The sequence below is a fragment of the Nicotiana tomentosiformis genome, chromosome 7 (assembly GCF_000390325.3).
Source record: "Nicotiana tomentosiformis chromosome 7, ASM39032v3, whole genome shotgun sequence".
Classification (NCBI taxonomy): domain Eukaryota; kingdom Viridiplantae; phylum Streptophyta; class Magnoliopsida; order Solanales; family Solanaceae; genus Nicotiana; species Nicotiana tomentosiformis.
The window spans coordinates 52767084-52838758 of NC_090818.1; the positions used below are offsets into that span (position 1 = coordinate 52767084).

A 71675-nucleotide genomic window follows, 5' to 3' on the forward strand; every position below is an offset into this window, starting at 1 on the left:
CCATTTCAACAAGTAGTGGAGATTGCAAGGAAGATTGAGAGTGTTTTAGGCGAGTAAGGGAGTCTAAGGAGGCCAAAAGGTCTCGAAGATCTGGAGGGTTCAGTGGGTTTTACTCTTCAGCTAGAACCCATTATAGCGGAGGCTCGAGCAGTCGGTCAACTCAGTCCGCACATCAGATTACTCGGAGTGCTCCAGTTTACAGTGCACCACCGACACGAGATTCTTACAGTGGTTATTCCAGTTATCCGACACAGACTCAGTACGAGCAGCCGCGACCTCAGATGGGGTTGTTGTGAGTGTGGGGATACTAGGCATATCATGAGAGATTGTCCCAAACTTGGGATGGGTGGATTTCATCTGAACACCCCAGCCACAAGCTTTATTCCAGTTGATACTCCACGTGCACAGTCAGCTAGAGGTGGAGGACAGGCGGATAGTGGGCACCTAAGAGGTGGAGGCCCGACCCGTTGATATAATCACTATGATTTGGCTGGGGCCAATACACCAGATGGTGTTATTACAGGTACGATCCTGATTTTATTATAAAAGGATATTTTTCTTAATTTGATTCGGTTCTGAATATTGAGGTGAGTCCTCCTATTATGCTCCACTTATGGTAAGCTTCGTAAATTTGTGACTCACTTATATGTTTATCCCTGTTGGGATATTTAAAGATGTGAGTCAGTGTCTGTTATTTTATTTCTATACACCATTGAGGGCTATAAGTCTAAAAGTAATTTTTATTATTCATTACAGTGGGTTTAATATGTGTCGGAATAATTGATTCCAATTTTTGTGAATTATATTCCCTATCGGTATGAGGGTTTGTTATGTGTTATGAAAAATATTTACGAAATTTATTGAAAAGAAGAAAGAAAGGAAATTGAAAATTTAAGTTGGCACAATGTGCAAAATACTTGTGATTCGGAGTTGAGGACGAGATCCTCGCATTTTATACATGATGTGAAATATTTAAACCGGGCTGCAAGCCGCGATGGAAGTTATGTAAGGACGAGGTCCTTGTGGTGAAATATTTATGAGTTTAAAAAAAATTCCCTTTGTGAAATTTAATTGTACAATAGTATTAATAGGGAGTCATGCCTGTTAGGCTTATTTGATAATTCTTGTATATTTTTCTGTGCATATTCAGCCATTTTGGTGTAGTAAACATTGAGTTTTAACCTATGAGATGAGTGCCCAGGTGGCGTTAAATGTGACTCATTAATCCAAGTAAGCAATCATGCGGTCTTCATGCCTCACATTCTATTGTAAGTCTTGTGAAAATTCGGAATGAGGAGCTTGTTAATATGAGATTAATTGATGATGGTGGAATTAATTATGAGCAACTTTTAAGACTAGAGATGTGGTGATGAGCATACATATGATGTGCTTCATGTCCTGATATCATTATGATAATGCAGTGTTTGTAATGCTGAGATTGTGTTATTGATATATACATTGTGGATGTGTTGTTAGGAGTTGTTTTGGTATTACTCTGGCAGGTGGCAGATTGTGTTATATATATATATATATATATATATATATATCATGACCCAAAATCCACCATAGGCGTCGTGATGACACCTAGTCTCTAAGACTAGATAAGCCGATTTATTTTATATTTTGAAGCCATTTTATTTTTTGAAATTAAAATTTAACAGCGGAAAAAATTACAATACACAACCTCCCAAGACTGGTAGTACTGAGTCACGAACTCTAACTGAATATATATATATATATATATATATATATATATATATATATATATATATATATATATATATATATATATATATATATATATATATATATATATGATATTTTTTCATTTATTATTTTTGTATAATAATTTTGACACTATACTCAATAATTAGAAGAAATAACTAATAAAATTAAGAATATAAAAGAGAGAAAGAGAAAGAAAAGTTATTGGCGAGATAATAATAATAATAATAATAATAATAATAATAATAATAATAATAATAATAATAATAATAATAATAATAATAATAATAATTCTACAAACACAACAATCCAAAAGCGAATGTCAAATTATTTTTTTATCCTTTTCAAATAGAATTTTTAGTGGATAGAATTATAATCATTAAGTATTTAAAAATTGAGATGAGATATTATTAAGAACTTGAATCAACAAAACATAAATTATTTTAATATTGAAAAAAGTTAAATCTTTGAGTTAACTAATTAACAAAAGAATTCAATTTAAAATTTACCAAATTCATCTTAAAAGTAATTTTTTTATGTGACAAAACTTTTGGGTATATATTTTTGTTTCTGTAAAAAGAGCATTGACGATGAAAAAAATAAGAAAAATCAACTATTGTATAGTATTAAGCGACAAAGTGGTAAAATGAAAACTTGAATCAATAAGGATTAAATAGAAGAAGATAAATATATTCTAAATAAAATGTCAGTAATTATTTTTCTTTCGCTATATATGCAATCATTTCAACAAAGGACATCTCTTTATATTTTTTAACTTAATGTTAGTCAGTTTTAGACCTTGATTCACATCTTTATTTTGATCTTCTTGATTTTTTTTTCTCACGCATGATCTACATAGTACTTATTAATAAATAAGTAGTATTAATTTACACGACAACACCAGAGTACCAGTTTTTTTTTAATTTGTGAGTTAATCTTAATTAAGTTAATGTGAGAGATATGGTCATATGGAGATATAGGGATTTGTTGTGTTATATGTGATATATCTCTATAAGGTATACTATAATATATTAAATTTTTGTCTGTTGAAGAATAATCTAAAGGTACTTATGAAAATATGAATTTCGAATTAGTGAAAATGATTTTTCCGGTAGCTTTTAATATTAGAAATTATTAGTTTTTATAAGATTAAGCGATAGAGCATCATAAGCACCTATTGTATTAAGTCGATGAATAAGGAAGAGGAAGTCTCGCCTATAAAAACTTGGTGAAAAAAAAAACTTGATAGAATGTCTAGCATAGTTGCTTGGTCCAGATTAGATCCCATAATATTTAGCATAACTGCTTTAACGTTACAATTAGGGACTGCTAAAATTAAATAATCATCAGTTTTGTCAAATACGTACACATACATACACGATAAATGATTTTTCTTTTAAATATACTCATCAAGATGGGGTGCATGCGCAATGCACGTAACATAATATTGATAATATATTAAAAGTATGAAATCCCTTAGCGAAATATCGTTTAATTTTTTTACTCTTTAAAAATAGATTTTACACTGCATAAAATTATAATTTAAGTTATTCTCATGTAATTTAGGATCTTAAAATCAACTAAAATTTTAGTTGTTAGTTCATTTCTTATTAAACTATGTAAGAAGTCCTAATATTTAAAGTTTTATAAATAATATAATATAAATAATTAATATACTTTTAATTTATTTTCGATTTGGCCAACTTACGAAAGGTTTTTTTCCCCTTCTTCTCTAACCCCATAGGAATTCTTCTTTGATTTTGCATGACTGGGAAAACCAACAAATACATAATTTACTTTAAAGTCTTAAATAATAATTTATTCAAAGTTTACACTACAGTTTTAACCAACACAAATTGTAGCTTAATTATAAATTTACACAAAAATAATAAATTTTAGTGACATGTATATTTATAACATTTTTATTAGACATAAAATAGAAAACAAAGCATAAAAGAAAATCTTTATGAAATAATGAAGGTGGCCGACATTTCTCAGGTAGATTAAAATTGTGGTTGATTATTCCCGAAACAAAGTAATTATAGGTCTTTTTCCTTTTTTTTGTTGAGCTAACTAAATAAGATAAACATTTCTCATTTTCAAAAATTTAAATTTTTTCTTCGATTTTTATTCTAAAACCCAAACACAAATACTTTAGTTATATAATTTTTTTTAAAAATATATTCATTGAATTAGGGTACACACGTAAAATGCTTATCCAGAAACTAGTTAAGACAATAAATAACATACACCATTGGACCTCAATATGAATATCGGACATGGAATAAAAAATAAAACTATTATTACTCTAAATTACACCACATTCTTTCAATTTAACCAAACCTCATTATCTTAATATTGTGGGAAAAAAGAAAAAAGTTAATAGAATAATGATTTGCATAAACATGCAGAGGCGATAGATCTATTAAATATGCATGCTCCTACTGTCTCGCGTACATGTGAATCTCTAATCAATTCTCTCATTCTGATCTTGAATATTTGCCGCAATTCCTTGATATGAGCACCGGCAGTTCGATGATTCCGAGCAATGTAGGGAAGACGATCCATGATATAAAGGAGATCGCTGGTGGAAAACACAGCGATGATGACATTTATACTATGCTCAAAGAATGCAATATGGATCCTAATGAGACCGCTCAGAAGCTTTTGTATCTTGGTATATCTCCACTTTAATTGATTGATCTTTTGTTCTGCTTCTGATGAGTTTATTTGTCATAAGAAGCAGTCATATAGTTTCCTTCAATTAATTAAGCTTGAAGGATCCTCTGTGGAGTTGGGTATCACACAATTCTCAATTCTCTTCGTGGTAGTAGTGGCGGAGTCACGAATTCTAACGGTTTATAAAAATATTCAATAATGTCACACCTCGGATTTGAACATGTATTTCTCTTATATTAAGGTGACTCCAAATTTTATACGTATTATGTTTTTATTCTTGTTTTTCCTTAAAAATAGATAATAATTAAATTTATATGTGGTTTTAAGGATATGTGGATTAATTCAATACAAGTGATTGATGGCATTAGATTAAGCAAATGAAAGATGTAATAAATGGACAAACCAATGATAAGAGTGATCCTGGGTTCGGTTAATGGCTCAATGAAGAACCTGCCTTCGATCCCGAGCTTACACTTATGAAGAACTGATGAACAAAGATAAGAACTTTGGATAACAGAGAGAATGGAGGTAAATTGCGTTGATATGCATGTTACAATATCCCTAATGAATAGTTAGTTTTTCCTTTATATAGTAGGGGAGTTTTATCTTAAGTACAATTCGAAAAAAGGGTAAAATCTCTCTTTTCGCCAATCACTGATCCATCCTTGATACGGGCTGAGATTTACGCCGTGACGTCCGGTCGGGCACGGATATCACGACCCTTTGTTAGTTATGTGTGGTGTTTGGCAATGCTCTCCAAAGTCTTGGGACTCGAATCGTACCCGGAGCACGTGGTCCTGATGCCTCCGAGGGCAGGTGTTTTGCTCGAACTCCGATACGAGGGGATCTGCCCTGATTCTGATTCCTTACGGTCATGTCCCAGCTCCGTTTGCCTCACCGAGAAACTGAGGTGTTCAACAGGCTCGGTTTTACCTGTATACAACTCTACTTAGGCAACGCGTTGATATCTCCTTCCTTGTATGTGGTTCGCCAATGTGTGGTATATTTAGACCAATGTCTTATTTGTGTTTCCAAATAGCAGGCAGTGGTGCAGCCACATTCAACCAAGTCAATTTGACACCCCTTTGCCGAAAAATTATACTATATTGCTAGAAAATTACACTTTAAAAATTATTGGGAAGCGTGTCAGGCTAATAGAAGGGAAACAATATTTAAGAGAGAAAAGCAATAAATTGCACAAGACAAAACAAGACAAGATTTACGTGGTTCAGTAATTTTTGCTTACTCCACGGCCACACAAAGAATAATTCTTTATTAATTGAAGAGAGAAAGAAGAAGTTGAAGGATGACCTACAAATGAAAATGTAGACCCCTATTTATAGGCATTTGAATGCCTTATCGAGTTAAGCGCTTACATCATAAGAATGCCGACGTAAGCGCTTACATCATATTTTCATCTCTTTTCGACTTTTCTTTCTTTTGTTTTTTCTACTGATCTTTCTTTCACATACAACAACAGGTTTGCTCCTATCAATCTCCCCCTCAAACCTATGTTACATCAAGAAAGAAATTTAAAAAAATATTTGTTATTCTCTGGTGGCGCCTTCACGCTATCAGTCTTGAAGGCTAACTGAGGCAGTGCACAGCCTCAATTTGTCAACACCGACAACTTTGGTCAATATGTTTGACGGGTTCTTTGATCTTAGAATCTTCTGTAGGGAAAGAGCTTCTTCACTTATCAATTCTCGGATATGATGATACCTCAACTGGATATGCTTCGATCTTGCATGGAACACTGTATTCCTGGCAAGATGAATTGCACTCTGGCTATCGCTGAAAAGCTCACAATTGTTCTGCTCTTTACCTAGCTCTTTAAGAAAATTCTTGAGCCAAATCATCTCTTTTCCAGCTTCTGAAATTACCATGTACTTTGCTTCAGTGGTAGATAGAGAAACACTTTTTTGAAGTCTGGACATCCAGCTAACAGCAGTACCACCCAAGGTGAACACGTAGCATGTTGTACTTTTTCGACTATCTAGATCGTCGCCTAAATTTGCATCAGCAAAACCTTGTAAGATAATATTTCTCTTTTTAAAACAAAGTGTCATACCTGAGGTGCCTTTGAGATATCGCAATATCCATTTTACACCTTCCCAATGCTCCTTTCCTGGATCTGACATGTATCTACTGATAACTCCAACTGCATGAGCTATGTCAGGTCTAGTGCAAACCATAGCATATATCAAGCTTCCTACTGCTGAAGCATATGGAACTTTGGACATATACTTCCTTTCTTCATATGTCTTAGGTGATTGGCCCTTTGATAAATTAAGATAGCTTCCGAGTGGAGTGCTTCTGGTCTTTGCATCATGAAGACTGAACCTGCTTAGTACCTTCTGTATATACTTTTCTTGAGACAACTTTAAGGTTCCTTCTGACCTGCATCTGCTAATCCTCATTCCAAGCATTTGCTTAGCTGGTCCTAAGTCTTTCATTTCAAACTCCTCCGCCAGTTGTTGCTTAACCAAGTTGATCTCATTTGTGCTAGATCTTGCAATTAGCATATCATCAATATACAATAGTAAAATGATATATGATTCATCAAGATTTTTGATATAACAGCAATGGTCCATCTCACATCGTGTGAAACCATTGTTATGCATGTCGGGGAGCTTGTTTCAAACCATACAAACTCTTCTTCAACTTACACACAAGGTTTTCTTTACCAAAAACTTGAAAACCTTCAGGTTGCTTCATGTAGATGTCTTCTTCAAGGTCACCATGCAAGAAAGCAGTTTTAACATCTAGTTGCTCCAAATGTAAATTTTCTGTAGCTATGATACTTAGCACCAACCTGATAGTAGTTAATTTAACTACAGGAGAGAAGATCTCGGTGTAGTCAATTCCTTCCTTCTGCTGAAAGCCTTTTACTACTAATCGTTCTTTGTATCTCTCTTTACCGTCATGCTCTTCCTTGACTCTGTACACCCATTTGTTCTGCAATGCTTTCTTTCCTTTTGGTAACTCTGTAAGTATCCATGTTTTATTCTTTTGAAGAGAATGCATTTCTTCTTTCATGGCTAGCTTCCACTTATCAGAGTCTATCACTTGCATTGCTTCAACAAAATGCTCTAGTTCTCCAGCACCAGTTAGAAATAAATAGTGAAGAAAGAGAGTTAACCTATCTGGAGCATTCGTGACTCTTTTTGATCTCCTCAATATAGGTTCAGGAGTAACTGAACCCGAATTTGATTCAAGTCCTGACTCCAGATTTGGTTCTGCATTTGATTCTATCTCTGGTTCCGATTCCTGTTCTGGTTCTGATCCAGATTCGGCTTCTAGTTCTTCATCTTCAATTTCAGAATCAATTGTAATCCCTCTAGCCATATCATTTTCTGAGATTTCTTCTAACTCAACTGTTTCAGATGTCTGTTTGCTGATGCTGGTTGGTTCTACTTCAAGCTTGTCCTTGTACATCATATTTTCATTAAATGTGACATTCCTGTGTCTTAGAGTCTTTCTATTCTGGTCATCCCAAAATCGATAACCAAAATTATCATTACCATAGCCAATAAAGAAACATTTCTTGACTTTAGGATCAAGTTTATCTCTATCATTAGAGTTTACATGCACATAAGCAACACAACCAAAAAAATTTAGATGGGAGAGAGTTACCTCCTTTCATGTCCATACCTTCTCAGGAATTTCAAAATTCAGCGGTACAGAGGGTCCCCTATTTATAAGGTTAGCTTCTGTGTTAACAGCCTCGGCCCAAAAATACTTCGGCAATCCAGAATGTATTCTCATACTTCTTGCTCGTTCATTTAGGGTTCTGTTCATCCTCTCAGCAATGCCATTTTGTTCCGGTGTTCCAGGAACTGTCTTGATCAGTCTGATCCCATTCTCCGAGCAAAATGCTTTGAACTCTTGGCTATCATACTCTCCCCCATTGTCAGACTTCAGACATTTTAACTTTAGACTTGTCTAATTTTCAACTTCAGCTTTCCATCTTTTAAAGGTAACAAACACATCAGATTTATTTTTCAGAAAATAAACCCATATCTTTCTTGTGGGATCATCAATGAAGGTGACATAATAGCGTGAGCCGCCTAGAGAAGTTATAGGAGCTGGTCCCCACACATCTGTATGCACTAGTTCCAGCTTCTCTTTCTTTGGCGTCCTTCCCACCTTTGAGAAACTAACTCTCTTTTGTTTCCCGTAAATGCAATCTTCACACAAACCTAATTTAACATGTTTTAGGTTTGGCAACTTTTCTTTGGATACCAATAACTTCATTCCCTTCTTACTCATATGCCCTAGCCTCCGGTGCTACAATGTTGTATCACGACCATGATCAACTGTTGCTATAGTATCTTTTTGTATTGCAGTTGCATATAGTGTTCCTCTTTTAAAGCCTCGTGCCACAACCAAATTTCCTTTGGTTATCTTCCACGATCCGTTACCGAATGTTGTTGTATATCCTTCACTGTCAATCTGACCCATAGATATTAGATTTTTCTTGAGGCCAGGAATATGTCGGATATTTTGTAATTTCCATAGCGTGCCTTGTGAAGACTTTATATGAACTTCACCTTTCCCGGCAATGTCCAAAGGTTCGCCGTCTGCTAGATAAACTTTCCTGAATTTTCCAGCAATATAATTATGCAATAATTCTTTGCATGATGTAGAGTGAAAAGATGCACCTGAGTCCAGAATCCAAGATTCGATTGGACTGTCTGCACAACAAATTAGTGCATTACTGACTTGTTCAGCAATTACATTTGCTGAATTTTCTTCCTTCTTCTTCTTTGGTTCTTTACATTGACTACTGTAGTGAACCTTTTTATCGCAATTCCAACAAGTAATGTCCTTGCGATTTTTGGATTGCCCTCTTCTCCTTGACTTTGATCTGCCACGACCATGACTTTGTCCTCTTTGGTTGCTTCTCCCCCTGCTTTCAATATTAAAAGTAGAACCTGGGGAATCACTTGATTCTTTTCGACGAATATCTTCGCTTAGAACCAAGTCTCTAATATCATTCAATTTGAGTTTGGTATTTCTCGATGAACTGGTAACTGCAGTTACCGTTGCAGACCAACTCTCCGGTAGAGATGATAGTAGAATCAACGCCCTGACTTCATCATCGAATGTTATATTAACAGAACTTAACTGAGTTAATATTATATTAAACTCATTGATATGTTCCTTGACTGATCCACCTTTTGTCATCTTTAAGTTGAATAATCGACGTATCAAATAGACCTTATTTGAAGCAGATGGCTTCTCGTACATATTTGATAATGCCTTCATCAGGCCTGCAGTGGTCTTCTCGTTAATGATGTTAAACGCCACATTTCGTGTTAGCGTCAAATGAATCACACCAAAAGCTTGGCGATCTAATAGATCCCGATCCGCTTTGGCCATAGTCTCTGGTTTTACTTCGGTTAGAGGTAAGTATAATTTTTTCTGGTACAAATAATTCTCTATTTGCATTTTTCAGAATCCAAAATCTTTGCCATTGAACTTGTCAATCTTAAACTTTCCTTCTTCCGATGCCATTTTTCACAAAAAGATTTATGTGAATAGTGCATGTGAATAGTAACGATGATCAATAGTGTCGTACTATTCTTGTGAATAGTACCTACACCAATACTGTACTTTTCTATCAAAATTATACTGTCTGTGCTCTAATACCAGTTGTTGGAAAGTGTATCAGGTTAATAGAAGGGAAACAATTTTTAAGAGAGAAAAGCAATAAATTACACAAGACAAAACAAGACAAGATTTACGTGGTTCGGCAATTTTTTCCTACTCCACGGCCACACAAAGAGTAGCTCTTTATTAATTGAAGAGAGAAAGAAGAAGTTGAGGGATGATCTACAAATGGAAATGTAGACCCCTATTTATAGGCATTTGAATGTCCTGTCGAATTAAGCGCTTACATCGTAAGAATGTCCATGTAAGCGCTTACATCATAAGAACGCCGGTGTAAGCGTTTACATCATAAGAATGCCGACGTAAGCGCTTACATCATATTTTCATCTCTTTTCGACTTTTCTTTCTTTTGTTTTTTCTACTGTTCTTTCTTTCACATACAACAATAGGTTTGCTCCATCCACCTAACTTCCTACTCAATATAAACAACTGCAGTTGTTTACTTATTGGAGCATTTTTGTGTCTAATTTTGTGAATATCTGGTCAGTTTTGCTAATTAGATTTAGTATACTCTTGGTGCTGCAGGGAAGAACAAGAAGCAAAACACTTCTAGTTGTTTTTGTTTCTTCCCTTTTTATGCTTTTAGGGCAGGGTTCATCTATGCCTAGAACTCTCATGTCAGTATCTGATTATATGGCAACTAGGAACATTCTTGTATTCCTTATTTGTTGTTGATTCCAGGTCTACAAATTAAACTACTATACCAATCTCTTGCTTTGCTTATTTTTATAATTTTTGTGGCAGATATTAAGTTTCATATTCTGTCGTGCATTCATGTAATTGTTTAACCTATTACATCATTGTTTTCTTCGCCAAAAAAATAAAACTACCTAATTCTGCAGATACTTTTCATGAGGTCAAAAGGAAACGAGACAGAAAGAAAGCAGTAAGCATTTCCATCAACTAAGATTACAAAATTTTCACTTAGCTTGATCATTCATAGTTTCACCATCTGCTTGTCACAGAAAGCCAGCAGCCAAACTTCTGAGAATTACAGGTGGATATCAGGCATGCAGCAGAGAGGGGCTAGGAGTGGTCGTGAGAAAATTTCTGCAAATTACATCACTAATGGTATATATGGGACTTCAACCTGGGATAAGAGTTAAATGTGCTCATGATCATGATCGATATCTCTCCTGCTTATTTTGAGCATCCAGGATGTTTTGTATTGAATTTTGTTATATCCTTTTGAGTCTTTGAGCATACAATTGAAGAATAGCTGAGAACTTTCATGACCAAAGAAAAGAGTTATCCTCTATAATACTTCGTCTGCTGGCTGTTCAAGTATACCATCCACTAGCTACTTTCTTCTTTAAACAGTCATAGCTGGGGTCTGCACGTCACTTATCATTTGAAGAAAAGGTGTCAAGTTTATTGAAAAGATACAAGTTAAATTTTCTCATATTCTTCACTGTCACAAGGTTAAGACACAAGACGATGATAGTGTTTGTTGAATGATCTTTCTTTCTTTGGAAATCATCTGCTTCTCCTCACACACAGAAAAGGACAAAATTCTCTCTTTTCAAGAATGTGCTTTATTTGTCAGAATAATTTGTACAAGCCTTAAGGATGATTTAGCGTGTATATAAATTTGGTGTACGATATTGCTATCTGCTTGTCAAATGAGAAGAACTAGAACCTCTTTCATGGTTCAAATTGCATCTATCGCCCTTAAATCATACTTGATAGGTTGATAGAGCATGTTCTTTACTTTTTTTTCCTGTTGTAGTGTTGGCCCTTCCTTCATGTACTTTGATATATATATATATATATATATATATATATGGTCCCTTATCAGTTATATAGCATGGCATCTGTTGGAATTTGGAAGAGGGTTTCATATTGATAGAGGAGATGTAATTTTCTCTATTTATGGCTTGCAGTGTTAACTTACCCCCTTTTCTTTATTGTCAGCAGATGCCAGTGGCAGAGGATACGTTAAGAAAGAAAGTAGAGTCAATAGGTCGAAGGATAGAAGTTCTAAGACCTCCATGCCGGTTGCACATAAAACAGAAGATACTAATACACATCCTAGCAAGAAATCTGCCATTAAGGTATCTGCAGATGATCCTAGTTACAGTAGAGTTACTTCCTTTGTTAATGTAAACAAGTTGGCAAAAGTTTCAACTCTACCTCCTAATTTAATAAACCATCATCCAAACTTGGATCCTGGCCCCACTCCTGCCCCCACCCCCACCTTTGCACCTGGAACCAGATTTCAAAATAAAACTGTCATATCAAGACCTAATGAGCTTGTGACAAGCACAACTTCAGCATTGGTATCTGATGTCTACACCTCTGCATCAGATCCTGTTCTAGTTCCAGCCTTGAATACCCAAAATCCAGGAACAGTTGGTACAATAAAACGTGAGATAGGTAGCCAGCGTACTGCTACCGAGTCCATTGTGTCTCCTGTGAATGAGGGAAGATTAGACGCTTGTCAAAGTGCTCCCCAGAATGCTCATGCCGTCATTGGAACTGTCAACTACATAAACACCACTGAACCAAAAGAACCCCAGGGAGTTTCAGTCACAGCTACACAATCAGTTGTTACAATTAATCGTGAAAGTCAGCATTCCAAACAAAATAAAGGTCATTCAGAAGGTACCACTTCAATTTATTTTGGCTCTCTTTTTTATCTTTTTTGAAAGTTTTTGAGTTTAAGGGGGCTACAACCTTCTTCAATTAAGTAATTTAGATGGAGCTCTTGTGTTTATTTAAGTTGCTTAATGTCAAATCTTAGTATTATTATAAATGTGGTTTCAAAGATACACATGAGAGAAATAGCTAGCTCTATCTTATAAGTCCATTTCACGCGGATAACTGCTACCTGGTATATCATTTGTTGAACCATTGAATTTGGTCGGCTTTCAAGAAAAATCAGCTAATAATAACATAACCATTGTGAGTTTACCCATGCGTTGCTTTTGAGGAGGAGGAAAGGAGGACTTTTGTGATTCAGATTTTCTTTTTTCCTTTTCCTTTCTTGGTAATCTCACTTTATCATAATCTTTATGCAGTATTGCCATCTCAGGCTGCAGCTGTTGCACAGGGAGCCCATTTATCTTCACTTTATAAGCTAAATTCTGCCATGGAAAAAGCAGTTCCACAGCTTGACATGAAATTGGAGAAGTTAAATATCTCTTCCCGTTGTCAGCCTGTTATTTTTCCGAATCATCTTCAAGTACCTGAATCTTTTAGGAGTGGATTGACTTTTGGTAGTTTGGATCCACAATTTGATCCAAGCATAAGCTGCGGCAAAGACTCGATGCCTGTGGAGACTGTTCCAGCTAATGATAGAACTTCCATGGAAACCGGGAGGTCGGTAACGAGTGACATGTCATGCTTTTGTATTCATTTGTGATTTTATATATCTAATGTGTCTACTGAAGCATTTTTACTGATTTGTTGTGGTCTGAGAGCTTGCCAATATTCTTTTGTAATCATGTATAACATTTTGATGAAGATTCTACAAAATTGCCTCTGGACTGTCAAGATTTTTTCAAGTGTAGCTTATAGTCACACAAGGATGACCATGTCATTATGCTTACACTGAGTACTCTTTTCTCTCATCACCATACAGAACTTATTGCAGCTACCAGGATGCATCTTCAGCAGCTCAGGGAGGTGATTATCCTGACAATCCGCTTTCACACAAGCATGGATTTGAAAATATATCACCTTTTGAGGTATCTGGTGCCTCTCCTGTGTATGATCAGTCAAGGCCGGAAGTACCTGCAGGCTCACTATTGCCACTTCTGCAGACGCCCAGTGATTATAGCTTGGGTTTTGTACCACCCATGCTAGGGCCCCAACTTGTACGTATTGAGGGACCAGAACAGCAAGTATGTCATTGTGGCCCTAAAACATCTCTACTCTCCATATTTCATTCTAAAGTATTCTTTTGCCCTTGCTTCTGTCTGTGCTGTCAAATTGAATACTTAGTCAATTGCCCGTTACATAAGACAATGGTAACTCTATAAATAATTTGAATGAGTAGATCTTGCTGTGTGGGCAATTGAAGGACTTGTATACGGTTAAAACCGATCCTCGGTCGTGAAGATCGATCGAGGACGGCGTTTTCAATTGAGGGGTACCTTCACGGAGACCCCGAGTGAATTCCGAGATCGAGCCCGGGCGTTCGAATCGACCGAGGTAACATCGGTCGATACAGGTCCCGAACATCGATGCCCAAAAGTGATCACCTAGCTCGAAATCAAGGCCGAGGTTCCGATCCTGTACCGAGCTCGAGTCGGTATCGAGCTCACAGACAAAAGTTGTTACAACCGCACCAAAGAAGAGAATCTCTGCGGGAATTAAGGAGGAGACATACCATCATGGGTCCTCCACTAGTAATTTTTTATTCCATCATATTGCTATAGATAAAGTAGCAATCCTTGGCTATAAAGGCCAAGAGAGTTTGTAATAGAAGTCACTTCTCAAAGGGGGATTAAGAATTCATTGTGTTTATCTTTCTAAAGCTCACCTAGTGTCTTTGTTCATCATCTTCTATTTTTGCACCATAAATACATACATTGTTATTTTCATATCAGAGGAATCTACTTGCCCTTAGAACCATACATAAATTCAACTTTATCCGATTTTTCGGGTAAACAGTTTGGCGCCCACCGTGGGGCTAAGGATAACAAGTGATTATTTGATACAAACATACAGCACATTCCAGCTTACAACTTCATGTCAGCAATGGCTCTGTCAATCGACCTCGAAGCCGGCCTTCAGGATGAAACCAATAACTTGGTGCTCGTGGCCGAATGGCTACCCAACAACGTCAACGAGGCTCGAATCGAGGAACCCGAAATTCGAGCCGAAGTACCAGTAGATATCAATTCACGAATAGCTCTAGAAGCAAATCAACGTTCCGAGCAGGAAAGAAGCATTCAGGGTGGCGCTCGACCCATAGCCCGAGACACCCACGGCACGGGGGAAATCGGGGTCAGCTTGCGCATGATTTTCGAAATGCTACAAGCCCAACAAGTAGCGATAGCCCAGTTACAGAGCCAAACTCATATGCGGAGTAATCCAAACTCCAATCCGCTTCTTCGAGAAGTAACCCCCAGAACGGAACCCGACACAGTGAAACCGAACGAGCGAAAATCAGGAACCGCTCCTGAAATTGCTCAACTGCTCGAGGAGCTCACAAAGCAAGTCGAAGCCAATGACAAAAAATTCGAAACATATGATGCTAGGATCGATCAGATCCCGGGGACTCCGCCCATGATGAAAGGGCTGGATTCGAAGAAATTCATACAAAAGCCTTTCCCATCAAGCGCGGCCCCGAAACCGATCCCAAAAAAGTTTCGTATGCCCGTAATTCCCAAATATAAAGGCACGACCGATCCTAACGAACATCTCACCTCCTATACATGTGCCATCAAAGGCAACGATTTGGAAGACGAGGAGATCGAGCCTATATTATTGAAAAAGTTCGGAGAGACCCTCGCTAAAAGAGCAATGATCTGGTATCACAACTTGCCACCGAATTCTATCGATTCTTTTGCCATGTTAGCAGATTCGTTCGTAAAAGCACATGCTGGTGCCGTGAAGGTCGCAACGAGGAAATCAGATCTATTCAAAGTAACACAAGGGGGTGACGAAATAGTGAGGGAATTCGTATCCCGGTTTCAAATGGAACGCATGGATTTGCCACCAGTAACAGACGACTGGTCCGTACAAGCTTTCACCCAAGGGTTGAACGAACTGAGTTCGACAGCATCACGTCGGCTGAAACAAAGCTTGATCGAATACCCTGCAATAACTTGGACGGATATACACAATCGGTACCAATCGAAAATCAGGGTCGAAGACGATCAATTGAGATTTTCGTATGAACCCACACGTCAGAACCACGCAACTACTAAAATTCTGAAGGAAACCAGCAGAGACGACAAAACAGAAAGTATCATAGTACGTCGTCCTTCCCTGAAATGGAACTTTCATGCTGGAGCAAGAACTAGCATGAAAGTCGATCTATTACGACCAGCGCGGTTGTTCCTATTTCATTTTCTTCTTCCAAGCCCTTCTTAGAAAGCACTCACTGAGTTACTTACGGAATCTCAAATCTCTCTCGACGCCGAGAATTATTTATGTGTCCAGGTCGATTAGAGGTTCGGCTTCCTTCTCCCCCACCTTTTAGCCTTCTGGACCCCTGAAAAAAAAAAAAAGAAAGCTGAAATCAAAACCAATATCTTGGGGAAAGGCCTCTACTCTACGAACCAAGTCTTTCTGACGAGGCACCAGCTTTCTTTTTTGATCCCTGAGTAGCATTTCCTTTCACTGAGGAATGGGCGGATGCTTTAACATAGGCGGATGTGGGACACAGAAAGAATAGATTCAGGTGCTCCTGAGTCAAGAGATTCTTCTCCCTAAGTAGCATTCTTGTAAGTACAGAAGGAATTCTCCTGTCTCTGAAAAGACAAAGGTCAAACAAAGACCGATATCAATCGTACGTCACAGATCGGGTGAACCACAGTTCGGCGCACGAGACAGTTGGGAATAACCGCAGATATGATCGGGGGCAAATTTCTCGGGGACTTATGAGCAAGAGATGTTTTGATAAACATGCTGATCCTGTAGAAGTTCCTCGATTATCGGAATATAATTTCAACATCAACGCATCCGCCGTCGTATCGGCCATCGGACGCATCAAAGATACCCGATGGCCTCGACCCATGCAGACCGATCTAGCCCAAAGGAATCCCAATCAAATATGCGAGTATCATGGCACCCATGGTCACAAAACGGAAGAATGCAGACAATTAAGAGAGGAAGTAGCCCGCTTGTTTAACAAAGGGCACCTTAGGGAATTTTTGAGTGATAGGGCGAAAAACCATTTTAAAAATAGGGACTTCGGCAAATGAAACGAAGAAGAAGAGCCACAGCACATCATTCACATGATCATCGGCGGCGTCGATACCCCTCAGGGACCTATACTCAAATGCGCTAAAACGTCAATTGTAAGGGAAAAGCGACCTCGGATTCAGGATTACACTCCCCCAAGGACTTTATCGTTCAATGATGAAGATGCAGAGGGAATCATCCAACCCCATAACAATGCACTGGTAATATCCGTACTCATGAATAAAATTAAGATTAAGCGTGTGTTAATTGATCCAGGTAGCTCGGCCAATATCATCAGATCGAAGGTCGTAAAACAGCTCGGCCTACAAGACCGGGCCGTATCCGCAACTTTGGTTTTAAACGGATTCAATATGGCATGCGAAACCACCAAAGGTGAGATAACCCTACCGATAAACGTCGCCGGAACAATTCAGAAAACAAAGTTTCACGTGATCGAAGACGATATGAGATATAGCGCCCTTTTCGGAAGGCCGTGGATCCACAACATGAGAGATGTACCTTCGACCCTACACCAGGTACTCAAATTCCCAACACCGACAGGCATCAAAATAGTGTATGGAGAACAACCAGCCGCGAAAGAAATGTTCTCCATCGAAGAAGCAAAACCAACATCTCCGTCTTCGCTAGTGAATGGATCGGGTTCAAATCGCGGACCAGAACGCCAAATAGCAACCAAAGACATCGGCCCCGACCCAGCCAGATAAGCGGAGCATCGATGAAGATAGTGATCAGTGGATCCCTCGATCCTTCGTAACCCCCGATGACTCCGATGCCACCGAATCAACTATTGAGGAATTGGAGCAGATCATTTTGAACGATCACTGGCCCGAACGAAAGGTATACTTGGGAAGGGGTTTGAGACCCGAACTCAGGAAGAAAATCATTCAATTTCTTACTAATAACATTGATTGCTTTGCTTGGTCCCATTTAGATATAACAGGAATCCCGCCGGACATAACGACACATCGACTAAGTGCGTCCCCTAGATTCAGTCCAGTGAAGCAAAAAAGAAGACCCCAATCGGAGGTGAAGCACGCATTCATAAAAGATGAGGTAACCAAACTACTTAAAATAGGATCCATTAGAGAGGTAAAGTACCCCGAATGGTTGTCCAATGTGGTCGTAGTGCCTAAAAAGGGAAACAAACTTAGAATGTGTATAGATTACAAGGACTTAAACAAAGCATGCCCCAAAGATTCTTATCCACTGCCTAACATCGATCACTTGATCGATGCCACGGCCGGCCACGAGATCCTTACTTTTCTCGATGCCTATTCCGGGTATAATCAAATCCAGATGAACCCGGAAGACCAGGAAAAGACTTCGTTTGTGACCAGATATGGAACATATTGTTATAACGTAATGCCCTTCGGGCTAAAAAATGCAGGAGCTACTTATCAACGCCTAGTAAATAGAATGTTCGAAGAACAAATAGGTAAATCAATGGAAGTCTATATTGATGACATGCTAGTCAAGTCCCTGCGCGCAGAGGACCATTTGACCCATTTGCAGGAAACGTTCAATATTCTAAAGAAATACAACATGAGGCTCAACCCCGAAAAATGTGCTTTCGGAGTCGGCTCGGGTAAGTTCCTCGGCTTCATGGTGTCGAATCGGGGAATCGAGATTAACCCAGACAAAATCAAGGCCATTGAAGACATCACCATCGTGAACAGCGTGAAAGTTGTGCAAAGGTTAACAGGGAGAATAGCAGCCCTAAGCTGATTCATTTCAAGATCATCAGATCGAAGTCACAAATTCTTCTCCCTACTCAAAAAGAAGAACGACTTCGCTTGGACACCGGAATGCCAACTAGCATTGCAAGAACTGAAACGATATCTATCAAACCCGCCACTGCTGCACACCCCAAAAACCGACTAAAAACTTTACCTGTACTTGGCAGTATCGAAAGTCGCCATAAGCGGTGTCCTAGTTCGAGAAGAGGAAGGTACGCAATTTCCAGTTTACTATGTAAGTCGGACTTTAGGGGAAGCGGAAACTAGATACCCGCACTTGGAAAAATTTACGCTTGCACTGGTTAGCGCCTCTAGGAAATTACGACCATACTTCCAATGCCACCCCATAAGCGTATTAACCACCTGCCCACTTCGTAATATTTTGCATAGGCCTGAACTATCGGGCCGATTGGCCAAATGGGCCATCGAACTCAGCGGGTACGATATCGAATATCGACCTCGAACAGCCATCAAGTCTCAAATTTTAGCAGACTTCGTGGCCGATTTCACGCCGAGCCTCGTACCCGAAGTCGAAAAAGAACTACTGTTAAAATCAAATTTATCAACGAGGGCATGGATCCTCTTTACGGACGGAGCTTCGAACGTAAAGGGATCCGGGCTAGGCATAGTTTTAAAATCTCCCAGGGGTAACATTATTAGGCAGGATATTAAAACTATCAGGTTAACTAACAACGAGGCCGAGTATGAAGCAATAATTGCATGCCTCGAGCTAGCTAGGAATCTGGGAGCGGAGGTCGTTGAGGCCAATTGCGACTCTTTGCTAGTGGTGAGTCAAGTAAACAAAACTTTCGAAGTCCGAGAAGACAGAATGCAAAGGTATTTGGACAAACTGCTCGTCACTTTGAACCATTTCAAACAATGGAGTCTACGACATGTTCCTCGAGAACAGAATAACGAGGCCGATGCGCTTGCTAATTTGGGATCATCGGTCGAGGTGAATGATTTGAACTCGGAAACTGTCGTTCAGCTTTCAAAATCTATAATCGAGGATGGGCACGCCGAAATAAATTCTACTAGCTTAACCTGGGATTGGAGAAACAAGTATATTGAATACTTAAAAGACGGAAAGCTCCCTTCAGACCACAAAGAGTCCAGGACCCTTAGAACTAAAGCTGCTCGATTCACCTTGACTGCGTACGGAACGTTATATCGAAGAACATTCGATGGACCGATGGCAGTATGCATAGGTCCGGGAGATACCAATTACATCCTCCGGGAAGTACATGAGGGCACTTGTGGAAATCATTCCGGTGCCGACATATTAGTTCGAAAAGTGATCAGAGCAGGATATTATTGGATCGATATGGGCAAAGACGCAAAAGAATTTGTTCCTAAATGCAATAAATGTCAAAGGTTTGCTCTGATGATCCATCAGCCCGGAGAACAACTTCACTCGGTCCTATCACCATGGCCATTCATGAAATGGGGAATGGACATCGTCGGACCCCTGCCATCGACCCCAGGTAAAGCCAGATTTATTTTGTTTGTGACTGACTATTTTTCTAAATGGGTTGAAGCGCAGGCGTTCGAGAAAGTAAGAGAAAAAGAGGTCATCAACTTTCTGTGGGATCATATCATATGCCGATTCGGAATACCATCCGAAATAGTATGTGATAATGGGAAGCAATTCATTGGCAGCAAAATCACAAAATTCTTCGAAGATCACAAAATAAGAAGGATACTAGCAATCCCATACCACCCCAGTGGAAACGGACAAGCCGAATCAACAAACAAAACTATTCTTCAAAATCTGAAAAAGAGATTGAATGACGCTAAGGGGAAATGGAGAGAAATCCTGCCCGAAGTCCTTTGGGCGTACCGAACAACATCGAAATCCAGTACAGGGGCGACCCCATTCTCCTTAGTATATGGCTCCGAAGCATTGATACCAGTCGAAGTCGGAGAACCTAGCCCCAGGTTTCGATTCATGACGGAAGAATCAAATAACGAGGCTATGAACACCAGCTTTGAATTATTGGACGAAGGACGGGAATCTGCCCTCATCCGGTTGGCCGCACAAAAGCAACGAATCGAAAGGTATTACAATCGAAGAACTAAACTTCGCCACTTCAAGCCAGGAGACTTGGTATTAAGGAAAGTCACTATCAATACTCGGAATCCAAACGAAGGAAAACTAGGACCAAATTGGGAAGGACCGTACCAGGTGCTCGAGCACTTTGGGAAAGGATCGTACAGGCTCGACATCATAAACGGCAAAGAGCAATCAAGCAGTTGGAATGAATCACATCTAAAACGGTACTACTGCAAAGGTCCGGCCTTATTCATCTGTCTGGTACAGAAGTTCGAACAAAGAACGGAAGTATTCTTTTGCTCAAAAGCACATGTTGCACTCTTTTTTCCTTAGACCGGCCTTTTCCCAAATGGGTTTTTTGCGGCAAGGTTTTTAATGAGGCAACCATCAATCGTGCTACACTGGCAAAATAGTATCCGAGACTTTCGAAGCTTAGCCCGAATGGCCTCGAATACAGGGGGGCACCAGGCCCTAAAATACATCGAGTTCAGATGCAACAAAATCTTCTCACAACAATAGAGAAAAAATTGTAAGAGCCAAAATGGTCAAAATAAACCATGCTCATATTTGATTGCCCCAAAACATATGTACAATGGCATGAGATTTATTATGCAACGGGCTACCATATAATCTCGAGTTCGAAAAAAAACTCGAACATTAAGCCTACAGGCTACTCCTATATCATGTTCGATATACACGGCCGACCATTGAGCCTACGGGTTACTTCAACATCGAGTTCAAAATAATCACTCGAATATTAAGCCTACGGGCTTCCACATTATCTCGAGTTCGAAATAATCACTCGAACATTAAGTCTACGGGCTACTCCTATTCGAAATACTCAATCGACCGTTGGGCCTACGGGCTGCCAAGTTCAAACAAAGACCCAATCGAATTTGAAACATTGGAAAAGCTACGAGTTTACGTTAATATTTGAATCATCATCAACTCTACAAGCAAAATCAACCTTGTCATATATATACACGAAATTACCTACATAATTAATTTATAGGTAACGAGAATTAGACTCTAAGCTTCTGGGTCGAGGTCTTCCCCACCCCCGGACCCGCTTTTGAGGCCATCATCGTTATCATCGTCATCATCATCAGAAGCCAAGGCTTCAGCTTCCGCTTCAAGCTCTTTTGCCTTTCTTACATCTTCAGTAAGATCGAAACCTCGAGCATGAATCTCCTCGAGGGTCTCCCTCCGAGATCTACACTTAACAAGTTCGGCAACCCAATGAGCTCGAGCATCGGCAATCTTCGCCGCTTCCCGGGCCTCTACCTGAGCGGCAGCATCAGCTCGATATACAGCGATAGATTTGTCCGCCAAGACTTTCGACGACTTAGCCTCAGCAAGTCGTATCTCAAGCTCATCGATTTTCTTAGTCTGAGCCAACACCTTTTGCTTGACATTTCGAAGCTGAACGTCGGCTGATAGTAACTTTGTTAAGATGGTTTCTTTCTCTGCTGCCAGGCGGTCAATAGTCTCCTTCCACTGGTTGCATTCGGCCCGGATTTGATCGACCTCCTCTCGAAGTAGCCCGATCTTCTCGATCTTTTGCTGCAACTGAGACAACGGATGGTTAACTTCCACAGTCGAGTCGAATCCATACTTTAATAGAACAAGGTTCACGGGCTGATCGAGCTCGACCCTTTCTTCACGGACCTTAGCCAAATCCACTTGAAGGTCCTTGATAGCCTCCTCCTTCTTGCTACAAAGAAGTCGAAGGTCATCCCTCTCATCTAAGACCTTCCGGAGTTCGGCCTCACACTAGCTAAGATCAACTCGAAACCTACCGATGGCCTGCACAGTTAGGAACTGTCATCAAAACGAGGAGCTTCCCCTAACAAAAGCTGTATGGAAAAGAACAAAGAAGCCAAGTACGAAAGAATCATTACCCGAGTGATAAAACGTTGAGCTTCCTCTAACAAAAGAGAGGCATCACCGATATCGGAACTGTCATCAACACCGGTAAAATAATCCTTAAAAGGATCTGCTGCACCTGAGCCAGCACCGATATCGGGAGCCTTCAGCTCTCGAGCCTCCTTCAATGCCTCCTCAGAAAATGACGGAAGAGAAGGTGAATGGCCCATTGCCATTACCCCAAGCAAATCACTCGGAGTACTTCGATCGAGATCTAGGTCTTCGGAACCAACCCCGATTGGCACGGCCGCCATTGGCTCAGCGGCTCTAACGACCTCGACTGCCTCCGCGGGTCAGACTACCAAAGCCGAGGAGCTATCTTCTTCTTCCTCCCTCAGTCGATGGACCGAGTCGATCGAAAGGGCAATGATTTTTCTCCTCACCGTTCGAGTTTTGGGCTTAGGGTCCTCCGGCCGAGAAGAAGCCCTTCGTTTCTTTTCTTTCCCCTGTTCCAGGACCGGGGGCTTGTTGCCTTCATCAACGCTCAAAGGCCGCAGAACGGCATCCCTAGCTACACCTATATACAAGGGAGAAATCAATAACGAAATGAACGCAGAATATACCTCGAGAGAAACAGGAACCAAACCTCACCATGATTATTGGCATCCCATCTACCTTTAGCCAAATCACGCCAAGCGCGCTCGGCATAGGATGAAGTCGAGGCTAACTTTCGAACCCAATCCTCGAGATCAGGCACAGCTTGTGGCATCCAAGGTGCAGCTAGACATCAGAAAAACAATATTAGCAAACACGGAAAAAGACGCGAAAAGCAAACACGGATCACTTACGGTCGAAGTTCCATTTTTCAGGAAACGGCATCTTTTCCTCCGGGATAAGATCACGAGTCCTCACCCGAACATACCGACCCATCCAGCCTCGATCCTTGTCTTCATTGATACTCGACATCAAAGCCTTCGATGCCCCACGATATAGCCTAATAAGTCCACGATAAATCTGAGGCCGATACAGTCGTATAAGGTGGCTCAGAGAAAAATCCAACCCTCCGGCTTTGACAGAGAAGAAACGCAATAAGATGACTATACGCCATAAGGAAGGATGAATTTGGCCGAGGGTGACCTGTTATCTCCTGCAAAAATCAAAAATCACAGGATCGACAGCTCCCAACGTGAAGGGGTAGGTGTAAATACTCAGAAATCCCTCCACATAGGTAGTGACGCTCTCATCGGATGAGGGAATTTGTATCACAACCTCAGAACCCCAGCCACAATCTTTCCTGACGGCCTCGAGGTTAACCTCCGCTATAGAGCACATATACATCGATACGTGCTCGCACCGACCCGGAACAGACGAAGGATTCTCCACTTTAAAATCAGCCTTTAAAATACACGGGCCGGGAATATAATCTTGAACGGACGGCTCGGTCGGCGCCTTATCGTCACACGGCCGTGAGGAAGAAGCTTTCTCCTTGAGAGGTACGATTTTTGAAGTTTTAGCCATTGATACGAGAAGAAAAGTCACAAAGAAAGGTGAAAGAGGGAACGACACCAAAACTTTGGTACAAACGACACCAAAACGACGAAATAAGAGAAACTAATGAGAGAGAATTTGGGAAAAGAGGAAGCACAGAAGTGGGAAACATTGTATGCGAAAATCATTTATAAGGCATGGCGATTAGCCTAGCGGTGGCCGACCACCGACTGGCGAGCATTAAATGCCTCAATAAAACAAAATCGATGGGACAGCTATCGCGCACGTCATTGTCAATTCAATCGAACCTTAGGGAAATCACATCGTTCCTCATCATCTCCTTTCCGAGAAATGAGGGGGCTATCTGTGTACGGTTAAAATCGATCCTCGATCGTGAAGATCGATCGAGGACGGCGTTTTCAATCGAGGGGTACCTTCACGGAGACCCCGAGCGAATTCCGAGATGGGGGGGCGTCGAGCCCGGGCGTTCGAACCGACCGAGGTAACATCGGTCGATACAGGTCCCAAACATCGATGCCCAAAAGTGATCACCTAGCTCGAAATCAAGGCCGAGGTTCCGATCCTGTACCGAGCTCGAGTCGGTATCGAGCTCACAGACAAAAGCTGTTATAACCGCACCAAAGGAGAGAATCTCTGCGGGAATTAAGGAGGAGACATACCATCATGGGTCCTCCACTAGTAATTTTTTATTCCATCATGTTGCTATAGATAAAGTAGCAATCCTTGGCTATAAAGGCCAGGAGAGTTTGTAATAGAAGTTACTTCTGAAAGGGGGATTAAGAATTCATTGTGTTTATCTTTCTAAAGCTCACCTAGTGTCTTTGTTCATCATCTTCTATTTTTGCATCATAAATACATACATTGTTATTTTCATATCAGAGGAATCTACTTGCCCTTAGAACCATACATAAATTCAACTTTATCCGATTTTTCGGGTAAACAGGACTACTTTAAGAGTAGAACAAATTTGGCATAACTTGTCGGTTCACTTGCAGATTAGTTGTTTATTTAGTTTTTCATTCTACAAGATCTGATCTGGACCATGACTAGTCAGAGTAGACATCATCTCTTGAGTGGTGGTGCTTCATTTTGTGTTGGACAACAATTAACTTAAACAACTATACTTGTGTATGTCCAGGGTAAGACACTTAATATGCAGCCGATGCTTTCTTTTATACCAACAGAGATGGATATGAACGTAAAATTCTTAAATACATTAAGGGCGTATTTGGTATGAAGGAAATGTTTTCCACTAAAAATGATTTCCTGGAAAATATTATTTTGGAAATAAGTGATTTTCTTACTTATTTTCTGGTGTTTGGTTAGCTAGCAAAAAATAATTTTTGAAAAATATATTATTTAGATAAACATTATGGGAGACGAAATGGTTGAGGGGTGAGGAAGGGGGGAGCGCGGCGTTGGGGTCCAGGTCTGGGGTCGAGGTTGGATCGGGATTCGAAGATGGGTTTTGAGGTTGGGATTGGGTCCTGAATCAGGGGTCAGGGTTGGGGGTCGGGATTGAGGATGGGAGGAGGGATCTAAGTCGGGTTCGAGGTTCTAGGTCGGGTCCAAGGTTGGGGTTTGCAGTCGGGTCGAGTATTAGGGTCGAAGTTGGGCTCATGCTTAGGGTCGAGGGTCAGGATATGGGTCAAAGTTCTGGTCAATGTGGGGTTAGGGGGTTGGGATAGGGGTCGTGCTCAGACCCGACCCTAGTAAGGTGAGGTCGGGGGTCTAGGGGTGGCGAGGGTGTCGATTTGGGGGTGGGTGGGGTTGGGGAAGTTTGAAAGAAAATTTTGGAAAATGTTTTCCCTGCTTCTGCTAGGAAAGTTATTTTGCTGGAGATTCTTGTGACCTTACTTGTAGAAGAATGTTTCTCTGCTTGATAATAAAGCTATTTGACATAAATTATGCGTCTTATTTGGTGCCTTTTGGCGCTTGTCAGCTGTTCATTTCCATAGTTCCTTTGGAGTTTTGGAATGTTCAATAAGTAGTGAAATCCTTATCTTCCTTCCCTCCCCACACCACTCTATCTCTTCTCTTTTTGTGTCTGCTATTTTTGGTCTGACTAAGTTTTTATATATCCATTGGCTGCTGCAGGGTGGGAATTCTCAAGCTCCTTCAATGTCGAGCTCTAATTCATCTGTGGCTCAACCCATAGGCCTTGGGCAGAGTTCTGTCACCGTGCCTCCGCACTTGTTTCCTTTAGTCCGGCAACCATTTCCTCCTAATTATATTCCGTATAACCCTTACATTCCCCATCTTTACATGCCACAGAGTGCTCACCAGTTTCTGGGCCCGAGTGGCTTCCCTCAGCAACCTTCTGCTGCCAACTTTTATATGTCACCATCAGTTAATGCTGCTGGTGTCAAACTACCTCTTCCGTCTCTGTACAAACCAGCAGCTATTGCTGGAAACTTGAACCACTTCGGCGTTCCTACTAGCTACAGTTCATATGGGTCCTCAACTGTCTCATACAGTGCAACTACAGCTCCTGTTTGTTCAGCTAGCAATGAAGATCTCAGTGCATCTGAGCTGAAAGAAAAGAATGTTTACTCCACGCAAAAACAGGTTTGTGTTTCTTTTTTCCTTTTTCCTTTTCTAACTAATTTTAGTATGCAACGGAGCCATCTCCTTTCTATTCCTTCCTACTTCAGTAGCAAACTCTTCATGATTCTTGTACTTTTACCGTCATGCTTGAGTTTCAAATTTGTTATTTTACAAGCTCATATCCTTGTTTGATTTAAATGTGGCATATTATGTGAATCTATCATAAAGCATATACCGGTTTATGTCCAATTCTGATACGGAGATATCACCTGATCTTTTGTGCATGCAGAATGAAGATTCCCATTTCAGGACCTCGGCAACTGGACGTGATCTATCAATGCTGCAGGCTAATTACTTTTACAACTTCCCTCAGGACCAGCAAGTTGGTTTTGCACCAGCACATTCTGCTAATAGTTCTTTTCCTGGAATTAATCCATCTCTGACAATAGCTGTACCATCAAATGTTCAGCCCCTGGCCCAGCAACCTCAAACTGTTACCAGATCAGTTGAATCTGACCTTCCTACATCTGGTGCTTGTCAACAACCTCAAGCAAATATTCATTGGAACAACAAATTGTTGAACAGAGAAAACCTCTAAGAATAAAGACCATAACTACACTTTCTGTTTGCATCACTTAAGTATGCAATATAGACATCACTGATAGATCAAAGCCATCCTCTTCCAAGTGTATATAAGATGTGGCTGGAACTAGGCACTCTCAGTGAGATCACGTTGGAATGTAGAATTTTTAACCTTTGGAGCTAAAACAGGGTTTCTTGCTTTTGATAGTTAGCAGTTAGCTTTCCTCAATTCCCTAATCTTCTTGAGACTGAATGAGGTTTTTTGAAGTATGAGTGGAGCAGGTGAAATATCTTAATTGTTTCCATTACCCCTTCTAGCTTGTATATCAAATTTTGACTAGACAGATACTATTACATCTTGAAACGCTTGACATTTGCGCCTCTGTCACTATAAAGATAACACATATCCGCTATTCCCCTTTCTCCTCTCTCCAATTTACTCGTGGTGGAATTTGATCCTTCTTGGATGTGTTGATTTTTCTTTCCAACAAAATGGTAATGTGCATGCGAACTAATTTTCACCAACTTTGTGTGTTTAATGAATAAGATCCTTTTATGCAATTAACAAAGACAAAATTAGCTGCTGATATGTTGCAACATCTTGCATCCAGAAATTGATTCTTTTGTGTTGTCATCTTCTGTACTCCTGAGTTTTGAAGGAGACAAACTGTGCTGTGGAAATTGTTGCTTGCCTTTCCTTTTGCTTCTTTCAGGTTAAGGTATGTGTAAGCTGATATTCCACCAATAGCGGCAATGGCACCACATATACTTAAGATATACTTGAGTTGTCCTAGAACAACGCGTGAGATCACAGCTTGCATGAAATATTTACAGCAATTCATTATAAAATCGCCAATAGCTGCAATGGCACCACAGTAACACTGTGATTTCCCAACCAAAGGTGAAAGGCCATACCACAAAAGGGAGAATTTTTAACACAAAATACTCATTGTGATGACAAGAACCACTTGGAATGCGAAGGATTTGAAACTCATGATTGATAGTTGTGAGAACAGTTGTAGAAGTTAAAGATAATAAAACAGTGTAGAAAAGGACGCCTCTGCCACCTAAGAGTAGGTTATATATTAAAGCCATGCAATTGTTTGCGAAGCAAAAGTTACCAGTAGCGCACTCGACTATTCTATATCCCATAATATAGCACTCTGACTGAGCTACAGGGGGCATTCAAAGAATTTAAGTGCTACTTACTGAAACTGAAGGGTATAAGGATTTTTTTAATTATCAGTTCAAGAGTACTTAAAACCAACGTGTTGTCTAATTTGTAACCTGGAAATAGGTAATTAATCTGCTACAACCAGGTTTTATGAATTCTCCATAACCATTCGACTCCTATCCATTTCAATCCAATACTTACACTCTCAGCGAGTAGAACTTAAATTTTTTGTAATTAAATTCTTAAAAGAGAAATAGTTTTTTTCCACTTTTAATAGAAATTTGAAGGTTTAAGGAGCAGAAGGCAACTCAGCCACAGTATCAAGAACTCGTTAAAGTAGTGAGTGAGCAACCAAATTATCCCAGATCTCAGTCTCCTCGAGTGAGGTGGGGATTTGGTATTTAAAAACTTCCCTTCTTGGCTGCTTCCATCCACTCAGTTAAACTATAATAAAGGGAATGGTCGTATCAACTCAATCTTATTTTCTGAAATGTATTGGGTCACTATTTGAAGAATGCCTGTAATGTTCAAGAGTAGTGTACTATCATGTCCAACAATTTAAAATATTTCGCTTAGAAAAAAGAATCAAAAAGTAGCATGGACCTGTGTTTAAAATGGTAAAACCTTAGTCAGGCTTCTCATTATTTGAATGAAAAATAAAGAAGAGCAGACCCCCACATTTCAGAATGTGGAAGCAACCTCACGTTTGCTTTTAGGCTCATGATTACAGGCAACGTCAACTATAGTTACTCGGGTGCGAACATGTAGAGCAAGTCTCAATATCGTCAAATGGGGAGCCTTATAATCATCACTCAATCACTGTGTGCGTGTGGTGTCACAGTTCAAAAAATGCGACAAAAGAGTTCCCAACATTCAAGCTTTTCATCTTAAATAATCAATCAACTTCGGCCGTTCTACCCTACACTTTGTGACGAGTCTTTGGACAAATTCTCGGACAGACGTGCTTCAAGAAGATCATTTTCCCTCCTGATGGTATCAAGGTCTGCTTTCAGCTTGTCAATATCAACGGTCCGAGACGCCATAGTTGCAAGCTTGCCTTCATAATCAGCCACTTCTCTTCGGGCTCTATCCGTTGCAAGAAGATTTTCGGCTATTTGTTCAAAGCTGTCATGGATGCTAGTAAGTATCCTGTAAGCTTGCCGTCCTACCTGGTCCTTTTTTGCCTCCCTTGTAAAAAAATATAGACAATTTACATTATTAGAGAAATCTACATTCTCATTAACACAGCCAATTTTGTAATCACCAGCATAACAAAAGATTGTACCTGAACACCATCTCATCCACCACTGCATGAGTTCGATTAAGCCGTTCTTGGATAGAGTTGCTCTCCAACTGAAGCTCCCTTGTTTCTTTTAAGATTCTTTCTATGTCAGCATCCTGCTTCTGGCTGTTTTTTGTGATCTCTTCAATACGCTGAATGTAGGTACTCCTAGGTTCCAATTCGGGCCGCTTCTCGGCCTTTGCTGAGAGTATAATAAGTTCCTCCTCTCTGCAGAGTGACAGATAGCAAACATCCAGACAAAGTTACCACCTTGATGCAATTTCTCAACATACTTACATAAATGAGTTAACTTCGTAACCCATATAGTCTAGCAGCTTTCAAGGCTCACAAAACCATGACAATCTGCAATGCAGTTAGTGTCTGTTCCAGTCATAGATTCTTGACAGTTTACATGCAGTAAGATGTTAAGGCTTTAAGCCGCGTAAAAAGCTCTGATTTATATATAGACAAATATCCCTCTATCCCACACTATTTAGCCTCTTTCCTCTAATGAGTAACGACAGATTCTATTCTCAAAGAATCCAACCGATAAGAACCAATAATGTTGTATAGTAACTTAATCATGCCGTATCATATTTTCAACTAAATATTCCACTTTTCACATATTAATTGTTATCCTCTAATACATTTACCGATTCAAAATCAAACAAATAGAGTTTCCTATTCTATGATTTCTTCTGCTACTTCTTTCATTGGCTACAACACAATTTCTTCTCTCAATATTGTTCCTAGTCAAACTAGGTAATCTAAAAGGCGATGGAGAGTCTGCATGACTTAATTGATGATGACCTACCTTTTTTTCTTTTCAGCTAATATAAACTCCAGCTCCAACTCAATCTCTTCCAACTTTTTATATTTTAAATAGCTCTCTGGCTCTGCTGCTTTTAACGTTTCCTCAAGATAACTCTTTTCCTGCTCAAGGGCCTTTCTCTTATCATTCCTGCAAGAGACTTTAGAAGTTATCCCGAGCTTGCATCTGTAACCAGCAAAAACTTTTTTATATGTAAGCAGAACTACAGTTGAGATAGTTATCCAAGTTTCAAAAAAGAAATATAAGAAATGATGTTAGAACTCTAGAACATGCATGAGACTGAATCGTTCCACTCATTTTTCTTTAGGTGTTCTAGGGATGCTTAATAAAGCGACAGATCATTATACTACCAATGGCTCTCCATTTCGACAATTTTGCCCATTTTCAGTTCGACCGGATCGTTTAGTTGATTCACATAAAAGTTAGTGGGACAACTTTCATTAGAAGCCATATTAACTGCTGCTCTCAACAAACCAAGCTTTTCTTGAAGTTTATGTAATTCGACAGACCCTGAGACTGACTTCTCCACGAGCATTTCCTTTTGGTCTTGTAAAGTTCCTGTTTTGCAGTTCATCTGCAGAATGGCATGAAATAATAAGAGAAGTTAACATGCTGGAGTCTTTCTGAAAGCCTAACCACAAAATCAAATATCATTGTCTGTTCCCTAAATATGCTCCAATTCTAAATTGTCAGCTTGTCCGCTCCATTAACATCGACCTATCTACCTCAAAGCCTAAAAGGTCTACCAAAAATTCACTAAAGATCAGATGCAATCCACCTACTATTAAGTACCTGAGGCAAATTCACGCACGGCGAAGTTGATTGCAGTCCATATTCAGAATCATGTTCATTTTCCCTCAAAGAACTCCTCACGCCTTCCACCAAATCCAGGACGTCTTGCTCACCGCCTGATATCTCCTCGCTGGAGTCAACTCTACCTTCTCCAGGTATATGAACACCATTATAAAACTCATCCATCTTATTCGTGGTAAGATAAGATCGCTGTGACGACTCTGGTGTTTGTGTCATCATCAATGGATCACCCACTCTTCCCAAAAGCTCCTTATGTGGCAGTGGTCCTGTATCATCAACATTTTCTTCTGGAGTCTTAAGGCGTCTTTTAGATTCACTAACTGCATCTTTTCGAGCTTCAACATCAGATAGCCTCCCAACCAAGAATCGGACCAACTCGTACAAGTCCTCTTCCGATGGATAAAGAAACTGCCTAAGCAATAGACATAACGCTTGCTCTAAGCACAAATGTAGACAAATCTAACAGACACATATAGCAACACAGCATTTTTAAAAGCGGCGTGAAAACTGAAAACGACAAAGTCCTTGGAGCTTGAAGTGAAAATAGAGAAGTGAAGCGCACAATCACAGAAGATAACTAGACATATATGAATTTAGTAATGTGGCCTAGTGGTCAATGAAATAGGAGGAGAACCATGACATCTCCAATTCAAATCCCAATGGAGGCCAAAAAATACTAGGTGATTTCTTTCCATTTACCTAAACCTTGGATGACAGAGTTACCCGGTACCTTAGTGGAATTGTCGAGTTGCTCGCAAGTTGGCCCAGACACCATTGTCATTTTTAAAAAATGAATTTCGTAATATATTAGTCAAATTGTAATTAACATAACTAATTTCAACCTCCAATCTACAATAATGTCAATATTAATCCAACTCTTCTAAGTTGAGATTTAAAGAACAGATAACTTTTGGTTTAATTCACTTTGTGAAGTCATCAATTTAAAGGAAGCACATTTCTTCACCTAGGAAGCGATAACCCCTCGTTTCGCATTGCTTCATATAAGCGGCAAAGAGAAGGATTTTGGTAACACTGCCTGATCAAGCACTAATGCATATCAAAATCAATTAATTCCTTTAACAAGACGCACTTAGATGCAACACCTACTACGAACGAAGATAATTTGACAGATTAAACAAAACTTCAACAGAATAAACATTGAGATCTCTGGAAGTAAAAATAAAAAATAAAAAATTCCAACTCATCAAAAATACTATAAATACTTATCAAATTCGGGTTCGTTTGCAAAAAGCAGTTCTTAATTGTGCAAAATGCCAGCAAAACGACAGCGTATTAGATATAAGATCAAAAGAAGAAGAAGAAGAAAATGGAGAGGTATATAACAGTAGTAGTAAGTAAAACCTTGTGGAAGCTGATGTCACCGACGAAACCTAGGGTTTTGAAGGCCGAGGCAAGGTCGGAGCAGAGCTTTAAGCGGTCGGACACTGAGTTCTCCGGCAAGGAAGAGGTAAAGGACAAATTTTGGTCAATGAGGTGCAATGACTGGGAGGAGATAAAGAATAATGTTTCCGGCGTGAGATTTTTGACCGATGAGATGCCGGGAGGTATCGTCACCCCTGAGTTGGCGATGGAGTTGAGTAGGATCTCTTGAGATTTTTCCATTTTGTCTCTGCAGACCTTTAGAGCTAGAGGGGATAGCTTATACAGATCATTTTTATTTGACATCCTCTATAAAGTTCATTTTATTAAGTAGTAGTATTATTTATATTTTATTTTATGTGACATAATTTTTTATATTAATAATTTAATAAAGTGATATATTTTTATATTTAAATACAACTTCACTTTAAAATTATTATTTGACGTGTAATGAATTTTTTTTATAACCACATAAGTATTAGCATTAGATATTTAAGAGTGTAAATTTTAAAATTTTTATAGCTATATAAATATTATGACGTTTAAAATCACATGTTTCAATTTAGTGATTACATAAATTGAAACTTACCTGAGTTAGAATAAATGAATAATATCTTATCTCTATACGCTACTTTTAAGTATTTCTATCTCCTCTCTGTAATTTTCTTTTTCAAGTTATTTCCCAAGAGTAATGGAGTATAGTTCCTTTTAAACTTTCTTTCATTTTAAATAGTTTTAATAATTTTTTCCTCTTTAATATTTTATTGAAATCCCCATTTTTGTTCTGACAGTAGTCACAGTACTGCTTATTTCTATTACTTTTATGTAATTTGTCTTAATCGTAAAATGTTTTGTATTTTTCTAGAGATATTCATTTCCTAGAGTTTTTAGATATTCATTAAAAGGTCTAATTTTGTTACTATTTTCAAATTATATGTGGTATACATAGGGTATAAAAATAAATTCAAGTGCAGAGCAACAAGGCTGTGCCATAACTAGAAAATAACCTCAAAGATCACACGATGCATCAAGAGCACCAACAAGTTTTCTAGTTTTCAAATAGAAAGTATGTGTTTCAACAAGTTTCAAGATTTAGGCAAAATTCTGGTTTGGATCAGCTTCTCTACCATATATAATATATAATAGCCATGAACTTTGTCAAACACCATTGAAAAAGTTCTCAATTTTTCTATTTTCATGATACAATGGAGCAAGTAGCACAAGATGAAATCGAGGATTTGTCATTGTCCCCTCCAACTGTTGGCGCCATGCAGATTGCTGGAAGCAATGGTTTCGGCCATAACATAGAGTTCATGTCTCAAGCTTATCTTAGAAACAGAAGCTGCTCTGAAATTGATATAGAAGTAGACCATGATACATCTATCACTCATAATGATCAACCCCTTCCCATATTTCTCAAGGTACATTTTGCTCCAACCAAATACTATCTCATTTAGATTAATATTTATCAATTATTTGTGGGCTTCTTAAGTGTTCTGCTTTTATTCACTAGTTCAGTATCTTTTTTAGTGTACAATAGACCCTCGTAGTCCGGCCCTTTCCTGGATCCCGCACATAGCTGGAGATTAATGCACCGAACTGCCTTTTGAAGAATACAATTTTAGTTCCTGAAGATTTTATATATGAATTTTATGCAACACATTTCTATTCACTATCTGTTTTATTTTGTGCTTATATTAAGAGATATATAAAAATGCCAAAGGAATAAAAGGCAAACTTAAGCGAGGCGGGACAGAATGGGGCAGATTGTAAGTAGGAAAAAAGGTTAAACGGCGCAGAGCAGGGAGGAACGGGCAGGTTTTGAGAGTAGGAAAAAATGTTAAATAGGGCGGAGCAGGGCATGATCGGCGGACCAAGGCTTCACCCGCTCTGCTCTGCTCCCGCCTGCCTCATTTGCCATCACTAAATTTACGATGTAAGTTTAAGAGTTTTGGCTTCTTTAATGTGAGTGGTTACAAATGCAGTTTGCAAATGTGGAGTACAAGGTGAAGATTAACCAAGCTTTCTCCAACAATCCTGTCAAGGCAGTTGTATCAAAGGTAGCTTCCCAATTTGAGCATGACAATTACAAGCATATACTCAAGGGTATAACAGGAAGCGTTGGTCCTGGTCAAATTCTAGCCTTAATGGGGCCTTCCGGCAGTGGGAAAACAACTTTATTAAAGATATTAGGTGGAAGACTGCACGAAAATGTCAAAGGCACCGTCACTTACAATGACATTCCATATAATCCAGCTCTTAAAAGAAGGTGTTACCTATCCAACAATAACTTCTTTTTGCCTCTTTTTATTTTGTTGCCTTAAAACCAGGAGTAGGTACAAGTTTTTCTTTCAATGTACATGATTTTGTATTGACTTCTATTTGTGATGTATACTAATGCTAGGGTGGGTTTCGTAACACAAGATGATGTGCTTTTTCCGCAATTGACTGTTGAAGAAACCTTAGTTTTTGCTGCATTCTTAAGACTTCCAAGTAAGATGAGTCGACGTCAGAAGTATGAAAGAGCAGAAGTTATTATTAAGGAATTAGGCCTGGAAAGGTATGTGAGGTACCTTTTCATGAACTTCAATACATACTGCAACTCTGCCAAAAGAAAATTAACATGATTGTTGCAACTGTTCGTTCCTGAATTTCACAATCATAGATGTCGTCACACGAGAATAGGTGGAGGACTTGTTAAAGGTGTTTCTGGGGGAGAAAGAAAACGAGCTAGCATAGGTCATGAAATCCTTGTTGATCCTTCTCTCCTCTTGCTCGATGAACCAACTTCAGGCCTTGATTCTACCTCCGCAAATAGACTACTTCAAATTCTTCAAGGACTTGCTAAGGTAAACACTTCAGCCATACTTTCACAGATTTGCTGCATAATTCCATCTTTTTAGATGGATTCATTTGTTGCAATATATTCATATAGTCATTTCATTTTGTTATAGTACCCTCCTCTATATATTAATATATTTCTTTTCATATTTTAGTCATAGCCAAAGGTGAAAATTTTTTAAAACACCATTAGGCTCTGCATTATGATTAAGTTAGCCAAATACTAATTTATTTTGTTCGTCAGATGGGAAAGACAATCATAACAACAATTCACCAGCCCTCAAGCAGGATTTTTCACATGTTTGAAAAAATCTTGTTGATATCAGAAGGTTATCCGGTCTATTATGGTAAGGCCAGGGAATCGATGGAGTACTTCTCATCTCTAGGTTTCATCCCGGAAATTGCAATGAATCCAGCAGAGTTCTTGCTGGATTTAGCAACGGGACAAGTAAACGACATTAGTATTCCTGATGATCTATATCCACCTCAATGCTCATCTGAACAAGAGAGGGTTGTAATTAGAGTAAGATTCTAATTTGTACTTGTTCTGATGTTACATTTCTTTAGTTTCTTTGAAAGCTTTTTATTGGACATACTTTCACAGAATTGTATTTATGAACATAATTAGTATCTGCAACACAAGTACAAAATCCAGTTGGAACCAAAAGAGAACCATCAAATAGCTAAGGCACCAGAGCATCTTCAGATGGCCGTTAAAGTAAAGAAAGATTGGACTATATCCTGGTGGGAACAATTCAGGATACTGTCAAAGCGAACATATAAGGAGAGATGTAGAGATTATTATGACAAGTTGAGGTTAGTTCAATCGCTTGGAGTTGCAGTATTGCTCGGACTTCTTTGGTGGAAATCCTCAACTGCAACTGAAGCTCAACTTCGTGATCAGGCAAATCCCAATATTCAATTTTTTCTCTCCTTGTTATAGTATCTTCAAGAAAGTTTACTTTAATTTAACCTGCATTGCAGATTGGTTTAATGTTCTACATCTGTATATTCTGGACTTCTTCATCAATTTTTGGAGCAGTGTATGTTTTCCCGTTTGAGAAGATCTATTTGGTGAAGGAAAGGAAAGCAGACATGTACAGATTAAGCGTCTACTATGTCTGCAGCACATTGTGTGACATGGTAGCGCATGTTTTATACCCGACATGTTTCATGTGTATTCTGTACTTCATGGCCGGATTCAAGAGAACTGTCCAATGCTTTTTTTTAACATTGGGTGCAACACTGTTAATTGCAATAACCAGCCAGGTAAATCCAATCATTTTAAGTTCGCTAACCAAATAAGTTCTCATTTTTGGGAAAGATAAATATATTTGTTATTTGATGATAGGGAGCTGGAGAGCTTTTTGGAGCTGCAGTTATGAGTATTAGAAGGGCGGGGATGGTCGCTTCCCTGATATTGATGTTGTTTCTTCTCACTGGAGGTTACTACGTTCAGGTATCCAAATTACAAAATAGCAGTATTACATTCTTATTCATTGTCAGAAAGGATAAAATCAAGAATCCTACTCAATTAAAATTGATGATATTTTTTTTTGGTAACTAATAAACTTTATTACCAATTGAAACATATGTACAGTACACAAAAAACTGCTTGTTGGACATCATGTCCCAACAATCAGTCATAGTTCAAAGAAGCAACAAGCCAAACAAACAAAAGCTACTCAAAACCAAACTACTATGGATAACTATTGAACCCCTCAAGCCACTTTGCAATTTGTATTAACATTGATGATATTACTTCTACCATATGTCAATAACAAATGAAGCTCAGAAAATAAAACATGTCTCCTTCGGTAAATGATTTTGCGAACAGTAAATCACTATTACTATATGATTGCTAGCAAAGGATTGAGAAACATTCTGCTCAAGAATCTGTCAAACTTGTCAACAAATGGGATAACTTGATAATCTAAAACAACCCAAAGATAGGCTTAACATGGTGTGATATTGTCTGCTTTGGGCTAAGCCAGCGCGATTTTTCCCAAAAGGTCTCACACCATTAAGAGATCCTTACACCTTATATATAGGCTCTCAATCTTTTCAGCTACCAATCTGGTACTTTGTTCGCACACCCAACAATAATAGAAGTACAAGCATGAATTCATTGAATTTTTATCCGCTAGAAAAATGAAGTCACAAAACTATCTTCTGTCACATTAAAGTAATTGAACATTACTCAACTATAATAGTGAAGTCAAAAAATAATCTCTTTTGTCACATTAAAAATACAAATGACTGAAAGATCAACTTATTTTTTGGTGTGTGTAATTTTTTTGCAGCATATACCAAAATTCATGAGGTGGCTAAAGTACTTATCATTCATGTACTATGGATTTAGGCTACTGTTGAAAGTGCAATACTCAGGAGATGAGTTATATGACTGTGAAAGCAAAGGGGGTTGCAGAACCCTTCAGAGTTCTCCTTCATTTGACACTGTCAATTTAAAAGGTGGCTTAAAAGAAGTTTGGGTTTTGATAGCAATGGCTCTTGCTTATCGCCTCTTAGCTTACCTTTGCCTTCGCAGAAAAATCAATATTTGTAATCTTTGAGACTAACACTTCTTTGTTTTTAGTGGATGAAACTTAATTTCTTGATATTCACACTTAGGTATTGACTATAGGGAAATTGAATTCTCAATTTTTGAAAGCAATCATTTTGATTTTCACAATCTTTTCTTTACTTCATTTCTAATTCCCCCTCCCGCGAAGGAAAGAGAGTTCTCTTTTACTAATGTCAATGTTGACTCATTTAATTAAACCATCTTTCTAGCATAAATAATTCCATTCTTTTGTCTTCTAATTAAGCTATAACAGGAAAACTACATTGATTAGCTTTAAATCCTTTAAAATATTGTTTAACTTTTACTCCTACCACATTTTCAATATCACGAGAAAAAAATAATTAAACCTTTATTTCTTCCCAATAGATTTTATTATGTGTACTGCTATGACACAGAAGTAAATGTAAGGGGCCGTTTAGTCCAAAATAATCTGAAATTATAATCAGGATAGATAATTTCATAATTTTGATATAAGTCTTATCTTGACTTTAGCTAATATTCACAATGAATAAATTTAGCATTACATATCTTCAAAAGATATTAATTATTTTAAAAAATATAATGGGGATAAATGTCCAAGTGGAATAGTATTCAAAGTCACAGGTGCATGTTGAACAATTCGTTGTTTTCATGTCTACATCTGCCATCCTCATTGTGGGTCCCCCATTCCCCCACATCCCACGTTCTAACTGTGTGCTACTCTTAATTATCGTCCCATGACTTTGCTGCTTAATCACATTCACACCCCTATAATTATAAGATTGTATACACAACTCCTTTCAATTTAGTTCTAATTTTTACATAAGATGCATGAAAAAGAAAAATGAAACTGTTTCTGCGTTATATTTTACTTTTGCAAGAAGGAAAAATAGATATGACTCGGGGTGTGTTTGGTATAACGAAAAATATTTTTCGTGAAAAATATTTTTTAAGAAAATATTTTCTTGGAAAACAAGTAGTAATCTTATTCATTTTCCGGTGTTTGGTACGCAAATTAAGGAAAATAACTTCTCAAGAGTATTCATAAATAATTTAGATACAATAAACATGAAGTCATAAACTTTCGAATCAACAACCTTTCGAACCCACAAATTTCATAAACTTCCGAACCATTAAACTTTTAAAACTGCAAAAAAAAGAAAAAAAAATTGTGCGGGGTGGGGGCGGTGTTTTTGCGGGTGGGGGAGGGGGTGGGTGGTGCAGAAAAAAAAAACAGAAATTTGAAAATTACAAAAAAAAAGTAAAAAAAGAAACTTGTGCGGGGTGGGGGTGCAGTGGGGTGGGTGGTGCAGAAAAACGAAAAAACAGAAATTTAAAATTACAAAAAAAAGTATTTTTTTTTTTTTGCGGGGGTGTAGGGTGGGTGATGACGGAAAAAAAAAAGCTGAAATTTGAAAGAAAAAAAAAACCTTTTTGGAGAGAGAGGTGTGATTAGGTGGGTGGGTGAGGGTGAGGAAGGTTGAGAAGGAGTTTTGGAAAATGTTTTTCCTTCTCTGGATAAAGAAAACATCTTTCTCCAATCGGAAAAAAATGAGTTAATAAGGAAAATATTTTTCAAAACATTTAAATCAACCAAACATGGAAAAATTGAAAAACATTTTTCGAAAAATATTTTCCTTCGTACTAAACACACCCTCACTTTTAAAACTTGAAAAAGTAGAATTTTTTTTTTCCAAAAAAGAAAAATGAGGAACATTAACTCGATCAATAAAAGCTTTTAAGTAAAAAAGAATTATTTTATGTATCGACATTTTTGGGATACTCCGATAAAATGAAACATATATCAAGGTTCAATATAGAACTACAACTTCAAACAGTCTTAAAAGACATGATTCAAATGTTGTAGGTGAAAATGCATTATCTACTTCTTCCCAAACTAATTCAAGAAGACATACATTATCTCTTTACACAAATTATTATTGAATAATTAAAATACATTTGCAAGCAAATGAGGTTATTGTAAGCTCATATGGAAAAGAGGCAAAAAAGAAAAGAGCAAAGGGCAAAGCCGTCATTGCAAAAGAAATAGGAATGGACCATGTGCTTAAAAACTAAGAGGTCCTCAAATCATTGAAACCCGGTTCTGGTATCAGTTTGAAGTTGTGGATACCAATAAAAGACATCATTCATGTTGAGTCTTCCTAAAATTTCCCATTGGAGGATACACAAAGTCTGACAATTTGTGTCAGCTTAGTCCTGAAACACCCTTTCCCCCCTATCAATTTCCTTCAAATTTTTACAGTATAAGAAGTTGTACAGATACTAAAAGGCACCTTTAATGGTGAGTCAAGAAAGTCAATCTTAAGAATTTTCCCCATTTTGAAGAAGCACATGTTCTGACAAAAAGGCTTAGTCTTGAATTTCATTATTTTTTCAAACTCTTTTCTGTAAGGATTCTTGAGAAAAAACAAGTCTCTCTTTTGTTCTTTGTGCTCTCTCTTTGAATTAATGGAACTGATACCTTACTCAGACCCAAAGTCTGAATCAAGCTGTATTAATCCACCTTGGGAAGATATGTTTAGATCAGCCTCAATGAGGAAACCAGAAGAACCAAAACCACAGAACCAGCCACCTTCTGAACCTCAGCCAACAAACCCAACAAAGGAAAATAACTCAACAGATGAGAATTCTTTGTCTTCTGATCCTCAGGTACGTTTAGCCCTTTACATAGCTATGGCTCATGCTGGACTTGTACTCACAATTTTCATTCTTTATGGAGTTGGTAAATTGCTTGAAGAGTATTTGAGAGCTATGTTATGGGCTGTACTATGTTCAATTCCTTTGAGGGGAATTCAGCAAACCCTTGTTGCATTTTGGTCTGAACCTTTAAAGTTAGGCCTTACTGAGACCATTTTGGCTGTTCCTGTGGCTGTTTTTAGAGTCTTTCTTGGGACCCTTGTTGATATTAAGGATAAGATTTTCAGGGTTGTTCTTAGGAGACCTAAAGTTAACGCGTCGAGGCGTCATACTAGTGGATTTTTCATTTTGTTAAGGTGGCTTGTGTCTTTTTGGGTGTTTGTGATTGCTTATGAGCAGATTGGTGGAATGGGGTCAGTTGCTCTTCTCGCGTTGGGATTTATGTTTACGGCTAACAGTGTGGATTCCACTATGAATGCAGTATCATCTTTTAGAAGTCATAGCTTTCGTAGATTCCCTATCACTGCTTTCTTTACTAGAGGGATATTGAAAAAATTGAAGACTATTGCGGCGATTGGTTTGATTGTTGGGTTGAGTGTGGGTTCCTTGGCAGGTATGATTTTCTTCTCTTATAAAATTGGTGTTGAGGGGAAAGATGCAGTTATTGCATTGAAATCCCACGTAGAGGAAAGTAATTATGCTGAGAAAATTGGTGTTAAGCAATGGATGGACGAAAATGATGTCCCGGGGATGGTGGATAAGTACACCTCTCAAATGTACGAGACAGTATTTACACAAATAGATAGCTACGCTATGCAATATAATATGACGGAGTTTGTTTCCGGAATAAAACATTTTGTAATAGCCCCTGCAAACAACTCATTTAATCACTCCACGGCTTTGGCATCCCCTTCTCCATATGCAGAGAAATTCTTAAGCATAAAAAGAAGGATTAAGGATCGAGAATGGGCACAGATATATACAGAAGTGGATGTTATGTTCAGGGAACTGCTGATCACTAGAGAGGACTTGGTTGAGAAGGCTAAGGGGTTTGCTCTTCAAGGAGTAAATGTAATGCAACGGATACTTGTTAGTAGCACATCCATCTTAGGTGGAAGCATGAAAGTCGTGTTCCTGATTGGGAATTCCATAGTTTCAGGTGCTGCTGGTCTTTTTAATTTTGTATCTCAGCTAATGGTATTCATATGGGTACTTTATTATCTTATCACGTCGGATTCTGGTGGAGTAACAGAACAGGTGATTAGTATGCTCCCTATGTCACATTCTGCAAAGAGGCGAAGTGTTGAGGTTCTTGACAAAGCTATTTCTGGGGTTCTTTTAGCAACTGCTGAGATTGCACTCTTTCAGGGATGCCTGACTTGGCTCTTGTTCAGATTATTCTCCATACATTTTTTGTACATGTCGACAATCCTTGCATTTATTAGTCCTTTGTTTCCTATTTTCCCGTCACTGCTCTCAACTATCCCAGCAGCTTTACAGTTGGTTCTTGAAGGTCGATATGTATTGGCGGTCAGCATATCCATTATACATCTTGTACTTATGGACTATGGTACATCTGAAATTATGGAGGATATCCCTGGCTATAATGCGTATCTCACTGGTCTCAGCATTATTGGGGGAATGACATTGTTCCCTTCAGCAGTTGAGGTAATTAACAGACATCACTCTCTCTTCAATTTCCATTACGAATTTCCTTGCATCACTTGTATTAGCTGGAAAGGTTTGTCATGTTGTCCTCTTGTTGAGTATGAAAAAAGAAGTGAACCTGGAGGATTTCCGTCTGCCATGAATCAGCTATTAATATATCTTCCATATTAGACAGAAAAATATTAACTTTTTTTAATCCTTTATTTACCTGTCAAAAAGGGAACGAGATTTCAGCTGTTTTATGTTCTGATTGTCACACAAGACAGCATGACAGGAACGGCAATAATGCCATTATGGAAAGAAGCTACGAATCCCTATCCCTTTCAACCTTATTCTTAACTCCAATCATTCTATAGATCATCATGGTCTTGGAACTAGAGTCTCCTTATTTCACTTAAGATGATTTTATTACCATAAGTGTTTCAAGTGGCTTGATAAGAGGATACCTTTACAAAATCTCTAGCACCAAATGATGAGTCCTTGCAAAAATAATGAGTCAGTATAAAGAAAGATTTCAAGAAGGGTGAATTAGGAAGTCGGATGCTTCTTTAGGTGCATACTCAATGCTGGAAACTCAAAGATTGTCAATTTCCTTACAGCAGCATTGGGAAAAAGAACGTACTAATGGATTTATGACATTAGCTTTGTGTGTTTATGTTGTGCAGGGAGCAATAATGGGGCCACTGATGACTACTGTTGTGATTGCACTCAAAGATTTGTATGTTGAGTTTGTATTGGAAGAACAGAAGGAATGAGTAGAAAAGATCCATATTTGCAATGTCTTGGCCTTTGAAGACGTTGAGAAGGGCGCTGCCACTTTGCTTGATGGAAATACATTGCAATATGAAACTGAATTCTTTTTTCTTCCCAGTCAACTGCTGTCTGTATCTCACATGTGATAGGCTTTTATCATCCGTGTTCACCACAAATTGGGTTGAGGTTTTTTCTCTCTCTGAAATCTGTTGATAGTGTGCAGAAGTTGCTAGCTCCGTAAAATATTTAATTTGTATACAATTGTGTATTCTCTTTGTAAAACTTTGATCGTGTGAAGAGAAAATTAGAATTGTTTTCAGTGTTTCTAATGCCTTTTATGTCTTGCTCGTGACATGTGCTAAAGATCACCTTTAGCATTTCCAACCAATTCTCTGTCAAATGTTATGACCTAAAGTTAGATTCAACAAACCACAATCTGAAATACAGCTAGGAGACAGGTGGTGTTTCCCAGTGATAAAAGCAGCGTAAGTTGCATGACTTCTGAATCAGATGTGTATTCATACCATGATACGTGTTATATTAACTGCAGAATTTCTTTTTTTTTTCCTTTTGCTTTCCCCCTTATTAACTGCAGAATTTCTCATTGTGAATAGCTAGTTTAAAAATGACAATATTACAGGGATAGTTGAATGTTTCAACAGAATGAGGTAGAGACATTTGAGAAACAACTCAACAAAACTATCCACTAGGTGCTAAAGTTTGTTGCTTGCCTTTTTTCACATTAAATCCTATTATCATTTCATGTATTTCTGAAGGAACTTCCTATGAAAGTCATTCCGAATGGTGTCATTTATAAAGCGCTTGGCCGCCTTCAGTTCCCCCCGAGCCTGATTCTTGAAGACCACATCATCATCCCACCTAAAGAGAATAAATTAAAGCCAAATGTGGTAAATTTTACACTTAAGTAAAGCTAAAGAATCTTAAATAAGCCATATCTTAAGGGTTAAACCTTCTCTTCACAGTGAAAGATGTTGGCTGGTTTAATAGAGGGTTTCCCTTCAACAATTCTGCTTCCTTTGCTTTAAGCTCCTCCTCTTGCTCTTGTCGTTCCTGCCAAAAAGACAGAATTTAGAGTTTATAGCAATGTTATTTAAATCTCTGAATGCAAATTTTACACAGTTCCTGAAGCTATTTCCACAGAGAATGAATACCACCAATTCTAATTTTAAACTACAGAGAAATATAGTTCAAGAAACAAATTTTTTTGAAGAACCCACATATAAACTGATAAAGAAACTATTGAGCACCAAGTTAAACTTACTTTCCGAAGTTTCTCCTCTGCTTTTTCCTTCTTTATCTGTTCAAGCTCTGCCAGGAGAGCCTCTGTATCGTCATCATCATCATCATCATCATCATCATCCTCACTAGTCAGTGTAAACAACTTGTAAGATTTTGAAGTAACAGAATAATACAATTTTAAAGCAAAGCTACAGTAAGGGGAAACTGCATCAAGGGCGGACTGTTAGTATTCATTTGAGTTCTTGGCTACATGCATTCTATAACAACTATTTGATCATTACAACAAAAATTTACACCAGCTCCTGCCTCTTTGCAAAATATTATCCCTGAATTTATCAATGGAAAATTATCAGGCATACCCATGTTTGTACAAATAGGGAACAAGGTACAAACCTCTCATCATCACTTTTGACGTCAGCATCATCAGCGTCAGCATTGCGGGGAACAATGCGATCTTCAATCTCTCTTTTCCCCCCTGCAGCACAATGTCATATAACAATGGATACTTGGTATCCAACTTGAAATCCTAGACCAGTCTAATGAACAAACAGCACTCACCTTCTAAAAGGAGTTGACCACCCTTTCTCCGGTCTCTGTCCTCTACAACAAAATACAGTACAAGTTTAAGAGTCGGAACAAAATCAGATTGGAATTAGCATGTCTCAATATGTTTTTTTATAAGGTAAAGTTAGCATGCGTCGATATGTATGTGTATCTGTTTCTGTATGTGTGTGTGTGTGTGTGTGTGTATGTGCAAGAGAAAAAGTGTCCACATTTCACATACCATAGCCTTTATCTTTTGAAGAAAAGTGTCTCCGCTCACGGTCTTCTAACTCTTCTCAGAGGTTTCTCCTCTGCAACTCATCCTGAGTGTCCTGTCCATCCTTTCTGTGTCATGCATGATAACGGAAACGTAATTCAATTTGGAATCATGATACAATTTAGAGGACTACCAATTTAAGTTACTCAGGCACAATCATCGATAGGATAGAGAAATGCCCTGTTTCTTCCATGCATGATAACAGTATCAAGTTTAATTTAGACTCGTGATACAAATAAGAAGACAACCAACTATGCTGTCCTAATGAGAAACCCAATTGAGTTAAAACGAATACACTGTCCCAATTTCATATACTATGAAGCACGACTACTGGAAGTTCATCAATCAGTTTGACACAAAGTACAGCGCATAATTCAGCCTGTTTCTCACGCAAATATACTGTTTCAGCCCTAAGACAACTTAGATCAAAATTGTTTTACTTGAAAGTGACAAAAAAAAAACTCACTACACAACCAATTAATAATCTAACTTTTGATAACCGAGAAATCCTCGAGGGCCAGTCGGCGGACAGTTAAAAATTCAATGGATAATGGGCCCCCCTTTACCCTTCTCACTTAAATATCAAGCTTTTTTTCATGGCAGGATTCGAACTTGTGATGTGCATGGGCCCCCTTTAACCATTCTCTACTTAAATACCAAGCTTTTGTTCGCGGCAGGATTCGAACTTGTGATGTGCACCTAATCCACACAACATGAGCTATGTTTTTATGGTTGAACAAATGCCCTAGGGCACCTTTTAATGATCCAAGTTATACCATGAACTGCAGTACCTAGATAACAAGGACACAAGATATCATAAACTACGCATCCTTTTCTAATTCTAGCATTCATATTACACAAAGATCCTTGTCATATTATGGTTTTGCTAAATTGATCCTTGTCATACTATTGATACATAAATTTTCAACAACTCGAATGCAGAATGACCTATCATTTTTCCCATACAGGGTAGAAGTAAGAATACATATTTTTATTTGTATCATAAATGAGATCTTTCTCTTGAAAATATTGACTTCACAAGGACTTCCCAGTTACTTATGTGGAAACTACGTCTATTTGGAAGTTACAACTATAGGAAAGAATAAATATATCAACGGAATTGCCAACGATTGCAGAATCTAAGAGAGTACACATTATCATTATCAGCTACTGTTATTTTTGAGACCAAGAAATCCCGCAGCCTTCGAAACTCGGGGATAATGGGCCCACCCCTCTACCTTATCCACTTAAATACCAGGCTTAGATCGCATGATGCAGGACTCGAACCTGTGACCTAATTCACAAGTCCCTCAACAATTATATTCAACATAACCTTCCAATTGAGCTTAGTTGAGATTTAGCATACGCCACTTCACTTCAGCAGGATGCAATATAACATCAGAATCTACAGACACAATAACCAAAAAGCTCACTACTACCACTTGCAGGCTGCAGCCAGGTAACTTGTCCAAGCCACAAAAAAAAATCCATCTTTTGCATTTTAGGAAGTCATCTATGCCCCTTACAACAATAAAAGGAAAAAGAAGATCCTCATCCAATTCAATTTAGGATTGTCACAGTAAAATAGTTTTTGTACAGGGCCACAGCCTCCAACAAAGTTCATCCAACAGTGTAGGATAAATCGAAGTCATGCTACTTTTGCTTCTACATAACAGTCTAGTTATGTCTCTGTATTGCTTTTAACACAAGAGTATATCAAATATTTTTTGCAAGAACTTTTAAAATCTACGAAGATAAAATATAGCAGTCTTGGCAAATATTAGCCTACTTTGACAAGACCTTTTTTTTGCGGGGGTTTTTCCCTCAAGAACTCTATGGCAAAGCAACCTCTTAAGTAATTAAAGAATCATCACATCCCTTTCGATTTAACCAGCTGGATTACGATATTCTTCTGTTCTTTACCCCATACAAAGGATAAAAGAAATGCCATAAAAGTTTAACAACAAGCATTAAATAAACAAAAGAAGAGAATCGGACAAGAACAAAAACCTGGGCTTTAAAGTAGTGTGAGATGCAATGTCTCTTGAAGAATATTTCTGAGATGGACCAAAAATTCGAGTTCCACCTTGTTCATTCCCACCTTTAGCTGGCGCCCATGTAGGCCTAGCTGCTGTTGTCATACTTCAAGATTCTCCTCCACCAAATCTATCAATAAAAATAACTTCTTTACTCAGTATAAACAACAAAAGGCAAGAAATTAAATGCAAAACAAACTAGGGCCAAAGAAACACTAAGATAATTCAATGCAGTGGAACCCTTGAAAACAACATTGATTTGCCGCAGCGTATGATGGATTAGCCCTAAAATTGGAATTTGAAAATCGGATTTTTCGATTACCTAACGAGTGACGAGAATCAACGCCAGAATCAGAGAGATAGGTGAGTTGGGACTTCGAATTCGGGTTCGACCCGATTAGCACACTATACATTTGTGAGAAATTTGAAAATAATTTAATTTTAAACTACTCATTTTACCCATTTTATACTTAATTATAAGCTTTTATATTTGTCGTGACCTCATAAAATTTTTACCCCTTAAACTTCTAATACCACAAATTTCAAAAGTTTTTCTTTTTTCCTTTAAAATCTGTGTCGATTCAAAATAACTCATCTAAATTAAAGTGGAGAGAGTATATTATATTTTATTCGGAAAAGGGCCAAAAACACCCTTGAACTATTTAAAAAAACTCAAAAATGCCCTCTGTTTAATTTTGGTACCAAAAATATATTTGCCGTCTATATTTTGGACTACAAATGCCCTTCAACCGTTAGTCTTGCCATTGAAGGTGACATGGCAGTCCAATTGAGTTAGATTTGCTTACATGGTCATCCACCTAAGCAATCCAGTATGACAAAAATATTTTTTCAGAAAAATTATTTTTCTGAAATATTTTTAAAAATACAAAATCAACACTTATCCGAAAAAAGTAAAAAATTTCCGAAAAAAATTATTTATTTTGAAATTTTTTATTAAAATACAAAATCAACACTTATTCCGAAAAAAGTAAAAAAATTCCGGAAAAATTATTTTTTCGGAAATTTTTATTCAAATACAAAATCAACACTTAATCCAAAAAAAGTAAAAAAATCCGAAAAAAATATTTAGTTCGGAATTCTTTTTAAAAATACAAAATATTCCGAAAAAAGTAAAAACTTTCCGGAAAAATAATTTTTCCGGAACTTTTTTACTTTTTTCGGAATAAGTGTTGATTTTGTATTTAAAAAAATTCCGGAAAAATAATTTTGCCATGTTAGATTGCTTAGGTGGATGGCCATATAAGCAAATCTAACCCAGTTGGACTACCATATCACCTTCAATGGCAAGACTAACGGCTTAAGGGTATTTGTGGTCCAAAACATAGACGACGGGGATATTTTTGGTACCAAAAACAAACATAGGGCATTTTTGAGCTATTTCAAATAGTTCAAGGGCATTTTTAGCCTTTTTTCGTATTTTATTTGACCATTATTTTACTCATTCGTTTTATTACTCCCTTTGTTTGGAATCTGGAACCAAAGTATGGTACATTTGGACTCAAAAAATATAAATAGGTTGAAAAAAACTGTGCACCGTTTTATATATAGTGCGGTTATTCATCGCGCTATATATAAAATGTGGCTCTGCCAATAATTCACGTGTACTTAACTAACCCACCAATAATTCATATGGGTATAGCATATGTTATGCATGCGCTATACATCCACCAATTATACCCCCGACCTGGGTTTTTTCTTATTTAAAGAGGTTTTGAATTTGGTAAAAATCCATTCAGCATCTTTCAAGTCTTCCGAAATATTTGTTCATTAAGCTATAATGTCCGAAGAGCGAAAAATTAGGGTTTTATTATATTTGGGGGTAGGTGGGTGGGGTTGTGACGGAGAATAACTCACTACGCTATAGTTGTTCTCCACAGTGTCATGTTAAGTTGTCATTTACAATGGAGTACGACAGATTGGTATCGTTGTTATATAAAAAAAAATCAGTGTGAGCAAACGTTTGGTGAATATTAAAGTAACCGGAAGATATATGTATTATGTTACTCCGCAAGGGGTTGCTTGTAATGGTGAGTTTAACATCGAAGAAGATGAAACTCTGACAAATTTTTTGAGGACTCCGGATGAACATCAGGAACTTCTTGTGATAAAAATGTTGGAAATATACGTCAAGGCGCAAGACGTTCGCAATAATGAGGTTCCACAAAGTAGGGATATCCCTCAATCATCGGATGGTTATTTTGGAGCAGTTTTAGCCGAACAGATTCCGGGTGAAAGAGTTTGGCATGATCTAAACTTATCTCCACGGGCGCGAATGAGGACCGATGACATAATTTCTCCCCAAGTTTACATAATCCACAAGCCGAGTGGTAAACTTTAATTTTTCTTTGTGTTACGATATTTTTATTTTTATGTATTGAATTTGTATTAACACTCATATATTCCATAGGGGGTACCGCCAGATATGAATTTTACAAGTTATGAACCAACGCACAATTGGAATATGGCTAGTTATGGTGTATTGGATCATGGTGGTCCATCCGGGAGCCATCACCAACAAGATAGTGTGCATCATGGGATATCAACACATTATGATTTGTAAGTGAAGTGATAAAGTTTATATGTAAAGTTTGGATGAAACTCATTATTTTATTGGTTGTGCACTGAAAGCGAGCAACTTGAAGATCATGTCCTTACTCAATTGCCCGAAGACGACATATTTAATCAGGATCTGGTAGATACGCAGAGTCAGGAAGATAATAGTGATTATGATAACAATGTTGATGAGTCTGGAAATGACACACCCTTCTCTGGTGAGGGTGATGATGATGAGGCCGAGAATGATGAACCTGATTTGATGAGGGAGCATGCTCTACCTCTCGTTAGACGAAGAGCGTACGAGTCTCATGTGTCGTTTCATTCAAGGGAGATTCCCTACCTTGATCAGTTGCCAAGTATGCCGGATGCGGATGCCCTCATAATGGGTCTTGACGAAATTCGGACAACAATGTGGGATGAATCTAGAGCAACGGTATTGTCAAAGGGCATGCTTTTTGCTGATAAAGCGTGCCTAAGCAGGGCAGTGCGAATGTACAACATAAAAGAGTGTCGTAAGATTGTGGTTCATGAGTCATATCCGGATGTATACATGGTTATTTGTCGTAGATGGTTTCAAGGTTGTAATTAGATGCTGCGTGCGAGAAAGTTGAAAACGAATATGTGGATTATGGGTAAATACATTGGCACCCACAATTGTGAAATGGACACATTCACTGAGAATTATTTTAACTTGAATGTTGACTTAATTTCTCTTGTGTTGATTCCACACATTGAAGCGTCCATAAGGTACAAGATCAAAGAGTGTATAACATCTGTCCACTAGGTATATGGGTGTACCATTACCAAAAGAAAGGCATTTCTCGAGCGCAAACGTGCGTTGGAAATTATTTATTGTGATGACCCAAAATGTCATCTTTAAATTTAATAATTAATTTTGTGTTCTAAAACATTAAAAAAATACTATTTATTATTTTTCGACTTGCGTGCGCAGTCCGTAAAATTTTTTGAAAAGTTTTCAGGTGAACAATGGATTAAAATGTAAATTAGAGCTTTAAAACTCAACTGAGTTGACTTTGGTCAATATTTAGAGCAAACGGACTCGGATCAGTGTTTTGACAATTCCGGTAGGTCCGTATCATGATTTGGGACTTAGGTGAATGCGTAGAATCAAATTCCGAGGTCCCTAGCCCGAGATATAAAATTTTGATGAAAAATTAAAAGTTTAAGTTCAAATAGTGACCGGATGTCAAATTATGTGCAAACGACCCCGGAATAAATTTTTGCTGATTCCAACAGGTCTATATGGTAATTTTGGACTTAGGAACGTGATGAGAATTTTATTCTGAAGTCCGTGTTGAAATTAGGCTTGAAATGCCAAAAGTTGAATTTTTGGGAAGTTTGATAGGGGTTGACTTTTTGATATCAAGGTCGGAATCCGATTCTGAAAATTTTTATAGCTCCTTTATGTCATTTATGACTTGCGTACAAAATTTGAGGTCAATTAGACTTGATTTGATAGGTTCCGGTGTTGTTTGTAGAAATTAAAAGTTTCAAAGTTCATTAGGCTTGAATCTATGAGTGATTCATGTTTTTAGTATTGTTGGATGTGATTTGAAGACTCGACTAAGTCCGTATGGTATTTTAGGACTTGTTGGTATATTTGGTTGTGGTCCCGAGGGGCTCGGGTGTGTTTCAGATGGTATTCGGAGTATTTTCCTTCATTTTGGCACTGATGGTAGCTGCTGATTTTTGGTATTTTAGACCTTCTTCGCGATCGCGAAGATTGGGACGCGATCGTGTAGGCTTAGTTGAGGCAGTGTTCATTTTGTTCTTCGCGATCGCGTGAGGTCAACCGCGATCGCATAGGTTTGGCAAGCTGTGCATCGCGATCGCGTAAGGTTAATTGAGGGCTGCTAAGTTTTGTGCTTCACGATCGCGGGATGCGATCGCGTAGCTTTGAGACCTTGTGACTCGCGAACGCGTGAAGAGGACTGCGATCGTGTAGAGCTGGGATTTCTGTGCTCTACGATCGCGTGAGGATATACGCGATCGCGTAGAGTTAATTTGGGCAGTGGTAATTTCTGCTTCGCGATCGTGTGTGAATGTTCGCGATCGCGATGAGTAAAAGCCTGGGCAGAATGTTTAAGTTCTGAAAATGGGACTTCGTCTTTTTCATTTTTAACGAATTGGAGCTCGGATTGAGGAGATTTTTTAGAGATTTTCAGAGAAAATGTTGGGGTAAGTATTCTTAACTCAATCTTTGTTAGATTACCCGAATCTATCACTATTTTTAACATTTAATTGATGATTTAAGTTAGAAAAATTTGAAACCCTCTTGGATAGATTTGAGGATTTGAGGATCGAACTGTTATTGGAATTTAGTCGTTTTGGTATGGTTAGACTCGTGGTTGAATAGGCATTTATATTTCATAACTTTCGCCGGATTCCGAAATGTGGGCCCCACGGGCCATTTTTGAGTTAATTTCGGATTTTTATTGAAAAATATAGTATTTTCTTACAGAATTAATTCTATAAATTTTTGTTGACTGTATCGAATTAAGTATGACTAGATACGAGTCGATCGGAGTCGGAAAATCGAGGAAAAATCATAATACTTGGTTAAATTGGAGCAAGTCGATGTCTAACCTTGTGTGGGAGAAATTCCCCCTAGGATCGATAATTGTAATGTGTGAAAAATCGTGTACACGAGGTGACGAGTGTGTACACGGGCTAAATGTGAAAGATTATATTTTAAATTGTGTAGATCACTGTTGCGCATTAATTAAATTATTTTATTTTGTTATATTCTTCATTATTGATTTAATGTTTATATTTTAAATTTGCTTGAAACTTGGTTTTATATGCTAATTGTTTTATCTGTTTAGTTGGAACTTGGTTTCTTTTATTCTGTGCATTATTTGAAGGTTGATTTTCTTTAAATTAAATATTATTAATCTGACGTATTTGACATTTTTAAACTTGATATTGAAGCAACGTATTAAAGACTTTGAAATATTATTTTCCTAAATTATTTACTCCTGAATATTTTTGTAAGATTTTCGTACTCATCGTGATGGAGCAGTGAGCTCTTTATTGTGGGAAAATATTATTGTTGAATTATTTTGACATGAGCTGTGAGTTCTTTATTGTGAAAAAAATATTATTGTTGAATTATTTTGACATGAGCCGTGAGCTCTTTATTGTGGAAAAATATTATTGTTGAATTATTTTGACATGAGTCGTGAGCTCTTTATTGTGAAAAAATATTGTTGTTAAATTATTTTGGCAAGTTAAATTATTTGAGCACCTGAGGTACAAATTGTGATATATTATGATATTGATACGCATGCAGTGGTATAAGGTTTGGGTATTGAAACGCATGCGGTGAGATAAAGGTGGCTTGATACGCGTGGCTAGTAGGAAAAACTACTAGAAGTCATGCGGTGTGATAAGGATGGCTAAAACGCGGGATGCTATTTCGGAAAAAATATTTTCTTTAAAATAAATTGTGAAGGCTCCCGCGTTGAGATAAGAAAATGAGATATTGTGAATTTATTATGATTTGGGACTATGAGGCGGTACCTCGGTAGTGCCCTTGTTGATATTGATTATGGCCATAGTTGCCTTCGATTAATTATTGTGATTTTCATAAAGTTGAAAGGAATTCTGTTTTGATTCCACGAGATATTATTTGCAATCATTTGGTGTCATTAAATGTGACATATTACTGATTCATTTCTATAGTCATTTTATCTTATTAAATTGTTTAAATATTTTTTTCATGTCATTATCTATTCTCTAGTAGGGCCTGACGTGACCTCGTCACTACTCTACCGAGGTTAGGCTTGGCACTTACTGGGTACCGTTGTGGTGTACTCATACTACGCTTCTGCACATCTTTTTGTGTAGATCCAGGTACATCTTATCAGACCACGCATCAGTAAACTAGTTGTACGAGGAGACTTCGAGGTATATCTGCCAGCGTCCGCAGACTCCGGAGTCCCCTTCTATCTTACTATGTTGTCTTTCTTATTTGCTTTAGACTCTGATATATAGAGACATAGAGAATAAATTCTTAGAAGCTTGTGACTTATTTCTACCGGGTTTTGGGAGTTGAAATTGTTTGAATTGTAGTTTATTTATTTCAGATATTTATTATTATTCTGCATTGACAGGCTTACATAGTCTTAGAGACTAGGTGCAATCACCATATCCTATGAAGGGAATTTGGGGTCGTGACATTTATGGTAACTGGTATAAGTCATTTGCATCTCTACCCAGGTACATGGACGCATTAAAACACTTTAACTCCGGGACTGTTATTGAATGAAAGCTTGAGCGGAGTTCGGGAATACCGGAACACATATTCTTATATGTGTTCTAAGCATTTAAACCAGTCATTGATGGTTTTGTGCATTGTCGGCCGGTAATATCCATAGACGACACTCATGTGTATGGAAAGTACGATATCAAGTTGTTGATCGTCGTTGCAGTAGATGCTAATGGAAGTATATTTCCCTTAGCATTTGCTATTTGTGCCAATGAAAGCCATGAGACGTGGACATTATTTTTGAACCACTTGAAGAAGCACATTGTCAGATAGCGTTCAGGTATTTGTCTAATATATGATCGGCTGACGGGGTCAACTGCGAAGTCCCTGGCGACATATCATGATGAGCATCGTGTGGATTAGGGTGGTCACCCAGATGATCATCTCTAAATATCCCCCACGGGTGCCGCAACGCCCCCTTGCTGGGGACCCCGTCCTCGCCGACCACCATGACCTCGTAGGACACCCCTTCCTCTCTGGCCACGCTTGCCACGTTCAGGCTCCACTGGTGGCCCATGATGGTACTCCTCTGGCGGCACATTAGCAGCCTCGTATCCTAATCGCTCATCATCTCAGGCACGCCGCAATGTCTGGGCAGCCGAATCTGTAACCTACCGGCCATACTCATGTAAAGTTGCCGCTCCTTCGCCGGTATTTTGTTGCATCTGCAGTCCCAACTGGTAGAGCTGATGTAAGCCAATAGCCTGCATAATATGTCAAATATTAATTAAGGTAGGATAATTTAATGTTATAAGTATAACAAATAACATACTAGTGCATCATGCCTCCCAGCGTATGGAATGTACCGACCACTAACGCGATGAACAGGATTCCCGATGAGAAGTCGGGTAACGCTTCGATACCAACCCATATGCTCATGCTCACCATCCGTACGCTCAGGTGGATGGGGTGGCAGAACCAGGTCATACCGCTGGTCCCAAATCTCAATCTGGGCCTCTAGTCAGTTCAAGTATGTCTGGTTAGCCCTGGAATAATCATCCTGCTAGTAATGTGTCCTAAGCCAAGCGGGCGGAATAGGTACAAGCTGCGGTCGACCAAACTGGCGAAGGACTCACTCGGTGGCATGATGCTCGACAATATCGTGACATATCATTGGGACGGATGAGCTCCACATAGCTCAGACGCATGAGCAATAATCAGGCAAACCAGCTATGAGCGCGTCGTTGTATGGCCTCCATAAGAACTATTAATTAAACACAGGAATTGTGAGTAAACACAACACATATAAAGTCAGGCCAAGTAAACTTAAGAATACATGTACCTGCGCTCCTTCAAGCAAATCCAACAAATCCCTATAATAGGGGAGATGATGTCAAGCCTCGAACTCGCGTCCGTAGCCTCGCCTATCAACCCACCTCCAAGCTAAAGGGAGAAACGATTGAGGTGGTGCATCTGGAGCGATGGGTGGTAGAGGTGGTTGGAACTGCAGGAACCGCTCTGAGGCCCAAACCTAATATAGATTGTAGAAGTAAAATTTAAGGCATTTTTTACTATATATGTTATAATCACGAAAAGAATTGACTATGTTTTCACCTGCAGTAGCGGTAAAAATCTGGCAACGTCTCTCTGGGTGCCCATGCTAGCCCGACACATCTGCCTATACAGGTAACCTAGAACAGCTGCACCCCAGTTGTAACCAGGTAAATCATCTAACCGCTCAAGATGATATAGAAATCTCAAGCTGACTAGGTTTCCAGAAGTGTTCGAGAACAGTACACCATCAAACATCAGCAGCAACACCAATCTCGTGTGTCGATCGATAACCTCCGGCGGTGAATCATCTGTAATCTCCGCATCCATCGCCTCCAGATGTTGCGGGACGAGCGTCAACTGCAAACGACTGGCCCCACTCAATGTAGTCTCCTCCGCTGGCCGAAATTCGGTGAGACGCTGCAACATATGCAGGTAATGCAATCCCTTGTAGTCTCTGAGAGCATGCGGGTAAGCTTCATGTAATCCATCAACCGGCATCCCGAAAAGAACCTCCATGTCCTCAAGCGTGATGGTAGCCTCGCCAATGGGTAGATGAAACGTGTGCGTTTCCGGTCGCCACCGCTCTATCATAGCCGTGATCAACGCCCAGCCGAACTGCAACCGGCCAATTTCTATGATCCTGTTGAAACCCGTATCCTAAAGCGTCTAACTATACGGGGATGGAGTGGGTGGGCCCTAATGAACTCCCACATATCGTCTATACGTCTGGGGCGGAATGTATGGGACAAACATTGTCCATCCCATATGTATGAAGACCTATGGTTGGTTTGTAGCAACAGTAGCTCTAGATATGCAGGTCCGGGATGCACAAGGGGAACCTCCATGACGATGTCTGTAAATTTAACAATATTAATTAAAGTATTTTTTTTTAATTGCCTAACATCTTTAAATATATTGCAATATATTTTATATTAATATTTAATCGATATTTTTACTATATTGTAACTTAGGTTTGCTCATCATTATTCGTAGAACTACCAGTAAAGAGCATTGGGAATTTGTTAGGCTATGTACTTTATGAATGTTATTATAAACATAAACATGATAAAAATTGTTGTCCAAAATGAATATATTTTGAATTAAACCTTAGCATCAATGTTTATATCCTGTTGACTTTTTATTGTCTGTAACACAGATTTGATGGAATCATTGAGTAGCAATCGAATGCTACCTAGTTATTGAAATACCTAAAGAACAAAAAATTGTTATAATGTATATATATATATATATATATATATATATATATATATATATATATAAAAGACTAAAAATCAAGAATTAGATATACCTATTTCTTGAAGGTTCCAAGGTCTGAACCGACCTACCTATTAAAATAGAAAGAGTTGAAGAAATAATTTGCATAACATAAATTAAAGAAACCAAGTAGGATTATCTTAAGAAGTTACCTTATCAACATCTTTTCTTAATTTTTTTAATTGTTTCACAATATCTTTCTTGTCATCTATTCCCATTGCCTACTTATGTCCAGATGGAGATGGAGCATATGTCGATTGCTCGGCCTTTGTTTTAACTTCTTCAAGGATGTATGTAACTTTGTCTGAAAAATTCATTCTTGAAAGCTCTTCTGGGGCTTCAAGCATGTTGGTGAACTGAGTGAAAATAAAATGTGAGGGACCTAGTCATAATATGTATAAAATATGTAGATAATTTGTATTAAATTGTCTGTCCAGAAGTGAAAAATATTTACCTTGATCCATGATGGTTTGATAATTCTATCTTTTAATGCATATAGTCATATCTTGTCCTTACTAGTTGTCCAATTAAGTATGTTGAGGATCGAATTGCCAACCATTGTAGCTATCTCTGTGTTGACTGTAGAGAAACACTCATACAAGTATATTTTCATAGCGAGTGCAAAACCTCGAATGAGATAAAAATGCACAGAAGGGTTGAGCTTGTGCCTAACGAACTGAAGCAATTGTGTATAACCTTTGATACCCCATGCGAAATTCGCATACTGCCCCGAGTCCACCAAGTAGAACCGAAAATGGTCTATCAAACCATTATCTTTCTCTGAAGGGCAGAGGAAGAATTCTATCAGATAGAGAATACACAGCTTGACTGCAAACTCATCCTTCACCCAACTACGGCTGGTTACAATTCGTTTCAAGTATGACTTCTCAACTTTTTCCTAGTTCGAAAAATAGCTCCTCATTATTTTACTGTCATACTTAGTTGTGTAACCAAAGTTCGTTACTTCTGTAAAATATCTAAGGCCAGTGATAAGGGCAAACTCCCTCAACCCAAAGTTCAGTGTCACGACCCAAAATCCATTAAAGGTCGTGATGGCGCCTAACACTACTGTCAGGTAAGCCAACAATAAAAGTTTAACTAAATTACTCATTTTAGTATTTTTAAAATTATGAATTTCCTTCAATTAAATAGTAAGAGATAAAATTTTACAGAGTAAATGATAATATCTTCACAACAATAATATGGAAGAACCCATAATCATCCCTAAAATCTGGTGTCACAAGTGTATGAGCATTTCTAGTAAGTAAAATAAAATACAGCATATGTCCGGAATATAAATTGGACAGGAAAATATAAATAACTCTGAAGGAGACCCTGCTGGCTGCGGATCGTAACATGAAATGTAGCTCACGGTAAGTCCCCGCATCTTCCGCACCTTCGCACCCAAAGGACCACCAGACATAAAAGTACCTGCACAAACATATGCAGCAAGTGTAGTATGAGTACGTAAATCAACGTGTACCCACTATGTATCTAGTCTAACCCCGGAGGAGTAGTGACGAGGGGTCGACATCGATACTCACTAGTGATTCAATAATATCAAGTACAGTAAAGAGGTGAATAAATATGAGATAGAGTAAATAAATAAAATAAATAAGTATAAATACGTGATACAATTCTCCTATTTACATTAGGCTCAAGCTCTCAATTAGAAAATTTCCTCCTCAACCGGAGCATATATATAAATATATAGTGGACCTCACCAAAATGGGTCATTATACTTCAAATCATGAAGAACTCACAGATACACTAGCTTCTTGCCAAATGTTACGCACGATTTCATGAGGATATTTTATAGAAATGCCGAGGCGTACGACCCGATCCCATCAAAATTTGTGCACTACCGAGGGTCGAACGATACGAACCATAGATGCATCTATTAACCTGCTGAGACAAACGGCCCGCTCCCATGAGAGTGTGGTACATAAATCTTACCAAAGCGAACTGCCCGATCCCATTATAATAAGAAGATTTAACGGGTCCTTGACCCCACTCACGAATAAACGTGTGAGTTATAATTTCTTTAACGAAAAACCTTTCAATGAAACATACCTATATATATATCACGGACACAATTTCATAAGAGGAGTACAATTGTTTCGTGACTAGTCATGAAACTCGTGAAGTCTCTACAATAATGAGTCTATCACTCTATGCATGTCTAGTTTCGAGTCATAATGCAAAATAAAAAATTAAACGAGCAAAGATATTCTTTATAGTGCAAGTACAGCATGGTGTGAACTTAAGTCTACCCGGACAATAACATGAATCTAGCTACGTACGGACTCTTCTCACCCCGTACGTATGTAGCCCCCGTAACAAGTAGCAGCTATCAATTACAACTCTTAGGGGTAGTTTTCCCCTCATAGAGTTAGACAAGAGACTTACCTTGCCCGGAAGTTCCATAATCCAGCTCCAACGCCACTCTAACACCCTAAATCGATGCACGTCGCTCCAAAACTAGTCAATAAATGTGAAAATTCATAAATATATACTCTAATACTCATAAAACATCAATTTATATTAATTTCCCACTCCGCTCGAAAAGTCGATAAAGTCAACCCTCAAGCCCACGTACCCGGATTTCGAAAATATTCAAAGATATACTCTACCCATAAGACCACGAACTCAAATATATAATTTGTTCCCAATTCCATATCAAATTTCGTGGTCAAAATCTAAAAATACCAATTTCTAGGATTTTCTTCAAAATCCCAAATTTCTACAAAGTTTCCATGCTTAAATCCGTATTAAAATCATTTATTTAACTTACAATAGGTGGGAATAACTTACCTTGACATAGATGATGAAACCCCCCACTTGAACTCTCCGAAAAGCCCAACCAAGAGAGAATGGAAGAAAATAGGCCAAAACCCCGTTTTAAAGAAACCTCACCGCCCAACACGAATTCCGCTTCTGCGGTGCGAAGGTCGCTTCTGCGGCTCCAAGTCTCACACCTGCGAGAAACCAAGCCAAGGTCGCCGGCCGCTTCTGAGGCCCTCATGCACATCTGCGCTCATGCATCAGCGGCTCTTCGTGTGCAGGTACGGTCCCGCTTCTGCGGAACTTGACCGTGTTTGCGGTTCCGCTTCTGCACCCCTCTCTTGGCCGCTTCTGCGGCTCCGCACCTGCGGCCAAAACCTCGCAGGTGCGGTTATACCAGATACCAGCTGCCTCATCATTCTTTTAGTCCAAAAATTGATCCGTTAACCACCGGCCACCCGAGGCCCTCGGGATCTCAATCAAATATACCAACACGTCCCAAAGCATGACACGAACTTGCTCGAGGCCTCAAATCACATCAAACAATGTCAAAACCATGAATCGTATCCCAATTCAAGCTTAATGAACTTTAGAACTTCAAACTTCTACACTCGATGCCGAAACCTATCAAATCATGTCTGGGTGTCCTCAAAATTTGCACACAAGTCATAATTGACATTACAAACCCACTCCAACTTCTGGAATCAGAATCCGACCCCAATATCAAAAAGTCCACTCCCGGTGAAACTTTTCCAATAACCTTTAAATTCGCAAATTTCGTGAAATGACCCCAAAATGACCTACGGACCTTCCAGTCCACTTTCGGACGCGCCCCTAAGACTAGAATCATCATACAAAGTTATTCCCAGACTCAGAATCCCAAAAGGATATCAATAACATTGAAATGCATTTCGACCCAAATTTATGAAATTCTTCCAAATGCCAACTTTCCACAATAGCGCCGACACGCTCTCGGGTCATCCAAAATCCGATCTGGACATACGCCCAAGTCCAAATTTATCATACGAACCTCTTGGAACCTTCAAATCCTGATTCCGAGGTCATTTACTCAAAAATCAACCCTTAGCCAACTTCTCCAACTTAAAGACTCTGAAATTAGAATTCTCTCTCCAAATAAACTCTGAATTTCTCGAATTTCAATTCCGACCACACGTACAAGTCATAATACACATGGCCTCAAACCTTCGAATTACGTGCTAAAGCTCGAAATGACCGGTCAGGTCGTTACATTCTCTCCCACTTAAACATATATTCGTCTTCGAACATGGTAAGAATTGCTCTGGAGTTGTCCAAAATTACTGTTTAACACCTCGTGCACCTAACTGTGCTACCACAACCCAGTTGAGTATATTATCTCGAGCCAGTCTAAAAAATCCACCCTTTTATTCAGTCAAATAAACCTTAGAGCCAACTTCCAACATTTGAAATTCTCTACCAGGCCTGTTTCAAACATACGAACACTGTATCAATCACTACATGATGCACCAATACATGATTGCATACCTTTGCTAAATTCACACCATGCACCGCATAATTCACATGACTATAATAACATCCTCTAATAATAATAGCCGAAATTTCACGAATTTGATGCCCATAATGTAATGACCGTATGTGTTATTAGAATCCTGTTCCCCTAAATAAAACTCATCGTATGTGCTTTTATTAATTTATGACTTGCAGGGATGGTTGATTCGAGATTTGGAAGTGTTCGGGTTGAAATCGGAACACTTAGTTCCTTAAGTTAGCCTTAAAATACTAAGTTTGACTTCGGTCAACATTTTGATAAAACGACACCGAAATCGGGATTTGATGGTTTCAATAGCTCTGTATGGTGATTTTGAACTTATGAGCGTGTTCGAAATTTTATTTGGAAGTCTGTAGTTAAATTAGGCTTGAAATGGCTAAAACAAGAATTTAAGTTTGGAAGTTTGAGAGGGGAGTTGACTTTTAGATATCCGGGTCAGAATCCAGTTCCGAAAACTTTCATGGCTCTGTTATGTTATTTATGATTTGTGTACAAAATTTGAGGTCAATAGGACTTGATTTGATAGGTTTCGACATCGAATGTAGAAGTTGGAAAATTTAAGTTTCATTAAGCTTGAATTGGAGCATGATTCGTGATTTTAGCATCGTTTTATGTGATTTGAGGTTTCAAATAAGTTCGTATGATTTTTTAGGACTTCTTGGTATATTTGGTTGAGGTACCGAGGGCCTTGGGTGAGTTTCGGATGGTTAACGGATCAAACGTTGGACTTAAAATAGCTGGTGCAATTTTTCCTTTTTGCTGGAAATTCGGGGCTGAAATCGAAGTCATGGTCGAGCCCAGGATCGAGACCCAAGATCGAGGCCACGATCGAGCATCGTGATCGAAGTCCCACGATCGAGGGTCATGATCGAAGGCCCATGCTCGAGGGTCATGATCGAAGGTAGGGCTCGAGGGTCACGATCGAAGGCCCAGGCTCGAGGGCCATGATCGAAGCCACGATCGATGCCGAGTATCGAGGCCATGATCGAAGGCTTGACCGAGGCAGTTCCGAAGGCTGCCTAGGCAGAACTATAAAGGAGGGGACTTCGTTCCATTCTCCATTTTTGACAAATTGGAGCTTGAGCAGATGCGACTTTTGATAGATTTTCAAGGAAAGACATTGGGGTAAGTGATTCTAACTCGTATTTGGTCAATATACACGAATATATCATTGTTTTCACCAATTAATTAGTGTTTTGATTTTGAAATTTTTTAGGAATCTCATAGAAATGATTTTTTGCGATTTCGGCATCGATTCGGAGTAGGATTTGAGTGAAACTGGTATAGTTGGACTCGTAATTGAATGGGTTGTCGAATTTCGTAACTTTCACCGGATTCCGATACGCGGGCCCCACAGATGAATTTTTAATTAATTTTAGATTTTTTATTGAAAATGTAGTATTTTCTTATGAAATTGTGGGGGCTACGTACGCACGAGGTGACGAGAGTCCGTGCGTAGCTACTATTTTTGCTAAAAGTTCGGGTCGTTAGGACTCAAATCATGAATTACTTGTGTAAATTGCATTCTTTATGTTAAGGAAGATAGTAAAAGATGAAAATCTTATATACTTAATTTTCTGTTTAAATTATTTAATTGTTAAAAGAAATTGTTCATCCTCTCGAATCAATCTTTTAATAAATACACTCTCATTCCGGAGGTACATAAGAAAATGTCCTCCTATCTTGTGGAGCGGGCCGAACGTCCCTCAGCAGGATATATGCATCTATGGATCGCGTCGCACGTCCCTGGGCAGTGTACACGATACTAATAATAATAGTAATTACACGATACCTTAATATTTTTCTTGCAGCTTGTGGATTTAATTAATAGATTGGAAATTATTGTATTTGAAGGATTTTTATTATTTTTGCTAATTGAATAAAATTAGTGATTAACTCTGTGAATCATGCTGATTTAAATAATTTTATTTCATTCTATTTATTATTGTTGACCCTTAGTGAGTGTCAAAGTCGACCATCTCATCTCTACCACTTCGAGACTAGGCTTGATACTTACTAGGTACACGTTGTTTACGTACTCATACTACACTTGCTGCACTTTTTGTGCAGGACCTGAGGCAAGTACTAGTGGAGGACATATCATCTTACACCCACGTTATCCAGAGGCGTAGTGGTGAGCTGCATTTCTGAGCCATTCTGCAGCTACCAGTGTCTCTTCTTGTATTTACATTCTGTCTATTTTATTTCAGACAGTATTTGGAGTTTCGTATAATCTACTAGATGCTCATACGCTTGTGACACTAGGTCTTGGCACACACATTGGTAAAATTTTGAATTGGTATCTTTTTTCTTGAATTTAAATTAATCGGTATCTTTTCTATTCTCTTTAATGTTGCTAGTAAAAGAATAAAATAACTTAGAAAATTATTCTAAAAATAATTGATATATATTTAATTTATTTGTTGGCTTGCCTAGATATAGTGTTGGGCGCTATCATGACCTAAAGGTGAAATTGGGTCGTGACAAAATGGTATCAGAGCACTAGGTTCACGTAGGTCTCACAAGTTATGAGCAGACCTAATAGAGTCTTGCAGATCGGTATGAAGACGTCTGTACTTATCTTCGAGAGGCTATAGGGTGTTAGGAAACTACCTTTCTTCGTATTCCATTGTGCAATTGATGTAGTACTAAATATCTTTCTCTTATTCTCTCACAAATGGTGAGAACGCGCTCTAATAAGGTTCCAGACCAGGGAAGAACTACTACCCCAGTTGCTAGAGGCCGAGGCAGAGGGAGGGCTCCATCCCATGGTAGGGGGCGAGGACGTCCTAGGATTGTTCCAGTTATGCCGCCATTGGGTCCAATAGAGAATCCCATTATTGAGGAACAGGGTGAGGTGCCTGTGGCAGAGCCAACTCCGGTGGATTTCACATCTCCACCGGAATTCCAAGATGCCATGAGTTGTATGCTACGGTTCATGGACACTATTACTCAGGTCGGGCGGGGGAGCACAGACTCTGACCGCACAGGCTCATGGGCAGGCAGCTGCTATATATCAAACCCAGGGTGCACTACCCGTGGGTAGAGCCCAGCCAGTGGCAACAGCTACACCTGAGCCCAGCCAGTTGTAGCCGTTGATCCACAGAAACTATTGGACAGATGGACTAGAGTACATCCTTCTGTCTTTGGGGGTGAGCGACATGAGGATTCCCAGGATTTCATTGATCGGTGCAAGGATAAACTGTACAACATGAGGATATTGGAGTCTCATGGGGTAGACTTTGCTACTTTTCAGCTAGAGGGCAGAGCCCGTAGATAGTGGCAGTCTTATCTTCTTGGCAGACCGGCAGATTCTCCTCCCATGACTTGGGACAAGTTCACCCATATCTTTCTGGACAGGTATATTCCACCCTCCCAGAGGGAAGATTTACGGTTTCAGTCTGAGCACCTCCAACAAGGTCAGATGTCAGTGCCCGATTATGAGGCGAGGTTCTCTAAGTTATCTCACCATGCACTTATGATACTCCCTACTAAGGCGGAGAGAGTGCGGAGGTTTGTTGCGGGTTTACATACTGGAATTCAGGCCACTATGGCTCGAGAGGTTGAGATGGGTACTTCTTTTAAGCTAGTCGTGGAGATAGCCCAGAGGATTGAGGGTGTGCGTCAGCGTAGCCGAGAGCAGGTTATGAAAGATAAGCGGTTTAGTACCGCCTCCTCGGGGTGCTCCAGTGCGACCTTATTTCAGTGCTATACCAAAGAGTTCTTATCGCCCACCAGTTATTCAGGGTCCTTCCAGTGGGTATTCAGGTCACCAGGGCCAGACTTCTAGTCAGCAGCTTATCGTACCTAAGAGTTGTTACGAGTGTGGGGATCCGAGTCACATACGGAGATTCTACCCTAGACTTCGGGGTAGACCAATGCAGCAGGGTCAACAGCCTATGATTACCGCACCAGTTTCTCCACCAGTCGTCCGACCACCAATATGTGGAGGACAGGTGGGTAGGGGGTGTCCTAGAGGTGGAGGTCAGCCAGGCGGAGGCCAGCCAGTTGGCGCTCCAGCTTGGTTTTATGCTTTTTCGGCCAGACCAAATGCAGAGGCCTCAGATGGTCTGATTACAGGTATTATTTCTATTTGCGGCAAGGATGCCTCCGTATTATTTGATCCAGGATCTACATATTCCTATGTGTCATCTCTATTTGCTCAATTTTTGGGTGTTTCTCGTAAGTCCTTGAGTACTCTTATTTATGTGTCCACTCCTGTGGGCGATTCTATTATTATGATTCTGATATACCGGTTATGTATTATTACATTATGTGGTTATGAAACTATAGCAGATCTCCTATTGCTTGAGATGACCGATTTTGAAATTATCCTGGGCATGGTCTGGTTATCTCCATATCACGCCATCCTAGATTGCCATGCCAAGACTATTACCTTAGCTATTCCAGCATTGCCTAGGCTGGAGTGAAAGGGTTCGTCTGTTAGTGCATTTAATCGAGTTATTTCTTTTATGAAGGCTCAACACATGGTTGAGAAGGGTTGTTTGGCTTATCTAGCCTATGTTTGGGATACTACTGTAGTGACTCCGACTATTGATTCAGTGCATGTAATTCGGGAGTTCTCTGATGTATTTCCTTCAGATCTTCCAAGCATGCCACCTGGTTGTGATATTGATTCCTGTATTGACTTGGCTCCAAATACCCAACCTATATCTATTCCACTGTATCGCATGGCTCCGAAAGAATTGAAAGAACAGATTGAGGAGTTACTAGCCAAAGGGTTCGTCAGATCAAGTGTATCGCCTTGGGGTGCACCGGTGTTATTTGTGAAGAAGAAGGATAGAATGATGCGAATGTGTATTGATTATCGTCAATTGAACAAAGTCATTATAAAGAACAAGTACCCATTGCCGCGTATTGATCATCTATTTGACCAGTTTTAGGGTGCTAGGGTGTTCTCTAAGATCAACTTGAGGTCGGGTACCATCAGTTGAAGATTCGGGATCTGGATGTTCCGAATACTGCTTTCCAGACTAGATATGGTCATTATGAGTATATGGTAATGTCCTTCGGTTTAAATAACGCCCCGGTAACGTTTGTGGATTTGATGAACAGGGTATTCAGGACATATGTTGATTCGTTTGTCATTGTCTTCATTGAAGACATCTTGATCTACTCGCGCAGTAAGGAGGAGCACGAGCAGCATATGAGAGTGGTGCTTCAGACGCTGCGGGAACAAAAGATATATGTTAAGTTCTCTAAATGAAAGTTTTGGCTAGAGTCTGTAGCATTTTGGGGGCATATTGTATCGGGCGAGGGTATTAAGGTTGATCCTAAAAAGATTGAGGCGGTTCATATTTGGCATCGTCCCACTTCCGCGACTGAGATCAAGACTTTTCTGGGTTTAGCAGGTTATTATCGTCGGTTCGTAAAAGGTTTTTCATATATTGCAGCACCTTTGACCAAATTAACCCAGAAGGTTGCTCCGTTCCGATGGTCCGATGATTGTGAGGTGAGCTTTTAGAAGCTCAAGACAACATTAACTACAACACCAGTGTTAGTGTTGCCTTCCGGTTCGGGGATGTATATAGTGTATTGTGACGCTTCACGCGTTGGCTTGGGTTGTGTATTAATGCAGGAAGGGCGAGTTATTGCATATGCTTCACGTCAGCTGAAGCCCCACGAAAAAAATTATCCGGTACATGATTTGGAGTTAGCTGCGACTGTTCATGTTCTTAAGATTTGGAGGCATTATCTTTATGTGGTGTCTTGTGAAGTTTACACTGATCATCGCAGTTTATAGCATTTGTTCAAGTAGAGGGAGCTAAATTTGAGGCAACGCAGATGGATGGAATTACTGAAATATTATGATATTACTATCCTATATCATTCGGGCAAAGCAAATGTGGTTGTAGACGCCTTGAGTAAAAAGGCATAGAGTATGGGTAGCTTGGCTTTCATTTCAGCAAATGAGAGGCCATTAGCTTTGGATATTCAATCCTTGGCTAACCGACTTGTGAGGTTTGATATTTTAGAGCCCAGCTGAGTTATTAGATGTGTTGTAGCTCAGTCTTCACTATTTGAACAGATCAAGGCTCGCCAGTATGATGATCCACACTTAATGATTCTTCGAGAAACGGTACTATGAGGTGGTACCAAAGAAGTTACTATTGGAGCGGATGGTATTCTGCGGCTCCAGGATCGTCTATGTGTTCCTAATGTGGATGGACTGAGGAAAAAGATCCTAGAAGAAGCACATTGTTATCGGTATTCTATTTATTCAGGTGCTACGAAGATGTATCGTGACCTGAGGCAGCATTATTGGGGGCGACGAATGAAAAAGGACATAATTGAGTATGTAGCTAGGTGTCTAAATTGCCAGCAAGTTAAATATGAGCATGAGAGGCCAGGTGGCCTACTTCAGCAGATGACTATACCAAAGTGGAAATGGGAACGCATCACTATGGACTTTGTAGTTGGGTTGCCGCGGACCTTGCGGAAGTTTGATGTAGTTTGGGTCATTGTCGACACGTTGAACAAGTGTGCACACTTTATTCCTATTATGACTATGTATACTTCAGAGAGGTTGGCCCAGATATATATTCAGGAGATAGTTCGGTTGCACGGTGTGCCAATTTCTATTATATCAGATAGAGTCCCTCAATTTACTTTACATTTCTGGAGAGCAGTACAGAGTGAATTGGGGACCCGTGTAGAGCTCAGTACAACCTTTCATCTACAGACCGACGGGTAGTCAGAGCGGACAATGTGTGATTGACTTTGGAGGTCAGTGGGATCGTTTCTAGACTTTGGCCGAGTTTGCTTATAATAACAATTACCAATCTAGTATCGAGATGGCTCCATTTGAGGCTTTATATGGTTGGCGATGTCGTTCGCCCATCGGATGGTTTGAGCCCGGTGAGTCTAAGTTATATGGTACTGATTTGGTGAAAGATGCCTTAGAAAAGGTAAAGTTAATTCAGGAGCGACTTCATACAGCACAGTCCAGACAGAAGAGTTACGCATATCAGAAAGCGCGTGATTTATCATTTATGGTGGGTGAAAAAGTTCTCTTGAAAGTTTCGCCGATGAAGGGAATCATGAGATTTGGGAAAAAGGGAAAATTGAGCCCAAGGTTTATAGGCCCATTTGAGGTGTTGAGAAGAGTTGGGGAGGTTGCTTATGAGCTTGCCTTGCCTCCCAGTCTATCAGGAGTTCATCCAGTTTTCCATGTATCTACGCTATGGAAGTATCATGCCGACCTATCACATGGTTTAGACTTCAGCATACTTCAACTAGATAATAGTTTGGGCTATGAAGAAGAACCAGTTGCCATTGTTGATAAACAGGTTCGCCACTTGAGGTCCAAGAGGATTTCTGCAGTAAAAGTCCATTGGAGGGGCCAACCAGTCTAGGAAGCGACTTGGGAGGCTGAGGAAAACATGCAGAGCATATATCCACACTTATTCGGCACTCCGGGTACAATTCTAAACTCGTTCGAGGACGAACGTTTATTTAAGAGGTGGAGAATGTAATGACCCAATCGGTCATTTTGACTTTTAGAACCCAGTTCCCCTAAATAAAACTCCCCGTATGTGCTTTTATTAATTTATGACTTGCCGGGATGGTTGGTTCGGGAATTGGAAGTGTTCAGGTTGAAATCGGAACACTTGATTCCTTAAGTTGGCCTTAAAATACTAAGTTTGACTTCGGTCAACATTTTGAGAAAACGATCCCGGAATCGAGATTTGAATGTTCCAATAGCTCTGTATGATGATTTTGGACTTAGGAGCATGTTCGAAATATTATTTGGAAGTCCGTAGTTAAATTAGGCTTGAAATGGCTAAAACAAGAATTTAAATTTGGATGTTTGACCGGGAGTTGATTTTTTGAGATCGGGGTCAGAATCCAGTTCTGAAACTTTTCATAGCTCTGTTATGTCATTTATGACTTGTATGCAAAATTTGAGGTCAATCGAACTTGATTTGATAGGTTTCGACATTGAATGTAAAAGTTGGAAATTTTAAGTTTCATTAAGCTTGAATTGGAGCATGATTCGTGGTTTTAGCGTTGTTTTATATGATTTGAGGTATCAAATAAGTTCGTATGATGTTTTAGGATTGGTTGGTATATTTGGTTGAGGTCCCAAGGGCCTCAGGTGAGTTTCGGATAGTTAACGGATCAAAAGTTGGACTTAAAATAGCAACTACAATTTTTTCTTTATGCTGGAAATTCAGGGCTGAAATCGAAGTCATGGTCGAGCCCAGGATCGAGGCCACGATCGAGCGTCGTGATCGAAGTCCCATGATCAAGGGTCACGATCGAATGCCCATGCTCGAGGGTCATGATCGAAGGCAGGGCTCGAGGGTCACGATCGAAGGCCCAGGCTCGAGGGCCATGATAGAAGCCCCAATTGAGGCCCAGGCTCGAGGGCCATGATCGAATCCACGATCGAGGCCGATGATCGAGGCCATGACCAAGGCAGTTCCGAAGGCTGCCTAGGCAGAACTATAAAGGAGGGGCCTTCGTCCCATTCTCCATTTTTGTCAAATTGGAGCTTGAGCAGAGGTGACTTTTGATAGATTTTCAAGGAAAGATATTGGGGTAAGTGATTCTCACTCGGATTTGGTCAATATACACGAATATATCATTGTTTTCACCATTTAATTAGTGTTTTGAGATTGAAATTTTGGAAATCTCATAGAAACGATTTTTTGAGATTTTAGTATCGATTCGGAGTCATATTTGAGTGAAACTAGTATGGTTGGACTCGTAATTGAATGGGTTGTCGGATTTCGTAACTTTCGCCAGATTCCGATACGTGGGCCCCACGGACGAATTTTTAATTAATTTCTAATTTTTTAATTGAAAATATAGTATTTTCTTATGAAATTGATTCTATAATTTTTGGTAACTGTATCAAATTATTTTTGGTTAGCTTCGAGCCATTCAGAGTTGGATAATCAAGGAAAGGGTCTACTAGTAGATTAAATTGGAGCAAAACGAGGTAAGTCTCTTGTCTAATCTTATGAGGGAGAAATTAGCTTCGGCAGTGTATACGACATTCTGGATCGGGCCGTACGACCTCGGCAGAAATCGTGCCTAATAATAATAATAATTACACGATACCTTACTATTTTTCTTGTAGCTTGTGGATTTAATTAATAGATTGGAAATTGTTACATTTGAAGAATTTTTATTATTTCCGCTAATTGAATAAAATTATTGATTAACTTGGTGAATCATGCTGATTTAAATAATTCTATTTCATTCTATTTACTACTGTTGACCCTTAGTGAGTGTCAAAGTCTATCATCCCGTCTCTACCACTTCGAGATTAGGCTTGATACTTACTGGGTACACGTTGTTTACGTACTCATACTACACTTGCTGCATTTTTTGTGCAGGACCTGAGGCAAGTACTAATGGAGTACCTATCATCTTATACCCACGTTATCAAGAGGCGTAGTGGTGAACTGCCTTTCTGAGCCGTTCTGCAACTATCAATGTCTCTTCTTGTATTTACATTCTGTCTATTTTATTTCAGACAGTATTTGGAGTTTCGTATAATCTATTAGATGCTCATACATTTGTGACACCAGGTCTTGACACACACATTGGTAGAATTTAGAATTGGTATCTTTTTTTCTTGAATTTAAATTAATCGGTATCTTTTATATTCTCTTTAATGTTGCTAGTAAAAGAATAAAATTACTTAGAAAATTATTCTAAAAATAATTGATATATATTTAATTTATTTGTTGGCTTGCCTAGCTATAGTGTTGGACGCTATCACGACCTAAAGGTGAAATTGGGTCGTGACACGCGACACACCTCATGACACATAAAAGTCATGTTCCAACTCTTGCAATGCTGTCACGACGGAAGAGATGTGTAGAAATTCATAACCAATTTCCGAGTCAATAAATCATTGAGTTTCTCCTCTTGACAAGAACATTACCTCATTATGAACCAAATAACGATATTTGCTCTTTAATATGGTTCATATAAATCTGATCGCACTGATCCCAGGTCCAATAATCTCGTCTCGCCCAGTATAAGTTGCTCAGGCAATAAGCCACCTCAAATACTGCCAAAAATCTCTATTGATGCCACAATATGCCCACAAGCTACAAACTCGAATGTGATACATAAGAAAAGCGAACTCTGGAAAGAACTACTCAACCTACGTAACTAATTAAACAACTGAAAAGATATCATGAACCTTCCTCAGAAAATGAGCGACAAAACACACGAGAATAGATATAGGGAACTGTACTCCACCTCCCATTGTTGCAGCGTGCAACCCAATCTACACATGACACCGTTGCGGCGTGGAACCCGATCCAACCATGATACCCGTGACGGCTTGCCACCCGATCCAAACAACATACCCGTGGCGGCGTGCCATA

The 71675-nt window shown here is 38.9% G+C and overlaps 5 protein-coding genes and 1 pseudogene across 6 annotated transcripts; 3 read left to right on the top strand and 3 right to left on the bottom strand.

Moving 5' to 3' along the window:
• Positions 1-4096: 4096 nt before the first annotated feature.
• LOC104119890 (GBF-interacting protein 1-like) lies at positions 4097-27680 on the top strand. The gene is made up of 8 exons (XM_070181538.1): positions 4097-4402; positions 10923-10966; positions 11046-11151; positions 11998-12684; positions 13101-13401; positions 13664-13925; positions 26221-26691; positions 26960-27680. Exons 1-8 carry the CDS (start codon positions 4243-4245, stop codon positions 27266-27268), a joined length of 2340 nt encoding a protein of 779 aa, XP_070037639.1. The 5' UTR covers positions 4097-4242; the 3' UTR covers positions 27269-27680.
• A 1354-nt stretch (positions 27681-29034) lies between these two features.
• LOC104118566 (uncharacterized) lies at positions 29035-33041 on the bottom strand. 2 transcript variants are annotated; one of them, XM_009629838.3, is made up of 6 exons: positions 32716-33041; positions 31333-31761; positions 31050-31114; positions 30523-30669; positions 29712-29936; positions 29035-29614 (listed from the first exon to the last, which is right to left on the bottom strand). In XM_009629838.3, exons 1-6 carry the CDS (start codon positions 33037-33039, stop codon positions 29341-29343), a joined length of 1464 nt encoding a protein of 487 aa, XP_009628133.2. In that variant the 5' UTR covers positions 33040-33041; the 3' UTR covers positions 29035-29340. The 2 variants fall into 2 exon arrangements, with proteins under 2 accessions (XP_009628133.2, XP_009628132.2); XM_009629837.3 differs by having other exon boundaries at positions 30891-31114.
• A 761-nt stretch (positions 33042-33802) lies between these two features.
• Positions 33803-38192, top strand: LOC104118567 (ABC transporter G family member 26). The gene is made up of 9 exons (XM_009629839.4): positions 33803-34154; positions 34719-35002; positions 35138-35293; positions 35399-35582; positions 35819-36097; positions 36203-36478; positions 36559-36843; positions 36926-37033; positions 37878-38192. Exons 1-9 carry the CDS (start codon positions 33939-33941, stop codon positions 38145-38147), a joined length of 2058 nt encoding a protein of 685 aa, XP_009628134.1. The 5' UTR covers positions 33803-33938; the 3' UTR covers positions 38148-38192.
• Positions 38193-40152: 1960 nt separating this feature from the next.
• Positions 40153-43226, top strand: LOC104118568 (uncharacterized). The gene is made up of 2 exons (XM_009629840.4): positions 40153-42463; positions 43129-43226. Exons 1-2 carry the CDS (start codon positions 40607-40609, stop codon positions 43216-43218), a joined length of 1947 nt encoding a protein of 648 aa, XP_009628135.1. The 5' UTR covers positions 40153-40606; the 3' UTR covers positions 43219-43226.
• Positions 43227-43798: 572 nt separating this feature from the next.
• Positions 43799-47754, bottom strand: LOC104118569 (uncharacterized; annotated as a pseudogene).
• A 7002-nt stretch (positions 47755-54756) lies between these two features.
• Positions 54757-56210, bottom strand: LOC138895608 (protein MAIN-LIKE 1-like). The gene is made up of 3 exons (XM_070180316.1): positions 55755-56210; positions 55577-55671; positions 54757-54904 (listed from the first exon to the last, which is right to left on the bottom strand). Exons 1-3 carry the CDS (start codon positions 56208-56210, stop codon positions 54757-54759), a joined length of 699 nt encoding a protein of 232 aa, XP_070036417.1.
• Between the last annotated feature and the right edge of the window lie 15465 nt (positions 56211-71675).

Coding starts and splice junctions, on each gene's coding strand:
- LOC138895608 (XM_070180316.1), bottom strand. CDS start 56,210: ATGGAGGTTCTTTTCGGGATGCCGGTTGATGGATTACATGAAGCTTAC. Junction 55,672..55,754: donor GATTTTTACCGCTACTGCAG/GTGAAAACATAG, acceptor AATCTATATTAG/GTTTGGGCCTCAGAGCGGTT. Junction 54,905..55,576: donor TTTCTCCCTTTAGCTTGGAG/GTGGGTTGATAG, acceptor CATATTATGCAG/GCTATTGGCTTACATCAGCT.
- LOC104118568 (XM_009629840.4), top strand. CDS start 40,607: ATGGAACTGATACCTTACTCAGACCCAAAGTCTGAATCAAGCTGTATT. Junction 42,464..43,128: donor TGTTCCCTTCAGCAGTTGAG/GTAATTAACAGA, acceptor TATGTTGTGCAG/GGAGCAATAATGGGGCCACT.
- LOC104119890 (XM_070181538.1), top strand. CDS start 4,243: ATGAGCACCGGCAGTTCGATGATTCCGAGCAATGTAGGGAAGACGATC. Junction 4,403..10,922: donor TCAGAAGCTTTTGTATCTTG/GTATATCTCCAC, acceptor CTAATTCTGCAG/ATACTTTTCATGAGGTCAAA. Junction 12,685..13,100: donor AAATAAAGGTCATTCAGAAG/GTACCACTTCAA, acceptor ATCTTTATGCAG/TATTGCCATCTCAGGCTGCA.
- LOC104118566 (XM_009629837.3), bottom strand. CDS start 33,039: ATGTCAAATAAAAATGATCTGTATAAGCTATCCCCTCTAGCTCTAAAG. Junction 31,762..32,715: donor GTGACATCAGCTTCCACAAG/GTTTTACTTACT, acceptor TTGCTTAGGCAG/TTTCTTTATCCATCGGAAGA. Junction 29,615..29,711: donor GTGGATGAGATGGTGTTCAG/GTACAATCTTTT, acceptor TTTTTTTACAAG/GGAGGCAAAAAAGGACCAGG.
- LOC104118567 (XM_009629839.4), top strand. CDS start 33,939: ATGGAGCAAGTAGCACAAGATGAAATCGAGGATTTGTCATTGTCCCCT. Junction 34,155..34,718: donor CCCTTCCCATATTTCTCAAG/GTACATTTTGCT, acceptor TTACAAATGCAG/TTTGCAAATGTGGAGTACAA. Junction 36,844..36,925: donor TAATTGCAATAACCAGCCAG/GTAAATCCAATC, acceptor ATTTGATGATAG/GGAGCTGGAGAGCTTTTTGG.